The sequence below is a fragment of the Dermacentor silvarum genome, chromosome 9, assembly GCF_013339745.2.
Source record: "Dermacentor silvarum isolate Dsil-2018 chromosome 9, BIME_Dsil_1.4, whole genome shotgun sequence".
NCBI lineage: Eukaryota > Metazoa > Arthropoda > Arachnida > Ixodida > Ixodidae > Dermacentor > Dermacentor silvarum.
In genome coordinates, this window is record NC_051162.1 from 125,959,892 (window position 1) to 126,031,980 (window position 72,089).

At 46.3% G+C, this 72,089-nt stretch overlaps 2 protein-coding genes across 3 annotated transcripts; one reads left to right on the forward strand and one right to left on the reverse strand.

Annotated features, from left to right (window-relative positions):
• Positions 1-13,569: 13,569 nt before the first annotated feature.
• LOC119464253 (tetratricopeptide repeat protein 5) lies at positions 13,570-45,608 on the reverse strand. The gene is made up of 8 exons (XM_037725163.2): positions 45,519-45,608; positions 45,253-45,385; positions 43,456-43,673; positions 38,780-38,927; positions 38,575-38,666; positions 25,877-25,930; positions 14,378-14,524; positions 13,570-13,743 (listed from the first exon to the last, which is right to left on the reverse strand). The coding sequence occupies exons 1-8, from the start codon at positions 45,594-45,596 to the stop codon at positions 13,570-13,572; spliced, it is 1,044 nt and encodes a 347-aa protein (XP_037581091.1). The 5' UTR covers positions 45,597-45,608.
• A 208-nt stretch (positions 45,609-45,816) lies between these two features.
• LOC119464254 (cytosolic iron-sulfur assembly component 2B-like) lies at positions 45,817-56,199 on the forward strand. Of its 2 annotated transcripts, XM_037725164.2 has the most exons (4): positions 45,819-46,046; positions 48,283-48,362; positions 50,149-50,320; positions 55,066-56,199. In XM_037725164.2, exons 1-4 carry the CDS (start codon positions 45,920-45,922, stop codon positions 55,158-55,160), a joined length of 474 nt encoding a protein of 157 aa, XP_037581092.1. In that variant the 5' UTR covers positions 45,819-45,919; the 3' UTR covers positions 55,161-56,199. The 2 variants fall into 2 exon arrangements, with proteins under 2 accessions (XP_049511720.1, XP_037581092.1); XM_049655763.1 differs by lacking the exon at positions 48,283-48,362 and having other exon boundaries at positions 45,817-46,081.
• Positions 56,200-72,089: the final 15,890 nt, after the last annotated feature.

Below are 72,089 nucleotides of genomic sequence, written 5' to 3' on the forward strand. Positions count from 1 at the left end.
TGAAAATTGCGGCGATGTGTATCGGAAGGTTAAAAATGCCGCTAAACTGGATCATTTGATGGCAGAGCAATATCTTATCTCTTCCGAAAGGGTTCGAAAACGTTATAGTTCCACGCAGAAATTTTTATAATACGTAAATAAATCCATTTTACGCTGCAGCTCCAAGTACCAAGTGCCAGAGTGATCGGTGGGCACATGTCTTCTATTCGTTTTGGAACGGGGCCATCTCCGGCTATTCCAAAAAAAGATGTTTTATTCGGCATAATATTGCACCTTTGATGCGTACGCGTCCCTTTGACGTGGTGAGTATTCATGGTTTTGTGATGTACTGTGGCAGAAAATCAAATTGGGCGTAGCTCGACAACTTTTGACCAATAGCGGAGGGCTAACGGCAAACAAGATGTGGAATCACAAGTAATTATTTTTCTTTTGTTCGGTCGAGTCATGCATAACTAGTGTACACCCGACAATTGCTCGTTGCCCCACAGGCATGAGTTCGAATGGTAATGGTTAGTAAAGTTTGTTTCGCCTAGCCCTGTTCGCGAGGACAGTTTAGCGATTTTGCAGCTAGATTTACCGATTTTTTATGTGTTGAGCGGCAGTTCCTTTTTTTCTGTTTAGTGAACGGCGATATTATACCACGCCAAAGACAACATAGGGAAAATGTTGTTCGTGGTGTTGCTGTTTCTTGGCTTCTTATGATATGATTAATGAAGATCGCGCCCCTCGGTTCTCTTTCGTCTCGTTCATTACATAACGAGGGCTCCAATCCGGCAACATTGACGCCTTCAGGTAGCATATGTTGCTTTATTGACCAGTTGCCTTCACCCCAAAAAATCATGTGCTCGTGACCCCTGCGGCGGAAAGGATGTTCCACATCCGCCGCCTAGGTTTGTGAGTGGTGGTGCTTGCTAACACTCCCGGGGTAATTATTGTTGTAAGACATAAATACCTCAGAAAGTAGATGGGAAAACGGCGCCGCAGTAGCTCAATGGTGAAAGCATCGAACGCGTAATGCGAATACGTGGGTTCGTTCCCCACATGCGGCCAGTTGTTTTTTCATCAATTTCCATTTCCACTAATTTATCATTTCTTTAATTCAATTAGGAAGTAGAAGTAATTTCCTATGTTGTCCTTGGTGTCACTGTTTGTTGGCTTCTTATGATATGCTTAATAAATGCTATTAAACAGATGAATAAGTAATTAACAAACAGTGACACCGAGGACAACATACGGGAAATTACTTGTAATACTAATTGAAAAAAAGAAATGATAAATAATGGAAATGAAAATGGATGATAAAAATGTCGCAGTTTCACTCGAAAGGCGAAGCATCAGTTGCGATAGCAAATTAGTAGAGAGCTATACGAAGTAAGGATAGTAGTTTAATCAGCTGTATAAACTTGGACATGTAGCAGCACCAGCAATACGCAGAACTGTTGTCAACGCCGTCGGCGTTCTGCCCGCGTTCGCACTGAAAGCGCATGGCGTTGGTGACTGTTGCCGGTGCCCCTGGCGGTGGCTCCGAGGTTTTGGAGGAAATCAGAACGGGACACGGACCACCAAGAAGGTGGCGCTAACAGACGACGTCCCGGCAGTAGACTCACATCTACTGCATCTCTGGGAATCCAAGCGTAGCCTCATAAAACGATGGAAACGACAGAGGCATAATCGAAAACTAAAATTTAGAATAGCGAAACTGTCCCAAGAGGCGAATGAATACGCCCAACATTTGGATGATGACAATTGGATACAATTGTGTGCGTCGATGCAGGGCACCCTACACAAAAAAAAACGTGGGCCATACTCCGCAGTATGATGGACCCATCAGGCACTAAAACAGCCACCTCCAGAACGCTAAGGCAAATAGCTAGCGAATTCGAAGGTACGGATGAAGAACTTTTGCGGAAACTTAGAGAAACCTATATAGGAAACCCTCCCCAAAAGCAGCACTACCCTGCCTACGACGGCGCAGCTAACGATGAGCTAGATGCCCCAATAACAGTAGCGGAGGTACATGCGGCAGCGCAATCCCTAAAGAAAAACACAGCCCCAGGCAGTGATCAAATCACTAGTGCTATCATAAGAAATCTTAGTCACGAAACCCTTCATCAAATCACAGACTTCTTTAACACAGAGGTTTGGGAGACCGGCTTGGTGCCGAGAGAGTGGAAAGAGGCTAAAATAATCCTCATACCCAAACGCGCGAAGGCCAAAAACTTTCAAAACCTACGACCAATCTCCCTCACATCCTGCCTAGGGAAACTATTTGAGAAAGTCGTGCTAACGCGCTTAACCGCTCACATAGAAAACAACCAACCCTTCCCAACTTCAATGTTTGGATTTCGGCCCCATCTATCCGCCCAACACATTTTCCTCATGCTAAAAGACGAAGTCCTAAACCCTTCAGCCGGCAGCTCCGATAGAATAGTGGTAGCGCTAGACCTTAAGAAAGCGTTCGATACCATATCGCACCAGCTCATACTGGAAGATCTGAAAGAATTAGCTTGTGGCTCGAAAACATACGCCTACATACGCTCTTTTCTGCAAGATCGCACGGCCACCATAGGTGTCGACTCACTCCGATCGGAAGAAATACAGGTACCAGGCAGAGGCACACCGCAGGGTTCCATCTTGTCACCACTGCTATTTAACATCGGAATGCGCAGACTCGCTCTGTCCCTGGAGACAATACCAGATCTAGGTCACGCACTGTACGCGGACGATATTACCTTATGGGCGTCGACAGGCTCAAGTGGGCATAAGGAAAACACCCTGCAGGAGGCAATAAACAAAGTAGAATCCTTCACAGACATGGCGGACATGTGCTGCGCGCCAGATAAAGCAGAATTTATTCGAATTAAAGCAAAATACACGCGCACAGAACCAGAGATCCGGCTAACACTCCAACAACCAATAAGGCAAGTGCAAAAACTGCGAATTCTGGGCCTCTGGTTACAAAGTAACAGCAGAGTAGATCACACCCTACTCTTGCTTAAATCTACAGTACAACAGGTGGCCCGAATGATACACAGGGTAACTTTCCACAGGAAGGGCTTTAAACAAGACGAAATAATCAGATTGATACAAGCTTTCATAACCAGCAGGGTGACGTACAGCCTACCTTACCAGCACCCTACAAACATTGAAATACGAGCCATCAACATTCTGATACGCACGGCGTACAAACCCGCCCTGGAGCTACCTAAAATACCGCCACAGATAGACTGGAGGCCCTAGGTTTGCACAACACGTACGAAGAGCACGCATCCGCGGTAATAATATCTCAAAGGGAAAGGCTCAATATCACCCCAACAGGCAGGGCCCTGCTCGAGCGCTTAGGGTATCCCCTACGACCCCAGTACCTAAACGAGGAAACCACCCCAATGCCCCGAGAAATACGGAATCGAATAATAGTTTCTTCAATACCAAAAAAACATGAACCCTAAATATCATCAACCTAGAAGGCAGGCAAGGGCTAAGAATCTACAAAAGCGCTTCGGCTCGCATCCCGGAACGATCTACACGGACGTAGCTAAAATACAAAATAACAGATACTGCCTAGCGGCTGTAAGCCAACGATCGACCGTAGCAGCCTCTACCAAAGCAAACTCAGCCAGTATGGCAGAGGCGGTAGCAATCGGCCTAGCCATCAAGGATAAAGACCGGAGAGGAGAGTCAGCCTCGGTACTCACAGACTCCCAAGTAGCCTGCCGCCTCTATTTAACTGGAAACATTCCCAAGGTGGCCTTAAACATTTTGGGACATGGCTTACAAGAATATCATACCATTGTGTGGTGCCCAGCACACACGGGACTGGAGGGAAACGAAAGGGCGGATCGGCTAGCTCGCGTATTTCACATCCGAGCGCCGACGAGTCCAATCGACGAACCTATAACAAGCTCACGTGACATCTTGGAAAAGCAGCGACGTGACCGCCAAAAATTTAGTAATCCGCACCCAGACCTTACCGGGGAACAGGCTCGTCACTGGCGCCGACTACAAACGAACACGTACACAAATCTATACCGACAGCACCATATAAGCTCCACACAATACGCGGACATCTGTCCACGGTGTGGAGAGCTGCCCACTCTTGCCCACATTACGTGGGAATGCAATTCGCGGCCCCTAAATATCAATTCCCCCAAATTAGGGCAAATACCCAGAAACAGGCAGTGGGAGACCTGGCTTGCTAGCACGGAACGGGAGAGCCAACTGGCTCTCCTCGACCAAGCCCAGCGAGCCGCTAAGGCCAGTGGAGCCCTGGACTGAGGGCCCCACCCACTCAACCTTCAATCCCCTTCATGGAATAAACGTTTACTACTACTACTCGTCGAGCTATGACTGCAGGAGCTCGTCAAAACGCTGGAGTGACAAAGCGCACCACTGGCAGCGAACAAATTGACCGTCGCGCTGGCTCTAGCTTCTACATGAACTAAACGTCAAAAGCGCCGTGCATACGCAGCTACCGGCACTCGGCGAGTGCACTTTGGCCCATCGCAGATCACTTTGAAGATGAGGCTCCCGCGGGCGCACACTTCGGTCGCGTCGCAGATCGCTTTCAAGATAGCTCCGTGAGCAGCAGCCGCGTAAGGAGAATCCCCCCCCCCCCCTCTACCATCTCCATGGCCTCCTCCCCGTTCCTCGCGCGTGAACGAAGGCCCCGTGCGCACAGCCCCCCCCCCCCCCCCCCCCCTCTCGCGTGCGCGAGATTAACCTGCGTTTCCCGGCTCACCCTCGCACGCTTTCACTCGCCCTGTGGGAATCGATGTTATGCGAAGCAGTGAGAACCAAGTTAACGAAACGACTATGTGAGCACCGAGGCGTAGGCGGCTGTTTCATGACCTGCATGACACGCATGTCAGCACATTCATGTCATGACCCATCATTTATGTCCGAACCCATTTCAGTGGTTATTGACTGTTATTATTTCTTCACTGAGTCGTTGTCATTTTTCTTTAGTGTTTTCTTACCCGCCGCGGTGGCTCAGTCAGCTAAGGCGCTGCGCTGCTAAGCACTAGATTGCGGGATCGAATCCCGGCCATGACGGCCGCATTTCGATGCAGACGAAATGCAAAAACACCCGTGTGCTTGGTTTGTAGTGCACGTTTAAGAACCCCTGGTGGTCAAAGTTAATCCGGAGCCCTCTACTACGGCGTGCCTCATAATCATAACAGTTCTTGGCACGTAAAACCCCAGAAAGAAGAAGAAAGACGATTAGTTTGCTTCACTTATTGCCCACGTCTTCACCCATTCCAGGGGTTTTTGAGCGTTAATCATTTTTCGCTTAATCATTGTGGTTTTGCTGAGTCATGCTCATGATTATGACTTCTCCCGTCATCCTTTAGTGTTTCGTTCACTAGTACCTACGTCCGATCCCATTCCAGTCATTTTTGAGTGCTTATCTCTTTTCGCTGAGTCACTGGCATTTTCGCTCAGTCATGGCCATTGATGTGACTTCTACCATCATCATTTAATGTTTCCATCAGTTAGTATCCACGTCAAAACCCATTTCAGTGGCATTTGAGTGTTATTATTTTTTCGGTGAGTCATTGTCATTCTCGCTGAGCTATGCTCATGACTATGGCTTCTACCATCATCCTTTGGTGTTTCCATCAGTCACTACCCACGTCAGAACCAATTTCAGTGCTTTTGAGTGTTAATCTTTACTCGGCGAGTCATTGTCAGTATTTCTGAGGCATGCTCATGATCATGACTTCTACCATTATTCTTTAGTGCTTCCATCAGTTAGTACCCACGTCCGAACCTATTTCAGTGGTATTTGAGTGATAATGTGTTTTCGCTGAGTCATTGGTATTTTTGCTCTGTCATGGTCATGACTGACTTCGACCATCATCCTTTATTGGTTCTTTCACTCGGTACCTACGTCAGAACCCATTTTAGTGGATTTTGAGTGATAATCTTGTTTCGGCGGTCATTGTCATTTTTGCTGAGCTATGCTCAGGACGATGACTTCTACCATAATCCTTCAGAGTTTCCTTCACTTAGTATCCATGTCAGAACCCATTTCAGTGGCTTTTCAGTGTTAGTCTTTTTCGCTGGGTCATTGTCATGACCCACATGACATTAATACATGTCACAACATGATAGTTCACGACAGTTATGTCATGACCTATCACTCATGTTCGTCATATACTCACGTCATACTGTGGCAATTTCAGTACCTACCAAGTTAACGAAACGACCATGACAGCACCAAGACGTAGGCTGCTATTTCATGACCTACATGACACGCATCTCATGACATTCATGTCATGACACATTGTTTATGTTCCTCCTATACGCTTGTCATAGTATGCCAATTTTGGTACATATAGTTACCAAGTTAACGAAACGACCATGAGAGTACAAAGCCGTAGGCGGCTAGATAGATAGATTGATAGATACGGTCAAAGTAGCAAATGTTCGCCACGAACTGCTTCACATTTAAAACGCTAGAGCAGCACGCAAAGCAGAGGAAGGATGCCGTCCTGTTCCAAGAACGTCCCGCAGCTTAAAACATCTATCGTGTCGTAAGTTTGGAGCTTTCCTTAAGACAGCCCTTGAGGTTGTGAATTGTTTGGATATGCGAATCCCATGGTTCCAGTCCCCATTAACCGGAGTGAGCCATGCGTTTGTGTTCCTTCTTCGCAAAAGCAACTTGATAGGATAGCGATGGTCTAAGACCAGCTATACGGTCTACAGGTAAAATTTGTGACAGTGTGTGGCACGGATATTAAAGGCGAAGCATTTCTTGGCGAACATTTGCCACTTTGACAGTATCTATGTATCTATCTATCTATCTATCTAGCCGCATAGGTCTTGGTGCTCTCATTGTCGTATCGTTAACTTGGTATTTAGCAAAATTGGCATACTATGACATAAGTGTAATGCGAATATAAATGATAGGTCATTTCATGAATAGCATGACATGTGTGTCATGTAAGTCATGAAACAGCTGCCTACGTTCTGATTAGAGCACTGCACGGGCCGATTTTCGCGGCCCGGGCCCGGCCCGGGCCCGTTTTTACATTGGGCGGGGGCCCGAGCCCGATCAAAACTTTTATGGCGAGACCCGGGCCCGGCCCGGGCCCGGAAATAATCTACGTTACCTGCAACGGCCAGCCAAGGCAGCAACACTGGGCGAACAAGGAGAGCAACGCTGTGCGCAAGCGCGGCTATATATGCGTTCCCGTGTCTTCAATAAACGCTTCTTCGTGTGGTGATCACGGTGTGCATTACGCTCGATACATGGTGTCAGAAGTGTAGCTCGCTCACGGACCATGACCGACCTACCCCCGCCTGAGCCACTGCAAGTGGGCGACAACGCAGCGGCGTCCTGGCAGACATTCAAGCAACGCATCCAGCTGTACCTGATAGCAACGGAGCCCACGAAGCCACGCAGTAAGGAGCAGAAAGCTGCAATTTTTTTGCATGTTGCGGGTCAAGAAGCTATTGACGTGTTTAATACCCTGAACCTATCACCGGAGGAAGCTAATGACTACGACGCGTTGGTTAAAGCGTTTGAAAACTACTGCTTGCCTAAGCGTAATGAGACTTACGAACGCTATGTGTTCCGCTCGCGTCGTCAGGCACACGGAGAGCCATTTGAACAGTTCTTTCGGGATCTGCAACTAAAAGCAAGAACGTGCAACTTTGGGGATTTGCGAGATTCCATGCTGCGGGACCAAATCGTGTATGGCATTTGCAGCACTTCCCTGCGAGAAAAACTTCTTCGAAAGAAAGACTTGACGCTGGTTACAGCAGTAGAATGCTGCAAAGCTGAGGAACTTGCCGAATCGCAAAATAGGGCGTGGATGGAGGAAAACAAGATTGAACCTGTTTCACGAACGCAAGCGAAACGCGGACGCCAAAAATGCCGGTACTGCAACTTCTCGCACGCGCCAAGGAAGTGTCCGGCGTTCGGCAAGACATGCAACAAGTGCACGAAGCCTAATCACTTCGCCGCCTGCTGTACAAGCAAGCGAGCAGCCGTTGATGACGTGTTCGAAGGAGCGGAGAGTGGCAGTGACTTCGACGTTCTGGAGATCAGCACGACGGAAAGTAAGCGTGGCCCCGAAAGTCGCGACTGGATTATAACAACGAACATTGAAGGAACTGATGTGCAGCTGAAGGTCGATACGGGAGCGCAGGCTAACTTGTTGCCGCGTTCGCTGTTCAAAAGGCTCGGAACTAAGCAGCAGCCGTACCCCACGAGGAGCATCCTGCGCCATTATGGGGGTGGCGAAATACCACACAGTGGCAAGGTTCGCCTCGCCGTGCAGTTAGACAAACGGCGTGTGCTACTTGAGTTCTTCATAGTAAAGAAGAAGCAAGCCATTCTGGGCCTCGGGGCAAGTGAGCAACTTGGTCTGGTCAACAGAGTGAACGCGGTGGACAGCAGCGAAGCATATGGAAGCCTAAAGCAGGCATTCCCGAGGTTATTCACTGGCATTGGCAGGACGCGGTGCGAGTACAAAATGGTGCTTCGAGAGGACGCTGTCCCTGTGGTACAGCCAACCCGGCGTGTACCTTTCGCCCTCAAGAAGCCACTTAAGAAAGAACTTGACCGGATGAATGCTGCAAACATCATCGAGAAGGTGGAAGAACCATCAGACTGGGTAAGTCCCCTGGTTATCGTGAGGAAGAAAAATGGGGACTTAAGAGTATGCATGGACCCGCGAGCAATTAATAGGGCGGTGAAGAGAGAGCACTTTCAGTTGCCATGTCGGGAAGAAATCGAAGGGGATCTAGCGCATGCAAAGTATTTCAGCAGACTCGATGCCAACAGTGGTTTCATCAAATTCCTCTCGACAAAAAGACATCAGAAATCTGCACATTCAGTTCGCCGTTTGGCCGGTATCGGTATCTCAGACTGCCGTTCGGTATTGCATCTGCACCCGAAGTTTTCCAGCGTACAATGAGCCAGATATTTGACGACCTCCCGGGAACACGTGTGTACATTGACGATGTGCTAGTGTGGGGTTCTACGCAAAAGGAACATGATGAACGCCTGTTCAAAGCGCTGGAAAGGGCACAGGCAGAGGGCCTAACTTTGAATGCAGAAAAGTGCATTTTCGGACGCACTGAAATCAGCTTCTTGGGTGATAAGATTAGTTCCAAAGGTATTGAGCCCGATCCCGACCTGATAAAGTGCGTTTTAAACCACCCTCCGCCAACGACCAAGAAAGACGTTCAACGCTTGCTTGGTACCGTGAACTATTTCGGCAAGTACTTGCCACTGTTGTCAGACCATACTGAGGCCTTGCGCAGCCTGATTAGAAAGGACACAGTTTTCGAATGGACGCATGTTCACGAGCGTGAGTGGGCGCAGCTCAAGATGATGCTGACGGAAGCGCCCGTCCTGGCTATCTTTAATCCCGAGCTTCCCACAAAACTGTCGACGGATGCGTCAGCATTTGCACTCGGAGCAGTGCTTTTCCAACAACATGGAGGAGACTGGCGCCCGGTAGGCTACGCGTCGCGGGCACTCACAGAAACCGAGCGAAGGTACGCCCAAATAGAAAAAGAGGCCCTGGGCATAACATTCGGCTGTGAAAAGTTCAATGATTATGTCATAGGAAGACATATCGTTATCGAAACCGACCACAACCCATTATTGGCAATTTCAAGAAGGAAATAGGCGACATGCCACCGCGTCTGCAACGACTATTTCTTCGACTGCTCAAGTACGAGTTTGAGTTGCAGTATGTTCCAGGCAGCAAATTGGTTGTTGCTGACACATTGTCACGAATCCCATCACGGGAACAACCAGAAAAAGGCACAACGGACGTTGAAGTTCATGCCGTGGGCGCCCTGACTGCCGTCGTCGGACCAGCCACCCTATCCCGTCTGCAGGTAGCAACTGCCAGTGATGCAACGGCGCAAGACGTCATCTCCAGGCTGCAGTCATCAATGCCTATAGAAGGTGAACTAAAGTCCTTCACACAAGAACTTTCTGTAGTCAACGGAGTACTCCTCAAGGGAACCAAAGTAGTCGTGCCTGCAAGCATGCGAACAGAGATGCTGCGACGAGTGCACCAAGGGCATCTCAGCTTAGGAAAATGCAAATCGAGGGCTCGCAAGTTGATGTATTGGCCAGGAATGTCAACAGATATTGCTCAGTTCATTGACAGGTGTGACGTTTGCAAGAAGTTTGCTTATCGACAGCCTGACGAGCCCCTGTGCCAGCGCAGCGTTCCAGACATGCCATGGGCCAGAGTTGGTACAGATCTTTTTCAACACGCCGGAAAGCATTTTTTGGTTGTCTATGATGCCTACTCTAATTTTCCAGAAGTCGAGCACCTGAAGGAGACCTCTGCAACAACTGTCATTCATAAACTACGTCAGATCTTTGCAAGGCATGGAATACCACTAGAAGTTTGCAGTGATGGCGGCCCGCAGTTTGCGTCAAAAGAGTTTAAAGATTTTGCGGCTCGTTATGACTTTGTGCATACGATTTCAAGTCCACGTTTTCCCAGGTCCAATGGGCTCGCCGAGAAGGGCGTACAAGTGGTCAAGCGGCTTCTGGGCAAGACTGAGACCAAGAAAGAGGACTTCTATTTGGGCCTTCTCAACTACAGGGTGTGTCCTCTCGAAGATGGCCGTTCACCATCGGAACTGCTAATGGGACGAAGTCTAAGAACGCTACTTCCAAATTTTTCAGCGTCATCCTCAGGTCTCGTTCAAAAACATGTTCAGGCAAGGACCTCAGGAAGACCACTACCTCCGCTACAGAAGGGAGACGTCGTCCGAATCCTCCGAAATGGTAGATGGGATATCAAAGCGCAAGTCCAAGTTCTCGTGGCCCCGAGATCGTACACCGTTCTGACTGAGGATAGCCGGATTTTCCGTCGAAATAGACAGCACCTTCGCAAAACACCAGAAGCGTTCTATCGAACCCTCCATTACCAGGCGGACGACTGCGACGACGCCCCTGATTCATCTCCGAGCGCTGTCACACAGCAGAGGCAAGAACCTCCGCAGGCCACACAGGACCGACCACCAGCAGGCACACCAGGAGTGCCCAACATTGCAGATTCACTGCGACGATCTACCAGACCGCGAAGACCCCCAGACCGCCTGGCCTACACGCACGGGTTCCAGCAGACTGAAACAGCCTAGGAGTGTCGACTGCTACGCATCGATGTTGAGTGCTTTCAGTGCTTTCAGTGCTTTCAATGCTTTCAGTCCTATCTGTGTTTTCAGTGTTTTCCTTCTTCAAAGAAAGGAGGATGCAACGGCCAGCCAAGGCAGCAACACTGGGCGAACAAGGAGAGCAACGCTGTGCGCAAGCGCGGCTATATATGCGTTCCCGTGTCTTCAATAAACGCTTCTTCGTGTGGTGATCACGGTGTGCATTACGCTCGATACAAGAAAAATTAAATTTCAATGAAAAAATTAATTTGTTAGTCTTTAGATCACCAGCACAATGAAAAATTAATTGACAAATTTTTTTTCGGTATTGTAATTCAGTGAAGTAATATTTCCTTGAATTTCCGTGATGACCGCCCATGGTAGGCATTCCATGCTTGCCCGTGGCGCAACCCAACATCATATATCATCGTGATGCCCTCAAAGCCGCGAGTGCATATGTCGCACGTGACCCTAACAGTACAACACTGGCACTTTAGGCTGTGTTGTGTCCGGTAAGCCCACAGACGAACTTGGAAGGCATTCACAATAGCTGCCAGCCGATCACCAACAACACCACTAGCTGTTTCTACGCCTGTCAGTCAAGCCTCTGCCCATGACCCCAAGCTCGATTACTAATTGTGACTACATGTTACCAACATATTCACGACAAGCTCCCGCAACAACTTGCTGCTCACCACCATACTGGCAAGCAGAAAATTTTCATCAAGACCACATTCACATAGTGGTGATGAGTGGTCACATCGCCTAGGCCATTAAGCCTAATCAGTGCTGCATATGGGGAGTCAGAGGGCCTCAGTTATGGTTTGGTGCGAAGTTGAGGAAGACGTATTTGCAGCAGTCAAATGCTATTCATAAAGCTGAGAAATTGCCTCACCAAAGAAAGTGATCGTACGAGCAACCATAAGCAAGACTCTATGGTGGAAACTATCTTTACAGTTATCCATGTTTGTGAAATCTGAAAAATTTACCAGGGCACCATATGGCGCCTGAAATTTCGGTCGCGGTTATACAGTGGTTCTACGGTGGGCTCGGTGGCTATGCGCTGACGCAAGGCACTAATCCACTTTTGTTTACAAGGCAGGTTCACTCCGTCACACATATTTTATTCGCAACACTAGCGGTAGCTTTCTGACCAATCGCTGAAATGGCTGAATCGCCAGGCCTGGTTTAACCTGGATGGAGCGACAACATTCAACGCTGCACTCTCCAGAGATCCAAGACCAGCCAATCCGCACATGAAGCACCCAGCCTTTGATTAATCTTGGAACAGCCTATCACCAACAATAGCAGCATACAAGCCAGCTATAAACGACGCAGCTCGACCAGCGCTGTTCTGTGGGCTCGGTAGCTGTGCTCTGACGCAAGCCCCTCATCCGCTTCGGTTTACAATGCAGGTTCCCTATGTCACACGTTTTCTTCGCTGCACTAGCAGTAGTTTCCTGACCAATGGCTGAAGTACACCATGCCTGGTTCTACCTGGATGGAGCGACAACATTCAACGCTGCCCTCTCCAGTGATCCAAGACCAGCTGATCCGCACATGAAGTATCTAGCTTATGATTCATCTTGGAAGACCCTATCGCCAACAGCAGCATATGAGCCAGCTATAATGACGCAGCTCGACCAGTGCCGTGCTGTGGGCACCGAGTGGCTGTGCTCTAACGCAGGCCACTAATCTACTTATCTACTCTTGAGAAGAGTAGCACGTTTTTCAGTCGACGGCGGCACTGTGTTCCACTCGCTTGAGTGGAGGAAAAGCTTTGAGTGGAGAATGATTTAAGAATACAGGGGTGAGACTTGTCCACAGCACAAAAAAGGTTACCGTACTACAAAACTTTAGTAGTACTACATCCTACATTCTTGTTTAGAACCCACATTAAAATGCAGCTGCTGCTGCAAGGTGTAATCCTGTGACCATGTGCTCTAGCAGAGGAACATTGTAACTCCTGGGCTGCTGCAGCATGTACAGTGATAGGGGAATGAGAGATATACGCAAATGACCAGCGACCAAAGTGGCAATGTTCAACACACAGCACTGTAAGACACAAGAGCACTGATAGCCTGAGTTTTGGAACGCTGCCATTCTCCAGCCATAAGGGTGATTTGATAGATTGTTACTGCTTGCAAGCAGTGTGACGAGTGGCTGGCTTCCGAGTGGGAGGTGAAGCAATAAGTGTCGGCTGAACTGCCCTCTGACTGCAGACTGGGAATGGCCCAGCATGCTTCATAGTGGCATATTAATGAAATGCAGTGCTATGTCTATAGATATTGCTTCTCTGACTACTATTCACCTGTGCAACTTTTTTTCCCAATGACTGTACAGTCATTAGAAACAAACCAAATGAAAAACATGCAAGATCAGTGTAAAGAAGTACACAGCTTGTCAACACGAGGAGCCTGTGCAAAAACCTTACAATGGGAAGCGATCCTGGGAGAGGACACTGCAGGCCACTTTGACAGTGAGTAGGCGGCCACTGTTCTTTCCTGGACACAGATCTTGCAACTTGGCCGGCTCAAGACCTGCTAGCGGCTGCACCTTTAGGTTGCTTAGCAAAGCCTTGATCTTGCGTGGTTTAAGGTGACCCTGCAAGAGAAGGCTCTCAGATTTAGATATCACTGAAATACACATGCACTATCAAGTGTAGCCCCCTTCACAAGATCTCCAAGCAAGTTTTTTGGCACAATAAAATTTCATGAGCACAGAGGTGCGGCAAGCCCTTTAGACAAAAAGCAGGGCAACAGTATTTCCTGGATTGTTGTCATCATTCCGTACACCCGTCTTACACTGGAGAATGCCTGCGGTCTTGCCAATGTCCTTGAAACATAAATTCACCACTAGCAAGCTACTACATGATCAGCGAATGGAATAACAAGTATGCACACACATTGCACTCAAAGTAGTCAGCGCTGCACCTAATTTCTGTTCAAGGACATGCCTCTGAAATAGCATGAGGAAGTTTTTGCAGTGCATGAAAACCAACATGGGGTTTTTTCTAAAGTCCTGTACTAAGCTGTACCTGCTTGCTGTCAGAGCAGTGAGTTACACACAGCTGGTGATGACTACAGCGATAAGCTGAGGGAAAGAAATGCTATTTTAGGTCAAATCTCATAATGGCAAGCAATGAGAAGTGCAGAATGCGCACCATGTCGCAAAAATTAAGCAAACGCCAGCCCACAGTTGTTAGCAATGATGCAACAGATATTGTAGCAGACTACACCTTATGTGAAACAGCGTTGGCCAGTCGTTGCAAGTGTGCCATCAGGTTCTGGGCTTTATCTCGAGGCTCAGTCCAATGGGGCTCCAAGGAGCATGCACGCTCCAGTTGTTCCAAAGCACCCTGGTAGTTCTCCTCATGTTGCAAGGCCTGCAGACATACCAAAAAAGAGAACACTGTTACAGGCTGAGGTTTGGGGGTACCTTCAACAGCGTCTGCTTGGAGCTCGAACCAGGTTGACCATTGGAGAGGGTCCGGCAGGGAAGACGAGGCGACGTACAAACAAGTACAGAAGTTTAATACATGGTTACGAGTGAGCGGTGTGCTCCAAAGAAAACGTACACGAAAAGTTCAGCGTGCATGCACCTGCACGCTAGGGCTGAGCAAAAGTGTTCTCCCACGTGGCTGCTGGCTGGCTTTCTTATACCCTCCACCATCCGGGCAATCTCCCCCTCTCTTCTCTGCCACTGCAGGACATGGGGTAGAGGAGTAGAGATGGCGGGTTACTGGAGCGGGGTGAACGTCCTCAGCGGGAGAGGAAAGGTTGAGGGCGGCACGTCAGGTTTCGTCTCTGACCCTCCCGACTGACATGTCTATTTATGTTGACGAGCAAGATCGTTAGGCACGCTGATTACCATGCGTTTGCACGTGGTCCGAGCGTGGCCGCTCAACGTGAATCGGAATTTACTACACGTGGTCCGGGCATCGCAGCTCTAAGGGAATCATAACAGACTGCCCTGCTGCTGAAGGAGATCCTGATGGGCAGGGGACGGCATCCGCTGGCCAGAGGGATGACGCAGACCGATGCTTGCAGTCGTCGTAGGTTGTCGCACAGCCATCTTGAGCACAAAACACTGTAATGTTCTCCAACGTAGCCCAGTGTCCCAGTCAGAGTCTAGATGCCTCAGAAGAGTCCACAGCAGTTTCTCGTTCACCACATGCATCTGCAGAACTTCACCGAGACTCAACCGCTCAGTCAGCAAGCGCGAGACAAATCCCCACCGAGTTCTGCCAGGCTTATTTCTGCGCTCAAAAGTGTCAGTTTTACCAACTTTCAGCAGCACTAAATACATACAGAAATTTGTTATATGCTTCACGAGACATGACTTAACCCAACTGCGTAAACAAAAACAAAACCTTTCCAATCCTACGTCAGAAAGAAAAAAAACACGATTTTGCTAAAACGATCGAGGCTGATTCTTGGTCTAGGGGCTTCGACTTAAGCCATCGGCATTGCCATTGAGAGTTCCCTTTTTATAACGTATCTCTAAAGAATATTGCTGTAAAGTGAGACTCCAACGCAGGAGGCGACCATTTTTGGAAGTCGTTGTCTGCAACCATCTGAGAGGACAAAGATCCGTTTCTATGATAAACCTTGAGCCCCCAAGATAACAAGACAATTTTTGAACAGCCCAAACTAGACATGCGCACTCTTTCTCAGTAGCGCTGTATGCCTGTTCTCGACTAGTGAGTTTCTGACTGGTGTAAAGGACGGAGTGTTCCTCCTCGCTCTCTCCCTTTTGGCATAGTACAATGCCCATGCCTCGCTTGCTAGCATCGCACTGAACCACAAATCCCCTCGTGTAGTCCGGCGATCTTAGCACAGGCTGACTCGTCAGTGCGCTCTTTAGGGCATTGAAAGCCGATTCCTTTTTTTCATCCCAAATGACATTCTGTGGCTCTCTTTTTCGTAGAGCATCAGTCACAGTGCTAGCTAGTTCAGAATATCTTGGGATGTACCGCTGATAGTACCCTGCAACCCCTAAGAAAGATCGGATATCGGTCTTTGTATGGGGCTGCGGGAGATGTCATATCACAGCCACCTTTAGCTCAAAGGGACAGCGAAGGCCCTGTCCAATCACATGACCGAGATAGATCACTTCCGCTTGCGCCATCTGAAATTTTGTTAACTTGACAGTTAAGCCGGCTTCACGCATGCGGGCCAACACTGCTCTCAGATGTCGCATATGCTCTGACGAGGATGCGGAATATATGGCGACATCATCTAAGTACGGCAAGGTGAAATCTTCCTGTCCTCTCAAAACTTTGTCCATAAGGCTTGAAAAAGAGTACGGGGCATTTTTCAAACCAAAGCTTAGGACCTTAGGGCGGAACGTTCCCAACAGCGATATGAAGGCGGCCTATCTGCTAGCCTGCTCGGTGAGCGGAACCTGCCAGTAGCCTCGAACTAGATCTAGTGTCGAAATGAATCGGGCGCTACTAACCTTCTTGATGCGCTCTTCTATGTTTAGTATAGGATAAATTTGATCTTTAGTGATCGCGTTTAGCCTGCGGTAATCTATGCAAGGACGCGGATCCTTGCCCGGCACCTCAACTAGGATCAAAGGCGAGGTGTAATCGCTCTCGCAAGGCTTGATCCACATCTAGAGTCAACATTTTTTTCACTTCCGCATCCATAATCTCACGTTGGTGCGGTGACACTCGATAAGCCTTTGAATGTACCGGTTTTGAAGAAGTGAGCTCGATGTCGTGCGTAAGAACCGATCGTAAGAACCGATGTCCTTCCTGGCCTATCTACAAATTCATCCTGAAATTCTTGCAGGACTTCCTGCAACTCTGTCGTTTGTTCTGGCTCCAGCTGCGCTTTAGAGACTAGTTCCTTAATCACGGCTGAACTCTCTAACAGCCGCTGTAGGCCTTCCGACATGGGTGCAATAGACAAATCTGACAACTGCTTTTCCAATAACTCGGCTGCTTCCACTACGGGTACTTCTGATTGCGCGGGGCGAAACAGCTGTGGTTCCAACGCAGAGGCATTCTTGATCTCCGCTTTCTGAGATTGCGAACCGTCATCCACTTCAGTTAGTGCCGTTTCCGTGACTGCTTTTGCAGCTAACTTACGAGCTTTCGGTCTAGTTTGAGCCATCACGCTAGCCTCCACAAACATTAGCCCTTTCTCGCGCAAAATCTGATCTGACCTATTTGAGAATAGGTAAGGGTACTGCGTAGGAAGCGTAGGCGATACAGCAGCTTCCATCTCAACTGCACCGAAATGACCTTTAATCGCTACCTTTGCGACCGGAAGACATGCACTGTGCATTCCTACAGCTTGCTTTATCCAGACGCTTTTACCCGTAAACATCTCAGGTTCAACATAAGAGCTGTGAACCACGTCCATGGTAGCCGCGGAGTTGTGCAGCATGCGACATGGTTTCCCGTTTACCTCAAGGTCGCGTATATACGGTTTGAGCAACTTCATATTCTCGTCATTGCAACCAACTGATAAAAACACTACCTTGACCTCGTCACATTGCACAGCAATGTGCCCTGGGGGGTATTCTGTAAGATTCCACCTAATGGACTGTCCACTTCGGCTGTCGCCACTGGCTGCCGCTTCACAAGCGCGAAGGAGACTGGCTGGCACCTTTGCGCTCGTGACGCGGCAGCCAATCGCAACAGCCGAAGTGGACAGTCCACTAGGTGGACTCTTACAGAATACCCCCCCCCCCCCCCCCCCTGGTTTATTGGTTTATGACAGTTGTAGAAAAAAAAAAAAGGGTTTCCCCTTTTTCAATTTCTTTTGCTGCTCTGCTGTAACTCCAGGGGTCCCTTCCAACCTGGAAGTACTACATTTTGAGGCACCCTCAATCACCAGCTCGTTCTTTCTCTTTCCAGGCCCTAGCTTCGGCCTGCCGAACCTGAAACTGAGATCGCCTTTTCGACAAGTCACAAATTCTCGGCTAGTTCAGCGGCTCTGGCTATCGTACTAACTTCTGGCCTATCTTGAACCCAGTACCTCACGTTCTCAGGTAACCGGTTATAAAATTGTTCCAGTGCAAAGCACTGAACAACCTTTGCGTGATCCCCATAGGCCTTTTGTTCCTTGAGCCATTCCTCCATGTTTGACATAAGCTTATATGCAAACTCTGTATAGGACTCATTCCAAGCCTTCTTCATTTCGCGGAACTTCCGCCGGAACGCTTCCGCTGACAGCCTATACTTTCTCAGCAAACTGGACTTTACCTTATCATAATCCTCAGCTTCGTCTCTGGTTAAGCGAGCGATTACGTCCGTTGCCTCACCCGGTAACAGTGTGAGCAGACACTGTGGCCACGACTTGCGAGACAACCCTTGCTTCTCGCACGTCCGCTCGAAGTTCATCAAGAACAAACCAATGTCTTCTCCGAGCTTATAAGTCCGCATTAGCTCTGTCATATTTAATGATACGTGCTCTCCTGCACTGTTTCCATCGCTCCTCTGCCCTGCTGCTCGAGCTCGTTCCATTTCAATCTCGAGTTGCTTCAATTCTAGTGCGTGTTCCCTTTCTTTCTGTTCTTCACGTTCCCGTTCTTTAAGTTCCCGTTGTTTACGTTCCCGTTTTTCATGTTCCCGTTCTTCACATTCTTTCTGTTCTTTACGTTCCTGTCGTTCACACTCTTCTGCCTGACTTTTTGCAGTTTCCCTCTCTCTAATGATCTCTAGGCATTCCGTAAGCTCATCATCCTCAGCCTTTAGAGCAAGAATAGCCTCAATCAACTCTGGTTTTCGGAGTGCGTCAGTGACATCCAGGCGCAACTCCTTCGCTAGCTTCAACAACTCCGGTTTACGCAACGACTTCAAATTCATGGCTGTTTTCAGTGCTGCTCTCTCTACTGTACATACTGTACACAACTATCTTGCCGCAACATAACTAGGCGACAACAATAGCTCTAATTACCTGTTCTGTTTTAACACTTCAACAAAACCTGGCAAAACTCAGCAAAGAAAGTCCCACACTCACCAACTTGCAGCCAAGAATCCGGCGTAGACCATAACAAATGCTGCATTCAGTTGCGACTTGGTAGACGAGGCTTGTAGATCTATGTATCACCGCTTGGCATCCAGTTGCAGAGCGGGTTGGGATTTGATGGATCTCACCGCTGCCATACAGTTGTTACGGACCGGGGTTTGGGGGTACCTTCAACAGCGTCTGCTTGTAGCTCGAACCAGGTTGACTATTGAGAGGGTCTGGTAGGGAAGACGAGGCGACGTAAAAACAAGTAACAGAAGTTTAATACATGGTTACGAGTGAGCGGTGTGCTCCAAAGAAAACGTACAAGAAAAGTTCAGCGTGCATGCACCTGCATGCTAGGGCAAAGCAAAAGTGTTCTTCCACGTGGCTGCTGGCTGGGCTTTCTTATACCCTCCATCATCCGGGCAATCTCCCCCTCTCTTCTCTGCCACTGCAGGACATGGGGTAGAGGAGTAGAGATGGCGGGTTACCGGAGCGGGGTGAACGTCCTCACCGGGGGAGGAAAGGTTAAGGGCGGCACGTCAGGTTTCGTCTCTGACCCTCGCGACTGACACGTCTATTCATGTTGACGAACGAGATCGTTAGGCACGCCGATTACCATGCGTTTGCACGTGGTCCGAGCATGGCCGCTCAACGTGAATCGGAATTTACTACATGTGGTCCGGGCATCGCAGCTCTAAGCGAATTGTAAGAACATCTTAACCCAGTGGTTCCAAACCATAAATGTGGCCAGGAACCCGGTGTGCTGCTATGATGGAAGGCGCAGGGGCAGTGCAAGGAGTGCCAAACATATCACAGGTGTTGCAACTAATTGAGACTATGAATTAATTTTGTCCTACTCAAATAGCAGTGTAAGAAAAGGATACCCTATAAAGCTTGTACAGCTGCATTATTCTAAAACATGGATGTATTATTTTGGACACCATGGCAGCGTGTTATTTATAGTTGCCAACCACCTTTCGGATGGTGCGCGGTATGCCACTAAATTTTTTGGACTGATCAGCGAGCGCTATGTCACAAACATGGCAGTCAGAAACAATTCAGGCTGTTTGCGCTCTCACTTTCGTTGTCAAGCCAATTCCTCGGCTTGCCTAGCAAGGATTCCTCCCTATTGCCGAGTGCCGTATGGTCACTGCGAGGAGTGAAGAGAGTTTAGTTGACTCTGCAGCAAACCACAATTTTCGCCACCGACTCCTGATGATGTGGTGCTGGCTAGGCCTAGCTGGTAGCGACCAATTAGAGCCGTCATGCTTGTGGTACCCATAGTAGACTGCAACAGACATGAGAGATCACATGCATGGGCTGGACACACAGCCTGTGCAGGAAGTGGAGTTTGGGTGCGCGGGCGATGAGGTGGCACCTGCAGCGAATGCTTACCAAGTTTGAAAGTGTGCTTACCGCACAGAACAGCATACCCTCATCTGTGGGCATAAAGCTCCAAACTAAATTTGCAAATCACAGCCTACACCTACAATGCTGCTGTGTCAAGGGTACATGCACGATTTCTGCACTTCAATCTTCATGGTGCCAGCTGCCGATTTAACCCCCCCACTGGCATACCGATTGCACATTTTCTAGTCCTCCCTAAATCAGCTTTGCTGAAATTTATACATAGCAGACAACAGAATTGTCACTAATAAATACATTCTTAATTATTGAAACTTTCCTCGATAAAGCATCATGTATATTGTAGTCCTCTAGACTTCCATATATTGTTCTGTTTTTCGTAGGCTATTAATATGCCTTATGAATAAATTATTTGCAACTTGAAAATTTGAAATGCGTATTGAATTTTACATAAAGCCTTTCAATAAATTTTAATCATGCAATATTTATACTCTGCCAATAGCTAGTTTATTTTGTTTTTGTTTTGTGCACGTATTTTTGTATATAGTATATTTTATACAGTAAAACCTCCTTAATACATAGTTGGCGGGGAACGTAGATCAGGTACGCACTAAGCAATGTACTAATTAACCGACAATGGCAGATGAGCGTCTACTGTAAAATTCCGAGCAAGCGCCCCCCCTCGAGCAAGTCGAAATTACTGGCAAAGTTAGGGGGGGGCGCTATCCCGGAACAGCACCAAAATTCAAGATGGCCACGACAAAATTTTCCCGCAAAAAAAAAAAGAAGCGCAGTGGGAATAGCCTTAAAATTTTATTGAACATGAACTTTATTAAGCCAAAGATATGTTAGTGGTGCTTATCACTCTCAAAACCACCATTACTGAAAACCACCGAAAGAAACCGAAAGAACGGTCGCGGCGACGCTGCACCGGCGCGTCGCCGCGACCGGCGACACGAACATTCTATTCCGGGCAAAATTATGTCCGCTAGAGTAAAGTGACGCGCAATGTTCACTTTATTAAAAACCACGTCCACGGTGAAACGTTTAGCACTAATGAGAGTTCCGATACAAGTGAAGCTCAGCTGCAGTGCATGGCTACCGACGGCGGACAGCGAATCGCGGCTCGGCCATGCTCGCATCGCAGCTGGTGGCGCCGCAAATATCAGCATGTTTTCTTCATCGTGTGAAATTATTGCGAGGAGAGGGTAAAGCGGAAACGACGGTAACAAAACATTGCTGCTTGGGAGCGTCGGCGGTTCGTGCTGAAGTGCCGTCTGCTACTGATTCGAAGTGAACTGAAAAAGGCCTAGCGACGATATCGGTGGCGAGTGATTAGCAGCGGTGAAGCTGCCGGCGATGCCAGAGCGTAGCCGCGACCACTCCTCTGTCGCCGAGTGGTCACGTCGCTGTGCCGCAGGGAACTCCTCTGTGCCATGCGAGAGGCAGATCTCGCCGTCGGCCGGCGGTCCGTGAACTACAGACCGCCAGGCGCAGTTCGCCCCGATGCACTCGTGTGCCCACTGGGGCACCCGGGTACGACAATGATTCGATGAAATGGCTCATCGGGGCGCCCCGATGCACACCGGTGCAATTTGCCAAATTTGCCATTATTTTCGTGGACTGGATGTGGCAGGCCAGTGTTGGTGCGGAGCGGGAGGGGGGGCGCTTTCCCGGAACGGTGCGGAAATTTGAAATTAGCAGTGAAGTTAGGGGGGGGGGGGCTCTTGCACGGGTGGGGACGCTTGCTCGGAATTTTACGGTATATACTTACCGGCCAAAAAAAAAACACGTTAATTCACACTCAAACACACATGCAGACAATTTTTGTGAGCAGGCAGCAAAAAATCTGATTTTCACTTGCCGCCATGGTGGCCTTGCAGTGACGACGGAATCATCAAAAGCTCAGTAAGGCTGCGAGCCAGTTTCTCTATCAGGCCCCACTTCTCTGTGAACGCCCTCATGACAGCCAACACCCTAGCCACATCGGATACGGAAGGGCCATCAACCATCTCGTCATCCATGACGACGATGTGGAAGTGCTAGAAGCTATGGGAGCCGGAAACACATCATGGCTACCATGTTTTGACGCCACCGCCGGTGGTGGTGACTGCAGAATGGTCAAATGTTCGTGTGCCACAATTTCACTACGTATCTATAGCCCGCACACACGACATTTCGTTGCTTGTACGCACCAAAAATGACCGTAAAATACTGTGGAAGTGCCAGTTTCGCACAAGCGCCCCAGTATTACCATTTCCAAAACTTCAGAATTCTGAAAATTATATGATAAACGCCCACCCCCACCAAAGCGCCAGCATCAGTCGAAATATTCACCCCACTATGGTCAATACGAGACCGTTAGGGGCCATGAGGGGATATTCGCTTCCTTGCGGTGGAAAGGGAAACACCGATGGGGGTGAAGAATATGCAGAGTAACAATGAACAGTCCTTGAAAGAAAACCCAGTGGTTGCAGGGCTTTTGTGAGAGACACCTTGATAAAGCATGCACGCAGCACCTGTTCCAACACTTCTTGTGCAATCTGCTAGCCCTATGATGCACTCCTACACCGTCGCCAGGAACAGATGGTCGTGTGATCCTTCAAGGGGTGTGGTATCAGTGTCGCATTGGACGACAGCGAGGACGGGCGCTTGCATAACCAACTTGCAGGCACCGGAGAGCCCATGGCCTGTTCAAGTCACGCGAGCGTCAGCGACGAATGCATTGACCTCCTATTCTGCACTGACTCGGAAGAGTTGTTCGCTGGGTTCAGTGACGATGAGTAGGCGCTAGTGTACCCATCATTTGCCATTTGAAAATAAACATACTTTCTTCGATTCCGTAGCCCTGCTTAACGCTTTTGTTGGCCGCCATCTTGGTTTTTACTGCTTTGACCGGACATGCGCCCATATCTAGATTAACCCAATTTTCAGTGAAAGTGAGGTGGCCGCTTCCCAGTATTTTACGGTAAGTACAACGCACTAGCCGTTTGGCATGCATTAAGCGACTACCTCTTAAGCGGTCAGCCAATACATTAGGTTCAATGGCGACAGGGCTGAGGATTCATCATGACTATATTTAAACCAGAATTACTTATTAAGCGGCTATGTATTAACAAGGTTTTACTGTAGCCGTGTCATCCTTAAGTGTCACTTTGGCAGCGCGTTGCTACACAAGAAAGAAATGTGCCCTTTGGAATTGATGGCAGTGGCAATGGCTGAATCAGTAGGCACAACATATATTTATTTTAAGCCGTTTGCAAAATAACAGTGTGTTTCAGTTTAAAACAGCAATTAGAATAAGCTTTCGTGCATATAAAGTAATTGACTGCAACCGCAATAACGTTATGGATAATCATAAGCTAAGACAAGAGAGCGTCGCATCCGAGGCAATCAGAGGTAAATGGTCAATTCAATTGCAGACGGCACAAGAACGGATCGTGAGCATTTGTAGCGTGTTATGGCTGCGATTATTTGTTGCTTACAGACCACTCCAAAACTCCAATCACTTTTCATGCGCTCAGACAATTGAGATTTGCATCAACTTTGCAAATTCAAGAGCGTGTCTGCCAAAGACGCGAGCGATGCACAGTGACTGTGGCTGTAACACACCGTCACGCTCTGCTCGACTTATTCGGCAGCTGAGCAAGGCAGCATTCCACCTCCATGCGCACTCGAAGAAAGAATGTGCCATTTGAGCACGCCATGAATGCGAATTCCAGCCGCTTCCAATTACCCGCAAAGGTGCGGCTATATGGCGTTTGTATGACAACAACGAATGAGTCACCATCCTAAACAGCAAGAAATGGTACTATCGAGGCACCCTAAGTATGAGTGCCTTGGTCTCCTCGTCTCACCATGTCGTCATTGATGCACTACTTCCGCCCATTAAACTCGGAAAAACGATGGTGGCATGCACAGGTAGGGTAGCTAGCACAGGCATAAACATTACAGCCATTACATGTAAACAGCCTGAGAGCAAGAATAGTGAATTAACTCTATTTTTTCTTTAGTATAGCACATTTTATTAGCTTACAGCATTTCCAATCACGAGAAAAGTTGTTTAAATTACTACTGATTGTTTTTTCAATACTAATCTATCTTTTATGCATTGCTACAGAGGCTACACACTTTGATGCGGTGAAGTGAACCCACCGAAGACACTCGCTGACGAGTGCATTCTACAGCGGGTGTCACTAAGCATTCCTGTATGACAGCCTGGGAATGACACTGGCGGCGAAGTGCACTCGTTCAACATGACACTCAATTTGCCCATGTGAGAGGGGTATTAGAACCCTCCCTTTCCCTTTCTCGGTAGTTTTTTTTTTTCCTCGACATAAGTGACAATCCTAAACGAAGCACAACACAGAGTGAAATTCTTTAATTGAATACTCAGCTTTGCTTGCATAAAAAAAATAATAAAATTGATTTTACCATCAAAATTTGTTTTTTCGGGCTGCCTGATTATTCAGATATTTATGTGGCTCCATCTGTGTCCAAGAAATCGGTCAGTGGTTGAATTCCTGTAAATGTTTTTAGAGGAATTCAACCCAATGGGTGACTGCCCAATGCATGCCCTTGTCAGGAGGCATACAGTGCTTGCCTCTTTTTGCCGCATCTCGTGGGTATGTTATATACATGTCTAAATAAACTGAAATTGTATGATGAGTGACCAATGAGGGCCAGATGGTGGCTGGTAGAAATGGTGATTGCTTGCCACACTGCAGTCTACTGTGCAACTACAATGACAGTTATATCACAAAAGGGGGTAGCAACCCTTTCATTGCATCACTTATTTCACTATATTGCTGCACTGTTTTAAGACAGTACAACAAAGTAATGAAAAAAATTATTTAAGAAGAAGTCAATAATATCTGCATGATCGCATGGGTTTGTTTGTACATGCAGGACTGACAGATGTAATGGAAAATTGCAGCAGGCCCTTCATGCAGCCCATAATGAGGCCTATTCTGCTCAAAAGCATGCTAGCACAAATATTTCAGAAGCATGAGTGTTGTACACAGTTTCTCAAAACTACTGGTCGGATGTCCACCCTTGCTACAACACAGCAGCCAATGTGCACGGGACAAAAGTTAGAAATGAGCACTTGGAGGCTCCTGCAAGTGTTGTGTGAGATTTAGAAGTGTTCCATTTTCTTGCAGAGCTCCTATGTTGCATTGCAAATTTCTCCTCTGTTATAATTGTCTTGCTTTTTGTTTATTAAGGAATGTCCAATCACTATACTCTACGCAGCCCAATTTGTTAGACACTTCCATTTAGCTGAACTTCTGACAGACCAAACAGATTTATGAAGTCCTTTGATGTTTATCTCAAAGAGAATCTGCTTCTGCTGTACTGCAACCATATCAGACACAAATGACAAACTTTTAAATTCTACTCACCGCAGCGCGATTGTGAAACAGCTCAGAGCAGCAGTGCATTCGTGGATCCTCAAGCTGAAAACACAAAGAGTGGGAAGGGCAACTGTTAACCCTATGATAGGCACAAGCAGAAAATGGATCACTTAGTGTCTAAGTCATTACAGGTGTGTTTTTGATCAGGTATCCACAATAAGTCAAACCTGAAAGCTGACAAGCATTCTTTATAGGGGAAGAAAGTGGGACCCATATTTATAGGGTGATAGTTTTTGAGTTTTACGGAATGTTTAAATATCGCCTGTGGGAGATAGCATAATTCTTGTCCTTGAGCTGTATTAATCAAAGAAGTGGACATTACTAGCACAATAAATCGAAGCACCATATTCAATTATTGGAAATTCACTTATTAATACTTTGTTAATAAGTGAATAAGTTTGACGGCGCATATCTCCAAACTGGTCTCATTGTGGAAATTAATTCTAAGTGGATACTCCTTGCAAACTCACTGGCTACAATTCATAAATTGTCATATGTGCCGTAAAGTAATTAAGAAGTTAATTAGTGATTTTTTTTTATTAGTAGGATATGTGTTTCGATTTCTCATGCAAATAATGTGTGCCTCTCGAATAATCCAGCTCAAGGTTTAGAATTAAGTTATCTGTAACAGGTGATTTTTTAAAAATGACATAAAACTTAAAAATGATTACCCTGCATGTCCCACTGTCCACATAGGTCATTTTCATCAAGAACATTACATGGCCTCGTGGCCTGCTTCTACCCTTATGGCTGCTTGACAAATGATAACAAGCAGCCTGTGTATTCTAGCAAACTACACAAGCAGCATGTGTATGTTTTGCCTGTTTTCACGGTAGTATTTACTAAGCATTCGTTGTACCAGTATCCTCCTTCAGGGCTTCCCAGTATCACAGGGGTTCTCAGAAAGTAGATGCCTCTTAAAAAGCCTCGAAGGCTATGCATTTCTCATATGTAGCGCTGTTATCTGTGGGTGAAATTATGTCTGGGTGAGGATAATCTATTTTTTGTAGGTGTGGTCATGGCAAATTGAGATGCATAACCTCACCAAAATCATAAAAGAAAGTCCAGAGCTATCATGAGAACCTTCCCCCACGCATTTTCAATCAACAAATGTGAGAGAAAATGTGTTTGGGCTTTACTGTGTATTTATTGTAGTGCAAGAAAGAAATTTTGATGAAAGGAGTACATTTGTAGCAGTGGTGGCTTGAAGAAAGGCAAAATATAATGGAAAATCATAATGGAAAAGGAAGAAGTAAACAATTGACAGGATCATTCCATCTTGTTTATCGATGAGGAAATAAACCAAAAATGTTCTAAAATGTTTCAGAAACATAGTCACACAGCAAAGTTTAATTGTAGTTGTTATATTTCACTGCTACAGAGTGGCGAGTAGCCCTGAAAAGTTGGCAATATATTTCACTGTTTAACAAAGAGTTTTTTTTATTATTATTATTATGGAGTTTTACGTGCCAAAACCACGATCTGATTATGAGGCACGCCGTAGTGGGGGACTCCAGAAATTTGGACCACCTGGGTTCTTTAACGTGCACCTAAACCTAAGTATGTACACGGGTGTTTTCGCATTTCGCCCCCATAGAAATGCGGCCTCCGTGGCCGGGATTGTGCTCAGCAGCCCAACACCATAGCCACTGAGCAACCACGGCGGGTTTAACAAAGAGTTAAGGAAGCTGTGAGAAGGATCAACACCAGTGCCATTACAGATATCAAGGTAACTAGTTCGATACCGGCCGCGGCAGCTGCATTTCGATGGGGCAAAATGTAAAAAATGCTCAGGTACACACACAATAGGTGCATACACAAGATCGAGGTGCACGTTAAGGAACCCCAGGTGGTCAAAATTACTCTGGAGATGCCACTGCGGCGTGCCTCATAATCAGATTGTGGTTCAGGCACCCAAGTTTCCAGAATTTAATTTAATTATAGTACTGTTTCATTTGATGCGAGCAAGCAGCAAAATGTACCAAATGGTAAATGTTAACAAAAGCTTGATGGTATTAGATGAAATCATTTACAGGCCAATAGTCTCAGCACCCTTTGCTTTTACCAGAAAGAAACATGGTGTCAGTCACTGCTGTTGACGGAGAACCCCTACCTATAAAAAACAAAAAGCACTGTCCTGCAGAAAGATTTAAACTGCTGAGCTGGCAGCCTTTCGTTCTTTCTGACTTTATTGGCCACAATATTAAGGCCTGTATACATTAATGCCTACACAGCAATGAACCCATGGCAACCTGTTCCATTCATTTCAGGTTGCAGAGCACTGGCACACATTTCCACCACACACTATATATGCGTAGTGCGCGCTGACGGACGTGCCACTGATGGCGGCCTCGTGAAGTGCTCTCTCGAGAGAAGGCAGCCATCCGTCGTCGTTTTCTGCGTCGCTGCTTGTGCTTCTCTATTCGATTCACGTTCCAGGAACAAAATAAGCAATGTCCCTTCGTATGTGTGTGGTGACCAAAGCTTCAAGGCATGTCAAAGAATAATTGTTGCGTGGTGGGGTGCTGAAATACCTTCAAAAACTTGCCGGTGACATGGTTATAATTATTTCTGCGATGCCGCATGGGCGGTAGCAAGTCGCTCAACGGGAAATTTCTTGTTCTCATGCTTTCTTTTGCTATCTCGGTATTATTCGACCTCGATCATGTTTGGACGTCTAAGTGACAAAGTTAATCGCGGCCAATCCATGTGTTGTTTGGTTTGTCCGCAGTGCAGCATGCGTGTTAAATGAATTTCGCTTCGGTTCTGAATGCCGTTTGTCGCTTCTATCGTTTGCCACTTCTTTACCATGTTGCTCTAGCTAGGGTGCACGATCGACTGCACGAGTGTCTCATCGTGTGTTAAAACTATTAAGGCTTGCGAAGACTGATTTTGTCGGTTTTATATGGTGCGTGAAATCGTCACACCAGCTGTCACGCAGCTCATGTCTTGGATATATTTTATGCGTAGCGTCACGTGTGTTCAATTGTTGCTAGTTTGCTTCATGCAGAACTGCTGATATTTTTTATGTGCGAGGTTCTCACTTTGCCTCATTTATATATAGGGGGCTCCAATCACACTTTCTTTTTTAGCGGAATAAGTACAGGCACGTGCTTCTTCAACAGCTTTATTCTTTTCACCCGAGGACATCTTCTATATTGAGGTTAATTTGGAAATCTGTTAGAAAAGAGGTAGCTCGGGGCAAAGATTGCTGTTTGACTTTCACTGAAAAGGACGCGTCACATTTGGGAAGTATTTACGCCTTAATGCTGTTTGAGCAGACTTACCACACGGAGTGCATTGTCGTTTCACGGCGTAGTCCCTTCTTGCGCGTGCATTTTGTGCTCAATCTAATTCTTTATTATCTTTTGTGGTGAAGAAGCACAATGGCTACGCCGCAAAGGACTAAACCTGGCCTTGCTGCCAGCGCCTATCTACCTTGGCCAGTGCCGGCGGCCATTTTTAAATATATTGTTTGACATCTCTCTTCCGTAATATTCGAACAAAGAATACTGAAAAGTTAGTATATTGTCACGACTAAAGAAGACAATGAAGGGATGGACACGAGCGCAAGCATCTCTCTCGCCGAAGAAGTTAAAGTTGGCGCGGACAATTATTGCTGGGCCTTCAATATAGAGCCTGTGTTTGCTGTCGCACCACCGTCGTTCTGTGTGCCGTTTTTCGCATCTTGCGACACTGGTGGAAGTGCTGGGTACTCTCTGATGCCCGGAACTCCTGTGCGGAGTGCAACGCCCAGTTCTAACCCGCAACCAGTTCCTCCAGTGGACACTCCTGTCCACCGCTACAGTCGCCGACTGCGGGGCCTCAGCCCGGAGGTAATCTTCTTGGACAACTCCCCACCAACCGGACCTCTACCTAACGATATGGCAACAGCAGGACCTTCTCAGGTGACTCTGCAGCATCCTCAGACTCCCGAGACATTCCATGGTGATGTTTACGAGGACGTCGAAGATTGGCTCGCGCAATACGAGCGAGTCGCCAAGGCGAATCGGTGGACTGCAGAAGAAAAACTCTCACGCGTCTACTTCGCTCTGGCGGACAGCGCTCGTACGTGGTACGAGAACCGGGAAGCCACACTGACTTCCTGGAATGAGTTTCGACAGCAGCTTTCCACCACCTTCGCAAACAACGATCGTCGCGATTCTGCCCACCAACTAATCGAGTCGCGCATCCAGAAACCGAATGAGAGCGTCGCCATGTTTGCGGAGGACATGACACGCCTGTTCCGCCGCGCTGACCCAGAGATGCCGGAAGCAAAGAAAATCCGCCATCTGATGCGAGGCGTCAAGGAACAACTTTTCGCCGGTCTTCTTCGCAACCCACCGACAACCGTTGCGGAATTCATCTCGGAAGCTACGTCCATCGAACGAGCACTGCAACAACGTTGCCGACCCTTCGATCGCCCAGGCAACGCCTCGAGCAACGTTTCTGCTCTGGCTGCCGGCAATGAGCTTCGTGAGCTCATCCGGGAGGTTGTTCGTGAAGAGATTCGCAACCTCCTTGTGACCCCGCAGGAGTCAGTCGGGGCTTCTGTAGCAGAGGTTGTGCGACAAGAAATCAGGCAGGCATTCTCGTTGCCCGAATCCCTACCAGACCAACGGTCTCTGAACTACGCATCGGCTGTTCATCGTCCTCCTCCAGCAGCAGCCTACAACTCACAACCAATGGCTCGTGCTTTCAACGAGCCGGCATCCCCGCCGTACAACGCGCAGCCACTGACCACGCAACCTAGTGTACCTGTGGAAACATCGGCCTACTTCCCTCCGCAGACAACTACAGCTTGGCCGCAGAGGACGCCCACAAGTCGACCATTTGTTCGCAGGACGGAAATGTGGCGCACCGTCGACCGCCGTCCTTTGTGCTTTCATTGTGGAGAAGCCGGCCACGTTTACCGCTTTTGCCCGTATCGTGACCCCGGATACCAGAGCTTTCCACCCACCTTTCCTCGAGTTCGCTTCGAAAACAGGCGCTACGGTGACGATGTTGCTCCACAAGGACATCCGTTCACTCGTCGAACCCGCTCTCCGTCACCTGCACCGAGCTCTTCGCCGCAAGGTCGCAGTTACGCCGATGTAGTCAGGGGCGGCAGGTCCCCAAGCCCTCGTCGGGGAAACTAACAGAAGCGACCTTTGGGGGGGAGGTTGCCGACCGTCAAAATGCTTCAACACCCCCAACACTATCTGTGCAATCGGACAATATGCCTCTGCCGACCCCAAGGGAAGTCGTAAGTGCCGACCTCGCTGTTTTCATAGACGGACACCCAGTAACCGCGTTAGTAGATACTGGGGCCGATTTCTCAATAATTAGCCAGAAACTCTCCGATAACCTTAATAAAGTCAAGACGTCATGGACTGGTCCCCACATAAGAACGGCGGGAGGTCAATTGATGATCCCTACAGGCAAATGCACAGCCAGAATTGATATTGGTAACTCGACGTTTGTTGCAACTTTCGTTATATTGCTGGAGTGCTGCAGAGACGTGATACTGGGAATGGATTTTCTGCACGAATACGGCGCTATTATAAACATTCCGGACAGGTCGGTCACGTTTTGGATGAATGCAGATTTGGCCGTACCCTGTGTCGATCAGCGACGTGAGCATTTACGTATCTTCGAAGACGATGTGACCATCCCTCCGCACTCAAGCGCTCTTGTGCCTGTAACATGCGACTCGCCAAGGTGCTCCAGCATGATCGCCGAACAAATTCCTGGTCTGCTGTTTAGTCATGGCGTATCAGTTGCAAGAGGTGTAGTTGACATCACTCGCGGACAGACGGACGTCCTACTAACAAACTTTAGTCCTGAACGCCGGCATCTTACAAGAGGTATGGCAGTCGCGTACGTGGAAGAGCTGAATGAGGTTACCGACTGCATGACTGTTGAACAAGACGATTCCCCCGGTCTGCCGAACGTGCCTCTATCCGTTGATGTCGGCCCAAGTTTGCTACCTAAACAGAAAGAAAGACTCCTCGAGCTTATTGATGAGTTTCGGAACTGTTTCTCTTCGACGTCCAAAGTTGGCCAGACGCCACTGACCAAACATCGAATTATTACAGACGAAACGGCCAGACCGATACGGCAAAACCCATACCGGGTGGCAGCGCGAGAACGCGAAGCGATAGAAAACCAGGTACAGAAAATGCTCCAAGATGACATTATCCAGCCGTCGAAAAGTCCTTGGGCATCCCCGGTAGTGTTAGTCAAGAAGAAGGATGGCAGCTTGCGCTTCTGCGTCGACTACCGCAAACTCAACCAGGTCACTAAGAAGGACGTTTACCCGCTACCCCGCATAGACGATTCTCTTGATAGACTACGGCATGCACGCTATTTCTCGTCGATGGATCTAAGGAGCGGCTATTGGCAAATAGAAGTAGATGAAAGAGACCGCGAGAAAACAGCATTCGTGACACCTGATGGCCTCTATGAATTTAGGGTACTTCCCTTCGGCTTGTGCTCCGCGCCGGCAACATTTCAGCGGCTAATGGACACCGTTTTATCAGGACTCAAGTGGCAAACGTGCTTAGTATATCTAGACGATGTGATTGTATTCTCTGCGACATTTGACGAGCACTTGAGGCGACTACGTGCTGTTTTTCAAGCCATACGGTCCGCCGGTCTCACGCTTAAGCCGGAAAAATGCCATTTTGGCTTCGAAGAGCTTCTTTTTCTAGGCCATGTTGTCAGTAATGATGGGGTACGGCCTGATCCGGAAAAGATAGCTGCCGTTGAACATTTTCCTGTGCCATCCGACAAAAAGGCAGTGAGACGCTTTTTAGGCTTATGCGCATATTACCGGCGTTTTATTCAGAACTTTTCACGCATTGCGTCGCCGTTGACACGCCTCACCAGAGAAGACGTAGCATTCGTATGGGATGAAGATCAGCAGAAAGCATTCGACGAGCTACGGCAACGCCTTCAAAATCCACCGGTCCTGGGACACTTCGATGAAGACGCCCCGACAGCAGTTCACACCGATGCCAGCAATATCGGCTTAGGAGCTGTACTTGTGCAGTGGCAAGACGGCGCTGAAAAAGTAATAGCTTATGCAAGTAGAAGCCTTTCCCGCACAGAGGAAAATTATTCCACCACAGAAAAAGAGTGTCTTGCGGTGGTTTGGGCGGTGATCAAATTTCGCCCATATTTGTACGGCCGCTCGTTTGCTGTCGTCAGTGACCACCACTCACTTTGCTGGCTGACGAACTTAAAAGACCCATCAGGACGATTGGCACGCTGGAGCCTTAAACTTCAAGAGTTCGACATGACTATTGTGTACAAGTCAGGAAAGCGGCATACGGACGCCGACTGCCTTTCTCGTGCCCCATTCGAACCTGCAAGTACAGAAGATGACGACGCTACAGCGTTTGTTGCCGTTGTCAACACGACTACGCTTGCACAGCAGCAACGCGAAGACCCAGAATTGGAGCCCATTATTAGCTTCCTGGAGGGTCGCACTTCCACTCTGCCAAAACGCTTTGGAAGAGGAGTTCCATCGTTTTGCTTACGCAACGACGTCCTCTATAAAGTGAACTTTTCTCCGAACGGCAGCCCCTACTTGCTCGTCGTCCCACCATCTCTCAGGAATGAAATATTGCAGGCATGCCATGATGAAGCAACATCCGGCCATTTGGGCTTCACACGAACGCTTTACAGAGTGAGACAAAAGTATTACTGGCCAAGATTGACGGCGACCGTTCAACAGTACGTCCGTACATGCCTTGATTGCCAACGGCGGAAAGTGCCAGCCGTCAAACCAGCAGGCTTCCTCCATCCCATCGAAGTACCCAGAACTCCATTTGCACAAGTCGGAATGGATCTGCTAGGCCCATTTCCAACTTCTGCTACGGGACACCGATGGATTATCGTAGCCACGGACTATCTAACGCGCTACGCCGAAACCAAAGCCCTGCCGCGGGGAACGGCCAGTGAAGCAGCTCGATTTTTTTATAGAGAATGTTGTACTGAGACATGGCGCCCCCACAGTATTAATAACTGACAGAGGAACTGCATTCACAGCCGAGCTATTGGGCACAGTTTTAAGACTTAGTGGCACATCTCATCGGCAGGCAACGGCGTACCATCCGCAAACGAACGGACTCACGGAGCGCCTCAATAAGACACTTGCGGATATGCTTTGCATGTATGTTGATGTGGAGCATAAAAACTGGGACGAGATATTGTCATATGTCACCTTTGCATACAATACGGCTCAGCAGGAAACAACGAGGATGACACCGTTCCGCCTTCTCCACGGTCGCGATGTCACAACCATGCTCGACGCAATGTTGCCGCATGAACATGGATGCGATGGCGTCGAAACTGATGCTGACTACATCACTCAGCGTGCTGAAGAAGCCCGACAACTTGCACGCATACGTATTCGTCGGCAGCAGGAGTACGATGCAGGGCGCTATAACCTTCGCCACCGAAGAGTCTCCTACGAGCCTGGAGAGAGAGTTTGGGTCTGGACTCCCGTTCGCCATCGTGGCCTTTCAGAGAAACTACTGCGGCGGTACTTCGGTCCGTATAAAGTCATACGACGTCTCTCTGATGTCAACTATGAAGTCGTTTCCGATAGTCCACATTCCTCAAGGCGTCGACGGCATACACTGGAGATTGTGCACGTCGTCCGGATGAAGCCTTATTTGTCCGAATGAAATCACTGCAGCGTACGCGTGGAAAGATCCTGGCGTCGTCACGATAAAGCATCGGGACGATGCTTTCTTAGAAGGGAGGCAATGTCACGACTAAAGAAGACAATGAAGGGATGGACACGAGCGCAAGCATCTCTCTCGCCGAAGAAGTTAAAGTTGGCGCGGACAATTATTGCTGGGCCTTCAATATAGAGCCTGTGTTTGCTGTCGCACCACCGTCGTTCTGTGTGCCGTTTTTCGCATCTTGCGACAATATTTCCAAGCAGGTCACTAAGGGAATTTCAAATTGCAACAACTGCAGCGGGAAAGGCTGTTCGTCGACGTATGCAGCGGAAATGTATCGGCGGTACAGTGCTAACTCGCACATTTATTCACCCTTGCATGCGGTGACTTCGTTGACTAGTGTATGCTGTTAACACCTTACGCCATGCCCATTAACAAAATCGCAATTACTCTTCTTGAGGTGATTTTGACGGTCCTTATTCGGCGATGTCACATGTATTCATCGGCAAAAATATCACTGTATGCAGGCATTGCGCCATGTGGAGTCGTCCGAGATATAATTCTGCACCAACAACGTGTGCCTTTTATTAAGGTACAGAAACAGTATTACAGCAAGATGGAAGCTTGGGCGAGTTGGTGATTCAATATCAACATGTGTGCACAGCTCAAAAGACGAGGACTGAAGGAAGAACACAACACAGGCACTGTTTTCATTTTTTTTAAACAACGCCTGTGTTGTATTGAAGAACACAACACAGCGCCTGTGTTGTGTTCTTCCTTCAGTCCTCGTCTTTTGCGCTGTGCACACATGTCAATATTACGGCAAGGGTAGAATGAAGAAATTACGATCGACACATCGCTTTAGTCAACAAAACTAGGCGGCTATTTACATGAGCTCACTTTGTACAACTCAGCTTCATTACGCCAGTCTGCAGGATGCACGTGGCATGTATGTGGACTAGGTTGTCCCAAACTCCGGTGACATTCACGTGCACACTTTCCTATGCTCGACATGTCTGCTCTCATCATAGAGGCCTGCGTCTTTCCTGCAGCTGTCACCACGGAAGAAACAGTCTAGCATCTGAACAAAGGAGAAATTGCAGCCGCTAGCTTCAGCCATCGTTGCTGCAAAGGGTTGTCGTCAGCTACTGCTCCCGAGCATACTTTCGAAAGCGTCCGCTACGTGACCATCGGTGGCGCCTCTATAGGCGGTGCACTACACGTATAGGGATATGCGTTTTTTCTCATAAAATCGTAGAAAAAAATTGTTGCACCTACCGCTCCTCTGATCTTGCTGAAATTTTGCAGCAAGACCACATTTTATGGTACGAATCGTTCAATATAACACTTGGCACAGTTACTTGCCTAGTTTGGAAAGAAAAAAAAACTGTAAATTTGCCTTTGTCTAGAATGTGCACATCCCGCCCCTTAAAGATTAATGAAAACTGATCTCGAAGGCCATGCTTTGCATCACTGCAGACGGTGAAAATGCCATTGCTGCCATGTTTTAAACATAGCCCACTGCGAGGGTTGCAGACAAAGGCCAGTTAAGTTTTTTTTTTCCTGACAAATCAGGCAAGTAATAGTGCCAAGTGTTATGTAGAATGATCCGGACCATAAAATGCGATCTTTCCACAAAATTTAAGCACGAACAGAGCAGTGGTAAGTACGAAATAAATTTTCTATGATTTTAAGAGAAAAACACATGTCCCTGCATGGTACAGGAAAAAAATCTGTACCAGTGTTAAATGAGCTGGAATTGTTTCTTTAGTGTTATTGTTCCTTTACTTTAAAAGACAGTTGAAGGAATCATGTGAATATTATCAAGTAAACAAATAATTATAGGGAAAGACAAATGCAACAACTATTGAACGATTGAGGGACTAGCAATAGACAGTGGTGGTCCAGCCAGTTTAAGAATTGGAGCAATTTTTGGAGCAGGAAAAAGCTGTATTGTAACAATTTCGAAGCAGCCACATTAGCATTTTGTAGCAGTTCTGTAGCACAAAATTTTGCGTTTTGGATCAGTTGGAGCAGAAGAAAAGCAAGTGCATGACATTTGGTGCAGCTTATTACTACTACACAATTGTTAAGTACTTCTATAGAGCAAATGGATACAAGTAAGACAGACTGACACAGCCATTTAGCTCACGTGCCCAGAGCAGAAAACGTTGCAAACAGACTTTATTTGCCTATGTAAATAGCACTTTTAGACTACTGCAAATAGTTTTATGCAATCAGACATAATACAAAAGTGACTAGAAATGCAGAAAAACAATTTTGTGCAACACTGCCTAGCTGCGGGCCCGAGGAGTCGACGCTCAATGTGCTTAGTTGCGCAGTCCCAAATGCCGATGCGTGAAATGCCTAGCCGCGGGCCGAGGATTCGACGCTCAATGTGCTTAGTCGCGCAGTCCCAAAAGCCTATGCGCGAAATGCCTAGCGGCGTGCCCGAGGAGCCAACGATCGATGTGCTCAGTCGCGCAGTCCCAAGTGCCGATGCGCGAAATGCCTAGCCGCGGGCCCAAGGAGATGACGATCGATGTGCTTAGACACGCAGTCCTAAGTGCCGATGCGCGAAATGCCTAGCCGCGGGCACGAGGAGCTGACGCTCGATGTGCTTAGTCGCGCAGTCCCAAGTGCCGATGCGCAAAATGCCTAGCCGCGGGCCGAGGAGTCGACGCTCGATGTGCTTAGTCACGAATTACGAAACATCAAGTGCTGAAAGGCTTAACTGCGTGTCCGATCGAGGATTCGTGTGCGAAGCTTGGTCGCGAAGTCCGTGTCGCCGATGCTTGGAATGCTTAGCTGCGGGTCTGTCCACAAACGGAGGGATCGGCCACGCTACTGCGATATCCGCGTAGCGCCTAAGGCAAAGGTGGCGCTTTGGCGCACTTGGCGCAAGTTGCACTTCGGTGGACGCAGCAAGGCGCAGACAAGTAGAATTGTAGCAAAATGACGGAAATGGCGCAGTTGGACCACCACTGAATAAATATAAGACCCTAGATGCTATACTAGAACAGAAACGTGTTTAACAAGGAAAAAAAGAGAAATTTCTACTAAATACCGATGATAGGGTAATTTAAAGGCACAAACCAACTGTAAGCAAAAAATTAAAATGCCAACATAGGTCTGCCAGTTGCATGGTCAGCTATTTTTTAATAACACGGAGGGCAGTATTTTTTTCACTTTAGGACACTGCCAAACAACAGTAGATGTATTTAATCCCTTCGTTCCACCATTCTATTAATACTAAAATGCAAAGTGCACAACATGTACAACTTGAACCAGTACTTATATAGCCAGAAAAACAGAAAGCCTGCCAAGAGAAAATATCTAGTACTCACTCACTCTGGAACTGGAGTGACAACTTTTGCTCACTGTTATTTAGTTTGCTTCATAAACTGTATGTTTTCTTTTGCCTACTATGTTTTTTTTTTTTTCTCTATTGTATGATGTCCTAATGTATTTATATTACACTGCATATGTAAACATTGATTTTTTTTTCTGTTTTTTTACATTAGTGCTTTACAGTGACCTCCACTTTTAAATAAACAAACTCTGGCCCTTGATCCTGCAATGGATCATCTTCAAATATTTGTTAGTTTGCTGCCCCGCAAAGCTGTTTTTTCAACCAAATGCTCTCGTCCACAGAATACATTTCTCCCTCTAGATGTGGTCGCCCCCTCTCCCCTGAGTGGAAGAAAGGACATAAAGGCTTTTTTAAGAATTTCAAGTCATCAAAGTTCTCTTAAACCCCTCATCTGGCCACCCAGATGGGATGTATAGTTGCCATTCAATGGCCTTTACCACTGCTGAACACTCCCAGAGTAGGTAGAAGGATGTGCAGGGTTAAGGTAAAGCTGTGAAATGGGAACGATACGACGTCCTGCTAGTCTGTGGTCGAGAGTATTTTGGTTTAAAAATACCTTTTTCATGCATGTGCAGCAACATTTTTTGCAAATGGTTAAACTGAGAAACAATCGCAGTTCACACGATAAAAGTACTTACAGCCCTAGAGTATGCTGCCAAAGCCTGCTGCAGTGACTTGACATTTTGTGCACCAGAAAAAAAGACTGCCATGTATGCATTACCAAGAATACCTGCATGGAAGGCAGTTATAAAAATTTCAATGTTTAGACCAGGAACTCTTGACAATGGTTTAAGACCACAAAAACATCAAATTGTTTTTTTGCTTCAACATGTTTAGACTTACTCCAAGTCTTTCCATCAGTGATATCAAGCTGCAATGCCTCTTTAGCTTTTGCAACGCTCTCACAGACATTGTTAAGCCTTTCTTCTTCTGTTTCTCCAACTTGCCGAAGGACCATAGACAGGTTTCGCAGCGACACTTTGTCCTTTGTCTGAAAGGCCAAGCACCATCAGCCTATATTACACACAACTTCATACATTGTGTACTAGGGCAAGTTGATAAGACATAATAAACATGTGCAGTGCCCAGCTAATGTGATAGAAGTTAAGGCACATAACCACACGCAACAAGCGCCGACTTCCATTGATATTTATAAAATAGAGATATACACGCACATCCATGGAAAATGCAGGCTTGGAATGTATGCCATACATCCGATGTTGTGGCACTGAACAGTAAACCACCATGTTGGATGAGTTCGTAGAGTTTCCTGCTAGCATAGTTGTACAAAAGTCTAAGAAGATGAATCAGTTGTAATTAATGACTTTAGGCAGTAAAAAGGTAATTGAAAAAAAATTTAATTATAGGATTTAACGTGCCAAAACCACGATCTGATTATGAGGCACGCCGTAGTGGGGGACTCCGGAAATTTGGACCACCTGGGGTTCTTTAACGTGCACCTAAATCTAAGCACACGGGTGTTTTCGCATTTTGCCCCCATCGAAATGCGGCCGCCGTGGCCGGGATTCGATCCCGCAACCTCGTGCTCAGCAGCCCAACACCATAGCCACTGAGCAACCACGGCGGGTCAGTAAAAAGGTAGTAACAGTGCAGTTTTGCAACAGAAATTTGTTTCCAACTTACTGTTACTGCAGTGGATGTGACGAAGCATTGTTACGTGACTTTACAAGCAATGCTGATGGCAGAGCCAGCCAGTGAAAGAGTTCAAGGCAAACATGTTTTAGAAAACTGCACAGCTTTAAAGAACGACTAGATTCAACTTGCATTAGCTGCATCAGTAACTGAACTGCTGATTAGTGGAATTCTGCGACAGAGTTATTTGAAAAGTGTAATTTGCTGTTAAATAAATGTCCTTATCTTTGTATGACCAAGCTGAAAATGGAGAATTCCTGCGTTCTTGATAGGCAGTAAAAAAAAAAGCTGCTTCCCGGCCCCAGATCCAGTTGCCTCTTCCACGTCACCGACCGTGTCACCAAAGTCCACTATCTTGTCGACACTGGCGCCGAGATCTGTGTCCTTCTTCCTACGTTGGCTGAGCGACGCCATCCTCTGAACTCGCCTATTCTCACTGCGGTGAACAAATAGACAATCCGGACCTACGGCCAAAACTCGGTGACTCTTGACATTGGCCTCAGATGTACCTTTTGCTGGATCTTTGTCATCGCGGACATGCGCCAGACATTGGAGCCGACTTTCTCTGGCACTACAAGCTCGTTGTCGACGTGTGGCACAGCTGCATTTTGGACTCCGAGACGAGCTTAGCCGTCCAAGGCGTTTCCTGTCGCGCTCCACCACTCCGGCTTCTCCAGGTGCACACGGCCGTTCCCGACCCTTGGTCAGCCGTCCTTGCCGACCCTTGGTCAGCCGTCCTTGCCAAGTTTCCGGACGTGTTTTGACTACCCTCCTTTCAGTCCTCGGTCGCTGACGACGTGGCACATCATATCGTCACGACTGGCCCTCCTGTGTTTGCTCGGGCTCATCGTCTCGCGCATGGATCGTCTAGCTGTCACCAAAAAGAAGTTTGTACACATACTTGACCTTGGCTTCATTCGTCCCTCCTCCAGTCCTTGGGGCTCGCCATTCCATATGGTGCCCAAGAAGACCGGTGACTGGTGCCCGTGCAGCGATTACTATGCCCTTAACCAGGCCACTGTCCCGGACCTGTACCCAGTTCCTCACATCCAGGATTTTACGTCGGCACTGCACGGCTGCACCATCTTCAGCAAGGTCGACCTGGTGAAAGCCTATCACTAGATTCCTGTAGAACCCTCAGATATTACTAAGACTGCCATTACAACACCCTTCAGCCTGTTCGAATATTTGCACATGCCTTTTGATCTTCGTAATGTGGCCCAGACCTTTCAGTGTTTCGATTGACCAGGTATTATGTGGCTTGACGTTCTGCTTTGCCTATTTTGACAACATCCTCATCTTCTGCACCACCGCCGAAGCTCACAAGCTCTATCTACATCAAGTGCTCGTAAGACTCGGCAAGTTTGCTCTTGTCGTTAACGGCTCAAAGAGTGAGTTCGGTGTTACGGAGTTGGATTTCCTTGGCCATCACATCAACGCACACGGCCTTCGTCCACTCCCGACCTGCGTCCTCAGCTCCCGACCTGCGTCCCATTTCCTCAGCCATCCACCACCACCAGGTAACTGCGCAAATTTCTTGGCCTCGCCAACTATTACTGCCACTTTATTCCTCACTGTGCCAATATATTGCAGCCTCTCCACGACCTTCTCTTGGGCCTCAAGACACCGAATACTCCTGTGCCCAGAAATGACACCGCTGATTGCGCGTTTAGAGGCATCAAAGAAGCCATTGCTGGCACAATGCTCCTCGTCCACCCCAAATGTGACGCCCAGACATCCATCATGGTTGACGCATAGGACACCACTGTCGGCGCAGTCTTGCAGCAGTTAGTTGCTAGCACTTGGCAGCCCATCCCCTTTTTTTCCAAGAAGCTTGTGCCCCCCTGAGCGCCACTACAGCACCTTCGGCCGACAGCTACTCGCCATCTATTTGGCTGTGAAGCACTTTCGACATTTTCTTGAGGGACGCTCCTTTCATGTCCTTAATGACCATAAACCACTGACGTTCACCCTAACATCCAGCAGCACCTTCTACGCTCCCTGCAAAATCAGCTCGCCCACATTTCAGAATACGCCAGCAACATTCGTCATGTCAGCGGAAAATCTAACGTCGTTTCCGATGCACTTTCTCACGCCGCCATTCATGCAACAGAGCATTGACTGGTCAGACCGGTCATTGACTGCACGGCCATGGCTGCCACCAAGAGTATCGACGCCGAGCTCCAGCTGCTTTGCACGAGCGGCACCTCTCTGGTGTTTGAAGATGTCTTGCTCCTTGACTGCAATGTGCCCCTCGTTTGTGATACGTTGACTGGACACCCTCGTCTCTATGTGCCTCACCCATACTGCCGGACCGTATTTGATGCCCTCCATTCTTCGGCTCATCACGGCATTCGCGCAACACAGTGACTCGTCACTTTTCGTTATGTGTGGCCTAGTATCAACGTAGACGTTCGTCGCTGGTCACGTCACAGTCTAAAGTGCATCGCCACACTGCGACTCCTCTTGGCACATTCCCATTCCCGGACGCCCATTTTAGCCCTCTGCCCGTCGCTATTGTCGGCTCCCTGCAGGAACCATCGCTACCTGTTAAAGCTGCATTGACAAGTTCACCAAATGGCCTGAAGTGATGCCCCTTCTTGACATAATGGCGGAGTCGATAGCTCGAGCATTCATCACTCTCTGGACTAGCCGCTATGATGTTCCTTCCACCATTACGACTGACCGTGGTCGTCAATTCGACTCAACATTGTTCGCCCATCTGTCTTGACTCCTCGGTGTAAATCACATCAAGACTACCTCTTAGCACCCGATATCCAATGGGATCATCGAACGTTTTCACCGCCAACTGAAGGCTTCACTGATGGCTTCGACTTTTCCTTTATCATGGATCGAGCACCTTCCTTTCATTATGCTTGGCATCCGCATCGCTCTTCGCAGCAACTGTTCCTCCAGCACCGCTGAGTTTATGTTTGGCACCACTCTTCGAGTCCCTGGCGAATTCTTCGACGACTCACCCACTGTACCTGCTCACGTTTACGACTATGCCTACCGTCTATGCAGTGCTATGCGTACTGTCCTTCCCCCCCAACAATGACATTCTTCCCATCGTGTATACGTCAATCATGACCTTCAGAACTGCACGAGCGTCTTTGTGCGCCATCGCGCTGTGCGTCCTCCCTTACGACCCCCCTATGATGGTCTGTTCAAGGTACTCCGGCGTGCACCTAAATACTTTCTATTGCTCATCAACGGCCGGGAAGAAACGGTCTCCGTCAATCATCTGAAACCTGCCTACTTTGACTCTGATGCTTTAACCACTTCTGCTGTTACATTCCCTTCTGACTGGGCCAGTACTACTAGCCGTGTGTTTCGCACCACCACCATCCGCTCTTCTCCATTCGTCCCGCTCTCACGGCTTCCCCGCTAGAAGGAGGGCCCTGTAGCACGTTACTATGTGGCACAGTGATCCGACCTAAAAGACGACGATGACACGCCCAGCATGCTAAGGGTGCGCGAGCAGTGGAATCGGCAGTTGCAAGATTGAAGACCAGCAGCGCTTGGTCCCGCCCCCGCCTGGTTGAGTGGACCCCGCTAAAATATAGTTTGTGGACACCAGGCACTAACGTCTGTCTGGTTTTTCCTCGCCCACACTCTTTTTCGATGTGTCTTCCTGTGTGGCATCCCTTTCTTTGCATTTGCACAGCGATTCCCTAAGATAATCATAAACGAAGTGGTTCCTCAATATATTCTTTCAACAATATCACACATGAAAAATGAGGTTAAATTAATGGAAGTCACCTGTACAGGCAACAGCCATCTTGCAGCCTTGGTTTTGGAATAAATCTTTCAGCGCTAATAATAGTAACTGCAACAAGGAAACAAGAGTAGCAAGAATAACGTACCACTTTCAGAACACCTTCAAAGCAGTTGCGTGCCTTGGTAATCTGTCCTTTTTTCCAGTAGCATTCTCCAAGCTCATTCCATGCTTCGACCAGTTTGGGATTGAGCTTCACAGCTTTGGAAAGTGCTTCGTGTGCCTCTGGGTTATAGTCTTCTTGAATGTTAAGTGCCTTCCCTTTCAGCATATGGAATTTTGCTCTGTCCACCTTTTCTAGTGCTCCTGTTCAAAAAAAATGAAAGGGTTATTCTAAAGTGTACAAAATAGTGGCAGGGGAACAAAGGGAAGGAAGTGAAAGTTCAATCTAAACGTGGAAAGGAGCAGGGGAGGGTGCGTGCAGTAAGTTTGAGCGCCACTACAGTAGAGTCCAACACTAATTGTGCCTTGTGTATTACAAACACAGAAATAGGGCAGGACACCGACAAAAGCGCATGTGACAAATGTCACATTGGGATACAGTTCAAAGAAGCCCACCGTTTGAAAAGACAATGATCATGAGCAGATGCCGGGATAAAACAATGCACAAAATTTTGGAAGCTGATGACAAGAGATCTGGACACAAGACATCTGAGTCAGCGCCCTTTCTCTTGTGCTTTTAGATATAAATGTTGTAATAAACTATGACAATCCTAGAGATTCCATAATGGCATTCTGAGCCTATAAACAGCTGAACGCCTCTAGAACGAAATGACCTGTATAACGAAGGAATAATTCTTTCCTGGTTCCACTGTGAGCGGTGCGACGAGCGACATTTACAATGAAGTGACCTGTATAATGTACGATTTCAGAGGCCCCCTGCACTTTGTTATAAAGGAGTTTGACTGTACGTTGTTGGTTCATGAGCAACAAAACTTGCTTGTTTTGTTGCTCAAGAACCAAGATAGGTCAGCACGTGTGGCATCAGTTTTACATTCATGTGTCCGTTGTTCTTCCTGCCTTAGTATGTTGAACCAACTCGTGATGTCCCTAGTGCTTCTTCCTGTGTCCAGTCTAATTTCGTGCCAGTAGTAAAACACGAAGCACATCATCTGTCATCATACTACTCAGACATTTTGTTTAGTTGTATACATATGGCAGGTTTGCTGCACATTATACAGCTTTCCTTTCTTACCGTGTTCAAAAAGTTGCACTTAATAAAGGTGGTGTAAACAAAGACCTAGTGCAAATGCAAGCACACTGTTGCCAACAGTACCAATAGTTTGCTAACAATTATTTCCACTGCAAAACACAGAACTTACAGCCAAACGTGAAGACTCACAACTCATAAGCGGCAGCTTAAATGTTTCCTCTTTATAATTAATCACAATCGGCATAAAGCTCTAGTTAGCAACTCATTATTTATACCTTAAAAGCCAAAGACGTTTACAGGCAGAATTATTACACATGACGGTGTAGTAAACTTGCGGAGTATAATTCGTGTCAACTTCCTTCTAGATAAGTAAAAGTCAAGAATAAGTAAAATCTGCAGCACACATAAGGAGATGTTCACAACATGCATGGCGTCATCACGAGAGTGATGTCATGCTCTCTGATAATGCAAGCATGCTAAACTAAATTACCGCGCTGTGATGTTTCTCATAAATAAACAAGCGGTATAATCAGCTGATTCTAAATGACGTCAGATTGCCACAGCCTGTTCAGACCACAGGTGTTTGCCAGACAATATTGAGAATAGTTCCATTACTCTGACAACGCTTTACAGTTTTCTGGGGCAAATCAGCTGTAGCGAACTGCCACACAAGCTCATGTGTGGCCACCAAACATATGACAGCAGGCACCCACGAACTGCGCAAACGCTCACCTCCTTGAGCGTCTAATTTGTCCAGAATCTTCCTAAGCTTTTCCTCGACATCATCAGTTCTCTGCTTTTCAGAAGCGCTGGGGTTTTTCACGTAATAGTTGTCTCGAAACGTGTACAACTCGTCCACGGCCTCCTGCAAAAACATGCGCGACATCAAAACAAGGTATCTGTCAGTGAAGCAGGTTCCCTGTAAGAAACACGCAAATGTCTTAACGCAATATATTTAAAAAGTGACTATATATGCCTAAAAGTTACAGTAAAACTACCTTTATAGAGTCCAGAGAAAACGAAACGGCGTTATTTTCTTCACGCCGTTCCGACGACCCCGTTTGGTCGTCTGCCATTTTTGCGCTGAATAGAAAGCCGCAAGCCGCGAACGTCTGGCCGCACTGTCGATTTTTAACATTAGACGTTTGTACAAAACTAAATATTAAACGCTGAAAAAAAACAAAAACAAATATTAAAATTATGTTTATTTTGAACGCAATGAGTGTCTACGTTGCGTGGCGTAGTGCTGTGACTCGTACAAGATTTGTATGTTTCTTCTCACGTGGTTTTTCTTCTCTCTACATGTGTTCTGTGTGTATTCTTGAGTAGTACGTTCGTTGAAAATTTAGAGATTAATACTCATGGTTATGATCCCCGCGAAACAGTGATCCCGACGAGTATGGCCCGCGGCGACAGTTTGGATAATATTGCTCCGTCAACCTACGAAAAGGCAAAGGACAGGGTGACAACAGCTGATGAACTCAACGATGAAATTGAAGATGAAATTGACTCGCGGGAGATTTTCGATATCCTTTCGCAAGATTTGTACGCGTTTCTTGAGGTATGGTGATGTGTTTTAAACGTGAAAAGCCGTAAAGGGGTACGCAAACACTATTGCAACCCTAAAGCATGTCATAAGCGAGGGGAAAAAAATGTCAAGGGTTTCGGAGCGTGAAAATACCGCGGATACATATGTAATTATGGTTTGTAAGTCGCCATAGACAGCTTAATGGGTAAGTGGGTGTACAGTAATGTGTAAGTGTCCGTCCCCCTAACCTTGAATGTGCATCATCAATTGGTGATATAGTAATTCAGTTTCGTTACATTTTAACAGTTTCAGCAAGAGCAACACAAATGAAATTGCTTTAACTTTGCGATACCTGCTGATCATAATGTAACCTTACACTTTGGTCCTTGTACACTTTGGTTCTTGTTGATTTGTCTCACCGCTCATTTCCTTTGGCCTCAACCTTTGTCAGAAAGTTATGACACACTGACGCACAGGTGCTTGCCTACACTCATTTTTACTTGAAACCAGTGAGGATTGTCCAGGGGCATGCAAGTACTCTTACAATGCAAGCCTCAGCATGGGTTCAGGCTGGGCACATTCTAAATCTATCTAGGCCTCGGAACAGGCCTGAACTTAAATTTCATATTTGATGGGCTGGCTACATGCAAGGCCTCGCTTCAAAAAGACAATGATATGCAGATTGTTCATGGGCAAATGTTTACTGCAGTGGACATTGCACAAAGCAACAAAACAGACTCATATTGTGTGAATTGGTGTGTTTGCTATCACTGTAACTGCTTTACACTTCAGGCAAAAACATGGAATTTTAAGGCAAAGCCTCTTCCGCCAACTTTGTGGTTGCTGACAGCTAGCTGTCTTCCATGGTGGGAAAGGAAGGGTCAGGGCTCTGCTGGCTAGTGGTTGCTGTCTTGCATGGCGGGTCACGAAGGGTCAGGGTTGAAATTATCTTTGTTAGCCACATTGTCGTGGTAGTTGGCTGGTAAGCTTAGTTAATAACAGTACCACTTTTAATGCAAAGCTTTCTTGGCCTCTTTTTCTCACTTTGTGGCTGCTGGCTGTCCTGGAGATAATGCTAACCAAGGTGGCTCGGGGCAACGAGGGGCATTATAAACCAAGCACAGTGATGAGCTCCATGACATACAAAATAGGATTGAAGCATGCATTGAGTACAGAGCAGATGGAGGCTTGGGATGAAGCATTGAGCAGAGCAAGAACGTCTTTGATATGCAGCAAAGTGGGGTTTAGAATGCAAGCGCACGTTGGCTTGTAAATGAGAAGTGGAGAAGATATGAGTGTCAACAATAAGCTCAGAGAAGTGCAGTCAACATTTTCTCCAAGAAATGCTAAGTGGAGTAGCTTTTATATGCAGTTTCACTGCATATAAAAGCTACTCCACTTAGCATTTCTTGAAATGGCTTGAAATAGCTTGGAATGGCAGTGTACACTTGCTGGTAATTGTGAAGCTAAGCTCCATTAATATGCAGGGAGGAGACAGCAGTGGAACCTGACCGTGTCATTTATGGGTACAGAAAGTACTTTGAGAAACCTCTTGTGCAGGATAAGTTCAGTTCGGTGCTTAGTGTGTACGATAGACTAGTTTCTGTTATCAGTGGTGTTGGAGCACCACAAGTTTACATTGAGCAAGGCATTTCTCAGTGCGAATGTGTCCAACTTAATTGTGTGCTCTGTACTTGCAAATGGTCACTGAATGAGAACAGCGTTCCTTTCAGATTTAAAAGAAAGCTTTGTTTAAAGCAATTCCTACAGCGTGTGGGATCGGCCTATCCCCCCCCCCCACTTTCTTTTGTTAAAAATTTATTCTAGAGTACCACTCGGCCTGTTCATCTCGTTTCGTGCCTGTCCTATGTTGCACAGCTTATTCATGCGGTGATCAAAATCCACAATAAGCATTGTGATCGAGGGCACTCCATGCAGGTTAGGCACTGGTATGGACTGAATAATGACAGTTTAGACGCTTCTTTTAAACTGTTAAGTACTGCTTTTGTAACCTGTGTGGAGAAAACAAAACAGCAGAAAACAGCTGCAAACTCTGTCTAGAAAGAAATACTGTAGAATTGAACCTTAAACATGATTGAAATTGAGATACGTATTGCTGGTGTTGGGGGCAGGCTTTTTGGTGAAAGCAGGTTGCTACTCTCAGGTTTTGCTGATAACTACTGTTGAAAGCCCATGTCACAGTTTTTTTGTATGCCATCCTTGACTTCCTGCACATCATATACGGTCGATCAATGATCCTGAGCATCCTCTCACTTTGGAAGAATTGAATGTGATTGATGAAAATAACATTACGGTAAGGAGGCAAACCTTATTTTGTGCATGTTAGCATGGGTAAAGGCATACATAGGTGCATTGCCACAGCACATATGTGGATTAGATTATTAGATTAGATGTGAATGTAGATTATTTATACTTGTAGGATCACTAACAAACTATCTGCATTTTCATACCAGGCTACGTTTAGTATTATTGTTATAACTGATGTTTGGCCAGTAATGCTAGGAGAAACATGAATGAACAAATTGACGTCATTCGTGCTCCTAGGTATTGTGGGCCGGTATAGTGCGGCAATTACCCATCATGGTGGTGTAGTGTCTTCGGCATTTCGCTGCTGATCCCGAGGAGGCGGGATCAAATCCTGGCCGTGGTGGCCGCATTTCAATGGGGGCAAAATGCGAAAATGCCTGTGTACCGTGCATTGGGTGCACGTTAAAGAACCCCAGGTGGTCAAAATTAATCCGGAGTCCCCCACTACAGCGTGCATCATAACCATATCGTGGTTTTGGCATGCAAAACCCCAGAAGGTAATTTTTTTTAGTGATGCAATTACTTTTCTTTTTCTTCATTATCTGTGGCTATTAATAGCTTTCAGGACCTGTCTAATTGCAGAAGCCACCAACAAACCCTCTATTGACTTCCTTTTTGGACACAGCAAACTTACGGCATTATGACTACTTCATGTAGCTGACATAATGTAGTGAACTTGGCAAATGAGTCACCAGTCTGAATACCTTGTATTACATTTTTTTTAAATTGTAAGTGCAGTTTTATTACCTTGTCTGAAAAAAAATGAAGGTATTGCCTTAAAGAATGTCACATTAAATAACTTCGAGTGCATTATTATTATTATTATTATTATTATTATTATTATTATTATTATTATTATTATTATTATTATTATTATTATTATTATTATTTACATGATATACTAACAGTGTGGAGTTTCCTACAAAATTTTTTGCAGGAAACTGTGCTGGAAAGTCTGTGATTGCCCTCTGTGTATGTTGTGGTAGTACGGTAGCTTTACTATATAATACATTGCGAATGAATGGACACCACTGCTGCAATATAACATTGAGTTATTCTTCTTTATTATAAAATTTGTGAAGTAGAATTTTTTGTCATATAATAATTTGGTTAATAAATTTATGCAAAAGTAACAGCAGAAGCTGCACTGAACTAGGAAACCTACTGTACCATTTTTAGATTGCTCATCTATATTACCATTCCATAAACTTTGTTGACACATTGCTTCATAAAGACATCTTTGAAATTTCATTGGTAATCCTGCCTTGATACTATCATTCGTGTAATCGAAAATATGCATCATGGTCATAGCGGAGCCATTCATGCATGCCACAAGAAACTTCAATATGTGCATATTGTCTGTGTCATGTGATTTGGCTTTAATTTTTCTTTCATTTGCTGTGCCGCACGAAATTTCCATTCTTCCTTTTGTTTCCGGCTGCGACCGGCATCATTTGGGTCTCCATGTCTGCACTTGGCTGCGCTTCTAGTACTCGCAAGGATGCAGCTGATACACGAGTTGCATGCACTCATCATGCATTCATTCACCTGCTGATGAAAGACCACAGATACTAATTGTTGACAGTGTTTTGTGTGAGTGTGAAGGCTTTTGGATTCAGTAAGGCTAGTGCTAACTGAAGAGCTAGCTATGGGCATGTGTGCTGTGGTTTCAAATTTGTGTTAAATTGGCATTGGCTGCAATTCAGAGTTGCATTTCAAGATCAAAGCCAATTGGCTTGATTGGAGTGTTGTGCATATGTGTGGCTTCGCAGGTAGACCTCCACAAGTGTGCAGTTGATGTGGCCTTTCGGCCAACAATACCACACTGCAGCATGGCAACACTAATTGGGCTAGCCATCAGAGTAAAGCTGCTTCGTAGCTTGCCACCTGGATTCAAGTTGGATGTTCGGATTCTTCCTGGTACTCATGTGTCGGAATCAGCAAGTAAGTACTCTGTTGCTAAATATGAACATAAAATATACTGATATGAGGATATTGCGTAAGCTTTTTTTTTTACATTTTATTTTTTAAAATTTGTAACGTGATCTTTCTAAAAAGTATTCTGAGCCATTAAATGTTGTTTCTGGACTTTAAGCATGCCATTTGTGCATTGTAGGCAGGTGTCAGAAAGGACTGAACAAAAGGTTGCAGAAACAAAGCGCAGTGTGTCATAGCCACTAGAACGGGGCAAAAATACAGTTGACGCTTGTTACAATGGACCGTAATAGTCAAGCGAGAAAGGTGCATTATATCTGAAGTGCATTCTATCCAAAATGAGAGCTGCGGTATGTTGTGAGTGTTTGAATATTGGAACCTGGAGGCAGTCCCAAGAATGATACAAATATTAAAGTGAATAAACAAATACTAATTATATTTTTGCAGTAATGGTATTAACACTAGCAGTATGGTGATTTACTGTCTTTTGTTATCCATATGCTGCTGCCAACTAATTGCAGTTTTTCACCACGTAATGGCAAGATTTTCTTATCGGGAGGGGGGGTAACGCACACAATTGCTGGCTGGCCAGCCTCAGTGCATCGCCACCGTTGGCGACTCGAACAACAGCTACAATTCCTTTTTACACAACAGAATGGTCGATAAAATAAACTAATGTCATTTTATTTTGTGTGAGAAGCTACCGCCACTGACAAACTTGTAGCATGAATGCGAGGTGTGATGTCAGGGAAGTTCAACTCTCAGTCCACATCCAGCTGCCCTGCTCAACAGCATCACGCACTTCGCAGCCTGGATGCTGCGAATAGCAGCTTTTCTGCTTTTTTGTATGAATTGATACGATGAAAAAGAAAGTGCTCTCAAAGCGATGCATTTTGCGATGGTTGTTGGTTTTTGAAGCACCATACGCTACAGCTTTGAAACAAAGTGGGTTAGGCCTGGCGGCACCAGCTTGGCAACTGAGCTGACAAAGGTGGGCAGAGTGAGCCACTGGTGTGATCGTCCTGAAAACGCTCTGTTAGGTTGGCAGGGCTTCGCGCAGCACGCCATTGCGGGAAGCTTGCCACTAGTATGTTTGTGCCTTAGGAAATAGTGTACCTTCGCACTTTTATTAATTAAGCGACTGGAAAAAGATGTTATGCAGTGCACTGCTACTTGCATGCCTCGCTACTGCAAAGTATGTTGTAAGTGCATCATCTAGGCAAAACTTTCCCCAAATTTTATCCGTTGTAGCTGATAGCCAGTTAAAGCTGGGTTCGTTAGAAACAGAATTTTTGCTGGAATATTATAAGTACACTGAACTATTGTAGTCGTCACGGACTGTACGTAGGCATTCTAAAGGCTGTTGGTCCAAGTTCATTCTTTGTTTCAAGTGAGCCTGAAGTGCAGTATCAAGTTCAAATTTAAGCCATACGCGAGAAGAGTAGGGCTACATATGCAAGAGTAAAAAATTGGCATTCCTATTCTTGAACTTGGTGCGTATGCCGTGTTTTTCATTAAGGTGATGAGTCAAATGGGTCAAGATACTTTCTTTAGTTTATGCAGTCCAGAAACTATTGTATATCCTTGCTGCACACTTGTTGAAAAGTGAACTAGAAGGTCTAGGTGAAATTTGAACAAGTAGTGTTTTGTTTTTGTTGGCACTGATCACTTTGAAGAAAATTGTGCCCTCCATATGGCAGTGTTATATTTTGTCTGCATAGTGAGAGACCATAAAAATGTTTGTGCATTGAGAGAGGTTTCTGAACCGTGAATGTGGAAGTTGGGAGCCCTTTTAAAATTATTTGCAGCACATGGAAGGCTCATCACAATCATATTAACCTTTGCACATGCTAAGACCATGATCTGTAATTCTGAAAGATAGTTATGGATTCTGGAGCAGCTTCAACCTGTTTTTCTTCAGGTTAGTGTTGGAGGTGTCTCTAAAGTGGAAGAGATTTATTTGGAGTGAAGGGAGAAGTGGTCAGAGGTGCAGGCGACTGGTGCAGTGCAGCAAAGCGCTGCTGTCTTTGTATATCAAATTATCATGGCTAACCTGACTGCTTGTGAGGGGAGATGGTCATGGGTATGTTGTTATTAAAGGTAGATAAAGATTGCCTGTAAATAATAAAACAAAACAAAGAAATTCTCAATCTTTCATATACATTATTTTTTAAGTTACTGAAACAATAAAATTAGCAGCTACAGATAGTAGAAGTATGGATGTCTAGTGCTACTTATTTCATCAGAGTTCACTGTCTCTTCTAGTGTAGATGCATTGCCATAGCATATAGGTGCGCAATGAGGATGTTGTACCTATAGGATCAGTCAAACGCCTTTACAACAAATGCCTCTACTACAAAATGCCCTGTATAATGAAGGTGTTAAGCCGCTCATCTCTCAAACATGCAGAATAGGTGGTGTAAGGCTGCATGATCATTTGGTATAGTTTTGCAGTGTCGCGAGTTGCCCATATGTTATGTGTATAAGGCGGGGTCCACGCCACTGCCCGTCCGGGCGGCAACCGTTTGTGTTTTTGAGGGGTCGGAAGGCCCGCGTGGTGTAGGGTGATAAGTCATGGCGCACGCCAGAGGGGCGCAGTGTGGTTGCAGCAAACGGATTCGGAGAGTGCGGTCTCGTGTGCACTGGGTTACAGTGCACGCCGTAGAGGCGTGGTACGCATGCAAAGAATGCATTCGGAGAACGTTGTCTTCTGAACACTGAGTTCGGATACCGCCGACGGTCATAATTTTTCTATGTGGACAAACCTTGAGTGGGACTGCGATACGTGGTGTTGTGACACCAGCTCTCGAGTCCCTTGCTGGCCAGAAACGCCGCCGTGGTTTGAGATGGCCTAGCAATAAATTGTACGTGCCTGGTGTGTTTTGCCGAGGCCATCACTGACTACGTGGAAATAGGAGAGGGGAATGGAGTTGTAGGAAGAAGGAAAACGGTGTTGTTCTCTAATACATTTACTTTTAAGACTAAGCCCATCCCTTTGGGTTGTGGCTTAACAAGCGTTTAACTCTCATTGGCGGTCACTTCGGTGGGACGGGCCAACGGCCCTACTGTCCTTTTTCTTGTCTGTTTGAGCTATGACAATCGAGACGATGTCTTGCTCCTCAGTCTGGGCTAAAATCTGGATAACTAATAGATCGGTGAGGCTCCGTACAATCTGGGCTAAAATCAGGATAACTGATAGATCGGTGAGGCTCCGTACAATCTGGGCTAAAATCAGGATAACTGATAGATCGGTGAGTCTCCATACAATGTACGTAAAAGGGAGTCTAGGCTGCAATCACTAAACTGATAGATCAGTAAGACTTGGTATGCTGCAACGCTAGTCTGGGCTGTAACCATTTGGTGGTTGAATAGTGAGACTCGGTTGGTCCTATTTAGGGACAGTTGTCTTAGGCTCTAACTTAGGAAAAATTGGAAGAGTAAGGCGCTGTTTATTTGTGTGTTTTTCATCAGTTTTCTTCTGCAAACTTTGCATTTGACTGTGTAAATATTTTCCTTGCAATATATCCAAGTTTTGTTACCTCCAACCTGCCTCCTGCTTCATCGCACCGATTATTGCCTTGAAGAGATTTCATTAACTTCAAGGAGAAAGAACAAACTTTACTGAAGGATTCATTATGTCCCAGCCGAATTCCTATCTTTCATATGTATTGTGAACACCTCTGCAACAAAGATTACTACAACAAATTTGCTTGTACAATGGGGGAATTTAGCCGTCCTCAATGGCTGATTTGTTGCTTTACAACCAACACTACGTACCAGTTGTCAACAGATGCCTTCTGATGCGTTGAGGACACGGATCATAAAATGTTATTTTAATTACATATGCGTAAGCATACACTGCCCCTTGCAGACGCCACTGAGCTGCGCTCTGCACTAACGCTAACGGCAGCACTAGCAACACACTTGACAAGTGTCCTGATGTCAGTGATGCTCCAGGAATCGCTCAACTCATACACTGCTTGTTGCAACACAGCCGTGGGTGCGACGGCTGACGAATACGTCACAGTTAATGAAGTGATGATGTAATCTGAACTGACAACTGACGTCTTTAAAGCAGTCTAGGGTGGAAACGACGCGAATGTCAATGAAGCGAACAGTAGTGAAGAGCCTGTAAGTGAACCAACAATTTTCACTGCAAGGGAGGCGGTAGTGGCATTCTACTTTCTGCAGCTATCTCGCATCGCTCCCACATTTCGCCACGGAGCATGCCCTGTACTTCGGTGCAATAAGTTTGGCTGCACTCGCACTTTCCGTGAGATGAAGTGAGCACACAAAAAGTAGCGACTTATTTTACTAAGTGTCTCTTGAATTATGTTAAATAAAGGTTTTCTTTTGGTGAACATGCTTAGACTGCTCAATTGTGACCAGTATGGTGTGACCTGTATACCATGGATTTTTCAGGTCCCCAAGCTCTTCGTTATGAAGGCGTTTGACTGTATCTGCCTTTTCATTCCATGCTGCACCTAGTATTTATTGGTATCATTGATGCTTGGTCAGTAATATCAAGAAGAAATGTGAAAAGTGCATATCGATGTCATTTATGCTCTTGGGCATTGTGGGCTAGTATAGTCTAATGTAATGACCCTTTTCTTTTTTCACAAATTTTTACATTAATTTTATTTCTGCATTTCATACATGACAAATGCTGGGAGCAGGGATAGAAAGCTGGATTGTATTGCTGGACTGTATTGCTGCACATGACTGACATTGCTCATTTTGTACATTTCTTGCAGTCAACAAGCAGTTGGATGACAAAGAGCGAGTCGCTGCTGCATTAGAGAACTCACACCTTCTACAAGTTGTCAACAGATGCCTTCTGTTGCGTTGAGGACACTGATCATAAAATGAATTTTAATTACATATGCATAGGCATACAAGAAATAATACCGTGCAAATACATGGTGCCAATATGTCATTACTTTGTACATTTGTTAACTAGTTTGAAGTAGCCAATATTCTTCATTGGAAAACTGGATGCTGCAACTATCAAGGATGTACGTACAATAGCAGGGTACTAAAGAGTGCCAATTTAACATTCATATTTTTGCTTCTTACAACTTCATGATGAGGTTAAGTGTAGGGTATGTACAAGTGAACACTTCAGCTTTACTACAATTGGTGACTCCTTCCACTGTTGTTTTATCTTTGTAAAGGTGTGACAGCTCTTAGCACTTGCCTCAAGTGCTTGACATGAAAAGTTAATCTGCAATTAAAGTGCTGACCTGGTTCTGAAATTTATTGCAAATTGCACGGGCTGCTTGCATGTCTATCAGAAATTGAAATCATGTGAAACACTAGTGCAGCTTAGTGCACAACAGCTGAACAGCACAAGGATGCATAATTGAGGTAACTTGGTGGTGGATTGATAATGCTGAATTGTGAAATTGCCTGCATTGCTCTCGTGTTATGGCAGACATTAGCTGAAAATGTGACCATTTCATGGGAAGGGCAAAGGTCAGTATGTGAGATGGGCTTGTTCTGCTTTAAGGTCTTGAAACCCAATATTTCATGAAGCCAGCATATTTGTTGTAGTTTTTTCATTATTATCACTGTGTAATGAATGACAGCTGTCCAGGAACACAATATACCTCTGCAATGTAACTTGTTTACATGTGCTGTGAAGTATCGTCTTAAGCAAACATCCATGTTCTGATATGCATAAGAAGTTATCTATAAAGCTACCATTATAAGAAATGGTTCTTTCTAAATGTAGAGTTTTTGCCAGAATTTGAACACAATGGCAAAGTCATCTTGCCAACCCATAGTTTTGTACAGTTTTTATTGCACAGTGGTTGCATATAATTTTCATATAAGACATGAATGTATATACAATGGTGTGAAATAAACAAGGGCATAAAGGCAATGGACACCACAAGTGCCACATATGTATATGGTATCTTTATGGCCTTGTTTATTGAATCTGTATATTATGTACCAGCCAGCTTAACCTGCAGTACTGCTTCATCAGCTGATTGCTCTGTGCCACACACTCAGTCCAGAATGTCAAGGGGCTTTTCGTAACACCTATTTCATTCTGTGAACTATTGAGCTTTACAAGGCAGCGCACCCAGGTTTTCGTGACATGGTCATGTTATGGGTTGTGACTACTGCACTGGGCTGGTTGATGCATGCGCATCTGGGGCTTGCGACACCTCAGGACCATTGCTGCCAATTTCTTTGATTTAATAAAGCCTGGTCAACAAACCTATGCCACGAAGTCTGGCTTATGTAAGTGTTCTTTGAACTGGTCGCAGCAAGATTATGTAATTATGATATGCAGCAACAGGAAATCTATTCTGCTGTGGTAAATCCAACTGTCTAAAAAAAAACACTCACATACTTGGTTGATAAAGTGTTATCACAAACACTGCACTAGTTTGGTGGCAAGAGAACAACGCTGTGAGAACTTCACAAGTTTTTGCTACACCCAAGATGTTTGTCACTTGTCCGTGATGTCCAATTGACAAAATGACAAACAGAATTTAACACTAACATAGGTGCTACAAAAGCATTTCTAATGCATCGATAGGTGAACATGTAGAAAACACCCGTAATATACAAATGTGTGCACAATCAATGCGGCCTGTGTAGAAGCTATTTAAAAAATGGCAATATACTATTACAATAAAAAATCTGCTAATAAAAAAGAAGCAAACGAATTTCGGAAGCACACAGTTATATAAATAAAATAAAAACTTGAGGTTTACGTGTATTCAGCAAAAATATTCATCACCTGATCACTCTTTATCACTTCAAAAAATACATGTATTTCGCATCACTGAGGCAACACAAGTCCAACATATTGCTGTGCTCCTCAAGAAAGTTAAAATCGGAAAGTTTTTGAGCCACAAGTGCAGTGCCTCCTATGTTTCTTTACATTATCGAGTCACAACAGTGAATTTACATAAGATAGGTCGACCTGACTAGTACTTTTTGTTCAATGTGAATATTCAAGTTCACAATTTAATTCTCAATTTCTATCAATGAACTTAATCTTTTCAAAGGAAGACTCTGATCATCCACTTCATTGAGCTGTTTCAATCCGTGAAACAATAAAGAATATGCAATCCACCTCCTCCATTGTAGTGTTCACAGCAAACACAGCTTTCACAATGTGTGGCAGAAGTGGAAAGCGAGGCGAATTTGTTTTCCAAAAACTTAAGAGGCATAACTTTGTTTCCACATACAACTTCCAAGTGGTAGGCCCCCAGATCAGGCTCACTTTCTTTGCTGGTGAATGATATTGGCCTGATTCTCTTAAGCATCATCCTGCTCAGAGTTCAGTGATTGCGTTATGCTCCTAGGCTTCTCATCTAAAAGGAAAGGCCTACGTGTAACCGCAGCAGCACACATTTTTTCACCTTTTTTAAGTCAGTACCAGGAGCCGCCTTGACAATGTGGAGTATTCCTGATCTAGAGAGCATGGCAAAAATGTTTGAACACATCTGCATGCATGTGATACTTCCAAGGGTGAAATAAAGGAACTGTGAGGAAATGAAGCCATTCCATTCCGATTAAGATAGGCTTGATTCTATTCACGTTCCATTCTAGGCTTTAAGAAAACCATTATGAATCCAAAATCATTCCATTTCTTAAATGGCAGTTCCGCAGCCCTATTGAAAAGGGATGACAAATATATTATTTGCAACAAGTATAATTTGAAAAATTTTCAAGGTTACTATATGCCACATTGACGATTCTAAGCACATTTTGCCAAGTTCTCTGATCTCATTGAGACTGCATTTATTGCACTATGGCTAGCTACCCTACCGCTATGCCTACTATACCGACTATGCTTTTGCCAGTGTGAAGGTGTATGGGCTTGTCGTCATTGCCTTACAAGATCTACACAGCTATTGCGATTTCTTTTTTCATTTTTAATTTTGGGAAGTTCTTAAGTCGGACTCTTGTTCATTTCAAACCACTAGTGGCACTATATTGGTGCACTAGTGGTATGCACAGGTACATGTTCCACCCAGTCCGTGATGCCGAGTAAACACTGAAAGCATCTTCACGGCACTGCTTGGATTCATTTATGCTGAACAGCCAAGCCTGTGAGGTGATATGCCCGTGCAAGTGCAGACAGGTGCACGGGCCCTCAGCTTCTCCATAGTCGCGGACACCAGGGGAGGGCTTTAGAGGGTCCTGACCCCACCCCCCACGAAATTTTTTCGTGCTTTAACTTTTTGGGTGATACTAAAAAAGCCTTCACAGCGACCACCAGTTGCCAAAATTTTTCATACACTACCTTTTCTGAAATTACTTCCTTCTTCCTTTCCTCAAGCCTCCCATGTTAAAAGACCACCTCGATCAGCGCTCCCTCTCCCGCCCGCTGGCTTTGCACAGCCTTGCACCTCAACCTCCCGTTGCTTCGAATCTAATTTCTTTTTTTATTGCGATAGCAATTATATGGACACTACATTTCTGTCGTCGCCGTGAGGTTACGTATAAAATCCAAGGGCGATAAAATCGTCGCCGCGCGCCGTATGCTGTAGGTGCGAGTGAAGGCACAGGACGGCGAGCCGGCAATCGCGGCTCGCGTACGCAAGGGCGGAAAGGAAGCGCGCAGTCTTCCAGTCACGCACAACGCTCCGGAGGGTGGGTAGGGAGGTGGAGGCAACTATTCTAGTAACGTTGGATGGAGGGGCCGCGCTTTACTGCAGCCGCGAGCTCCTGCAGGGCCGGAAGGCTCCGAGGGGGGGAGGGAAGTTCTGGAGCGGGTGTTCTGCGCCGCGAGCGCCCGCCCGCGCGGCTGTACCTTTACAGCAGTGTGGTACACTATTGTGACCCGGGGTCGGGGACGAGAGACAGACTCTTGGAGCAGACGAAGAAGTGACGAAAGCTTTATACAATAGACCTTTTTCACAAACCGACGTTTGAGTAGCGCCATTGCCCGACACGGGCGATGTCTAGCGTCAGAACATGTTATGCCACCATTGTGGACTGTGAGCCTTGCGAGAGCAGGCCGGCCGCACTTGGGCTATGTGATCTTCGTCGCGCATTATTTCGATTGTTTTCTTCCGCTTCGCTTGTCTTGTGCCGCTTGACTTGTTACATGTTTCACGTGCTCGCGTGAGCGCTCAGTGTGGTGTGCCATGGCAACAGCAAGCCCAGCCCTAACCTCCTCGATAAAGGAGGTTATGGAGGCGATCGAGGAGGCTATGGGCAAGCTCACAGTCCAGACCAAACAGGCAACACTGACACATACTCTCAACGCCAGACCGTCGGAAGGTAATAGCTGGTAGTAGCAGTAAGAGCGCACCAGACCGACGGGGCGGCTGGTGGCGACTCCCTGCCACAAAGGGCCGGTTCTGCCTTGAATCCCTTTTTGAGCTCCTCGTCGGCAGGAAAGAGGTGGGGCGGAGAGCTGATGTCACCTGCATTGCACCTTCTTTCCAAGGGGGAATGCCTGGTGCAGCTTAAAGTTAATCGCGTCTAATTGATTCGTCGCGGCAAATGCCGGGTGCTTCTTGAAGTACCCCCCGCGTCGAATTCTTGATTCGTCGCGCAGAAGTGGGAGCTCCCGTCGCCTCGATGATACGCACGTAGTACGGCACAACATATTCCTCTAAATCAGGAACGAAAGTTTGTTCCTCGTTCCTTCCCAATCTTGAAACCAGTTCCCGTTACAAGTTCCTTTAATGCGAGAGGAATGCGTTCCAGTTACACTTCGAACTTTGGAACATGTTGCAATAACGTTACGTTTTATTTTTTTAATTAAATATAGTGTCGGATAATCGTGAGACGAAATAAAGTGAGCAATTTAAAACTCGCATCGCACTACTTATACGAATTTGAACATCGCCGGTAGCAGATTATCTAGCTGGAGATAAAAAGAATCCAAAGAAACGCTCCTTGACAAATTTGTTCAGGGAGCACCGGACATATTCCAGATATGTCCAACTGCAACATTGGTGCTTGTCTATTATAAGTACAACACATGTGCAGTGGCGTAGCGAGAAATTTATTTCGGGGGGGGGGGGGGGGGGCTCACTGCCGCCAACTACCACTCCTGCCCCTCCACCTCTCTCTCTCTCTATGCGACACCACGGACCCGAGCACATGGGGGTTGGACCCTCCTGCGTCTAACTGTGCGCGGCTTAGCCGTGTCCGGGGAAAAGGGGATCCTGGAGGTTGAGCCGAAGCCGGGAGTTTGGACCTTTATGGCCACCCGGCGGAGGCAACACACCTCTTTGGCCTCGGCTTCACGTAGACAGCACCCCCGGACTGACCCACCCGGGGGAAATCGGTAGTTGCCTTTTCCTGTCTCTCTCTCTCTCTCCCTCCAACCTTCGTCTTTCTCTCTCACTTTCCATCTCTCCTGTCTTCTCTTCACTTCGTTTTACTTCCAATTTTCCAGGCAGCAAGGATTAACCTGGTGTAGTTTATCCATCCTTGGGTCTATTATATTAGGTTATAGTGACTATGTACAGCTGGCGTCTGCATCTCCTTCGGGTCTTGTAGCGTCCCCTTGTTGGGCTCGGTGGTGGGCGGCTGGCATAGTTACCGAAATCATTGTTAGCTTATGGCTTTTTCTTCATTCCCCCGACTCCCTGATCGCTCTCACAAACGAGGGTGTACCGAAGATATTTTTGAATTCCATGGCAACAGATTGCAAATCTTCCCCCGATTTCATGTGATCCATTCTGATAAACCCGAAAAGACGGTGAGAATGATCTCACCCTTTCTTGTTTCGAAAAGTCTGACGAAAGCTCTTGGAGCAGGCTACAAAGCATCGAAAATGGCTAGCGGCGACCTCCTTTTGGAACTCCGCGATGTGAAACAGCACGAAAAGCTTCCTAACCTAGTGTCATTCGGGGAGATCCCAGTGACAATATCCCCGCACCGAACTATGAACACCAGCCGTGGTGTTGTCTCCGACGATGACCTCGTGGAACTGACAGAAGCTGAACTGTTGGAAGGCTGGAGCGAGCGAAACGTGATCACTGTTAAACGAATCATGCTAAGACGGGACGGCAAAGAGATCAAAACCAAACATATAGTACTTACTTTTGGCTCAAGCATCCTGCCCGAGACAATCGAGGCAGGCTATATATAAAGCTACGGGTCAGACCCTATGTACCAAATCCTCTTCGTTGCTTCAAGTGCCAGTGTTTCGGCCACAGTTCCCAGAACTGCCGAGGCCGACAGACATGTGCTAAATGTAGTTCCGGTGACCATGCCTCTGAAACATGCGAAAACATTCCACACTGTGTCAACTGTGATGGCGAGCACGCCGCATACTCGCGGTCGTGCCCGTCCTGGAAAAAAGAAAAGGAAATTGTAACGATTAAAGTAAAGGAAAATCTAACGTTCAAGGAGGCACGCAGGCGGGTATCCGACCTGCCAAAGAACACCTTTGCCGAAGTGGCGCGTCAGGGGGCAGCGTCACAACGGCTTCCGGCGGCTGTCCGGCCCGCACACAGTGAGCTGGCAGTGACGCCATCCGCACCCCCGGCGGCTGCAGCTAGCGCTGCTCCGCCAACTCACAAGAAGGGGCCATCGACCTCCGGGCTGGTGGCCTCAAGGGCCTCGTCCCTCGAAACGAGGCCTTCCCGTCAAACCAACCGCTCGCAAGAGCGCGTGTCCAGCGCCTCGCAAGAGGCGATGGACACAACTGGCCAGACGGCGCCTCAAGTGCCAAAGGAGCCGCGAGAATCTCGCGATTGCTCCAAAAAAGAAAAAGCCCGCATCACAGGGCCCGACAAGGGCTCTGTAAGTTAAGTTAGTCTCTTTAACACATAGCACAAAAACACTTTCAGCATGAATACACAAATAATACTATGGAACGTCAGAGGACTCCTACACAACCTCGATGACGTCAAAGAAATCCTACACAGGTTTAATCCTTAGGTGCTGTGTGTTCAAGAGACACACCTCAAATCCACACAATCCAACTTTCTCCGGCAATACGCCATTTTCCGGAAAGACCGAGACGACGCTCTTGCGTCGTCCGGTGGTGTAGCAATAGTTGTAGACCAGTCTGTAGCTTCTCAACATGTACCCCTTCAGACGGCCCTTGAGGCAGTGTCAATTCGGGCAATTCTTTTTAATAAATTGGTCACTGTATGCTCTATGTACATACCCCCAAACTATATTCTCGGAAAAACTGATTTTTACAACCTCATTGACCAGCTTCCCGAACCTTACGTTCTCGTGGGAGATTATAACGCTCACAACACGTGGGGAGACTCGCGATGCGACGCGAGAGGTCGACTCATAGAAAATTTTCTTCTGACCTCTGGTGCCTGCCTTTTTAATAAGAAGGAGCCGACCTACTATAACGCCCAACACGATTCGTACTCATCGATAGGTCTAGCAATTGGATCTGCTTCTCTTATGCCTGACGTTGAATGGAATGTCATTAACAATCCTTTTGGAAGTGACCACTTCCCCGTAACTTTAAACTTAACAACACAGCATGATAACCCTCCCAATATTCCTCGATGGAAATTAGCATCGGCTGACTGGGAGCATTTTAAAGAATCAACTTTTTTACGACAAGATTTTATAAACAACTTTAGTATCGACGATGCCGTTGCATATTTTACCGCTTTTATTATTAATGCTGCTGAAAAGTGTATCCCACAAACGAATGGTGGTTCACTTAAAAGACATGTTCCCTGGTGGAACAAAGACTGCAGAGAGGCGCGAAAGAGACAGAATAAGGCATGGGGCATATTGCGTAGATCGCCAAATGCAGAAAATCTTATTCAATTTAAACTCATTAAATCGCAGGGAAGGCGGACACGACGTCAGGCAAAGAGAGAAAGCTGGGTGAGGTTTCTATCGGGTATAAATTCATACACACAGGAGGCAAAAGTGTGGAACGGCGTAAGGAAGCTAAAGGGGCAACAAATCCATCCGTTGCCTCTGGTGAATGACCAAGGGAATACCTTGCAGGACCAGGCAGACTGTCTTGGGGAGCACTTTGAGCGTGTTTCAAGCTCAATCCATTATTCACACCCCTTTATTAAATATAAACAGAGAGAAGAATGTAAGCCATTCGTACGCAAATGTCAACAGAACGAACCATATAACCTTCCTTTCAGTATTGCCGAGTTGAGAGCTGCCTTGATCGCATGTAAGAGCTCTGCACCGGGACCCGACAGAGTCATGTATGACATGATTAAGAACGTACACCCTGATACACAACTGACACTACTCGCACTTTTCAACACTATATTTGGGCTGCCGGATATCTTCCGTCCGCATGGAAAGAAGCGATTGTGGTCCCTGTATTGAAGCAAGGTAAAGATCCTACCTCGGCGGCAAGTTACCGTCCCATAGCTCTCACAAGTTGCGTATGTAAGCTATTTGAAAAAATGGTTAATCGACGACTCATACATTTACTTGAACTGAACAAAATGCTTGATCCCTATCAGTGTGGCTTTAGAGAAGGGCGATCCACAACTGATCACTTTGTGCGCATTGAAGGAAATATCCGAGACGCATTTGTACATACAGCTTTTCTTATCGGTATTCCTCGATATGGAGAAGGCGTACAACACAACATGGCGTTACGGAATCCTGAGAGACTTGTCGCGAATGGGCATCCATGGCAATATGCTAAGCATAATAGAAAGCTATTTGTCTAAGCGTACCTTCCGTGTCAGAATCGGCAATGCATTGTCACGTCCATTTATACAAGAAACTGGTGTACCCCAAGGAGGAGTGCTCAGCTGCACACTCTTCATCGTTAAGATGAACACACTCCGGGCCTTATTACCACCGGCTGTTTTTTATTCCGTCTACGTAGACGACATACAAATAGGCTTCAAGTCATGTAACCTCGCAGTGTGCGAGAGACAGGTACAGCAGGGCTTGAACAAGGTGTCCAAGTGGGCAGACGAAAACGGATTCAAAGTGAACCCCCACAAAAGTTCTTGTGTTCTTTTCACCAGGAAGAAAGGGCTTGTTCCAGATCCCACGATCAAAATGTATGGACAACAAATACCTGTGAACAAAGAGCACAAGTTCCTAGGCATCATACTTGATTCTAAACTTACTTTCATTCCGCATATAAAATATCTCAAGATGAAATGTCTAAAAACAATAATGAACTTACTGAAAATTTTATCTCACACATCCTGGGGTAGCGACAGGAAGTGTTTAATGAATCTCTACAAGAGTCTAATTTCATCACGACTGGATTATGGTAGCGTGGTATATCACTCTGCCGCCCCTAGTGCGCTGAAGATGCTGGACCCCGTCCACCATCTAGGTATCCGCCTGGCCACTGGAGCTTTCAGAACAAGCCCCATTGAAAGTTTATACGTCGAATCAAATGAGTGGTCACTCCACCTGCAGAGAACATACACCAGCCTCACATATTTCCTTAAAGTCCACTCTAATCATCAGCATCCGTGTTTTAATACCGTTAACGATATATCGTGTGCTACACTTTTTCGTAATCGTCCTCTGTAAGACAGCCTTTCTCACTGCGTGTCAGGGAGCTTAGCGAAGAAATGGATATCCCACTCCTCGAACATCGGTTAATGCCTTCAGCCAAGCTGTTACCACCTTGGGAGTGGCAGGTAGTAGCATGTGATATATCATTTGTAGAGGTTACAAAGCACGCTTCAGAGATTGAAATACGAATACATTTTCTAGAATTACAGTCCAAGTACTCGTGCACAGAATTTTATACAGACGCTTCTAAATCACATGCCGGAGTATCTTATGCAGCCGTCGGTCCGTCCTTCTCGGAATCCGGCGTACTCCACCCAGAAACAAGTATCTTTACGGCTGAGGCCTACGCAATATTGTCAGCCGTAAAGCATATAAGGAAATCGAAACATCAAAAATCTATTATATTTACAGACTCTCAAAGCGTAGTAAAAGCCTTGAAGTCACCCTGTAAACAGAAAAACCCTGTTCTCATTGAGCTCTATTCTGTTCTTTGTAGAGCATACGCAACTAACCAGCATGTCATTATATGCTGGGTGCCTGGGCATAGAGGCATCGAGGGTAATGTTCTTGCCGACCAAATGGCCACATCAGTCACATCACCCGCTATTATCCCTACAGCTGCTGTTCCTGCAACAGATTTGAAACCTTTCTTGCGAAAGAAACTGCGAAGCCACTGGCAACGCTTGTGGGACGCAGAAACAAGTAATAAGCTTCATTTCATTAAGCCACAGTTGGGTTACTGGCCTTCCGTAACGAAAACCCGGCGAACTGATATCCTATTCTGTCGTCTCAGAATAGGACACACGTACGGCACCCACAATTTTCTATTGAATGGTCATGATCCTCCAACCTGTGGTAGATGTGGCGACAGGCTCACCGTCCTCCACGTCCTCCTGGAGTGTCGGGAAGCCGAAAGAGAAAGAAAGAAACATTTTCCTCTAGCATATCGCTATTGTGTCCCTCTACATCCCGCTATGTTTCTTGGTAAAGAACCGATTTTTAACACCAAAGCAGTTCTCGCATTCTTGAATGATGTTGTGCTACATGTTATTAGCCCAATAAGCTCGTAGCGCATCCTCTCTCCAGAGGATGTTGCTGTGATGGTTTTTTTATAGCACATGCCTCCAGGCCCTTGTGTCTCAAGGGCTCTGTTTAGGCACTTGTGCTTCTGGCCAATTCTTGCATCTGTAATATTTTTTTGTAAGTCATATCATTCTTTTGCAATGTATTGTTCATGTCTATAGTACACATCATAGTCATTGCCATAATCTTATTACGTATAGATTTTTACGCACTTTACAGCGACTGTTTTTAGGCCCCTTTACAGCCATGCCACATCTAATGTTCATATAATTGACTATTCATATACCACTAACAAATCATTACCATCGTCTTGGCGCTCTTGGCCACATCTGGCCCTTGCGCTAAAAAACCACAACATTCATTCATTCTCTCTCTCTCTCTCTATATATATATATATATATATATATACATAACCCTTGTCTTGCGCTAGCTGATTCCAACTTGCGCCTGCAATTTCCTAATTTCATCACCCACCTAGTTTTCTGCCGTCTTCGACTGCGCTTCCCTTATCTTGGTATCCATTCTGTAACTTTGATGTTCCATCGGTTATCCATCTATGCATTACATGGTATGCCCAGCTCCATTTTTCCTCCTAATGTCAATTAGAATATCGACTATCCCCGTTTGCTCTTTGATCCACACCGCTCTCTTCCTGTCTCTTAACGTTAGGCCTAGCATTTTTCGTTCTATCGCTCTTTGTGCGGTCCCTTGTTCTCGAGCTTCTTTGTTAACCTCCAAGTTTCTGCCCCATATGTTAGCACCGGTAGAATGCAATGATTGCATGTACACGTTTCTTTCCAACGACAGTGGTAAGCTCCCAGTCAGGATTTGGCAATGCCTGCCGTATGCACTCTAACCCAATTTTATTCTTCTGTAAATTTCTTTCTCATGATCGGGGTCCCCTCCCAGACAACACAATGACATCCTCAGGACGTCCTCAGTACGTACAACTGAGTACGTTAGGTCGTCCTCAGGACGTCCCCGCATGAGCCTCAAAACATCCCAATCAAGTCCACATGTCCGGCCTCGGCACGTACTCGGGACGTCCTCAGGAAGCATTCGAGGATCTTTTCAGTACGCGTTCAGGATATTTTGAAGACCTAGGCATTCGTTGCGCCCAGTAAATATCCTTTTATTTTGTTCACTGAAGTTCACTGTTTTTCGTCCACTAAGTGAGAAATTCAGGCTTAAAACTGCAATATGCACTTACTGCTTGGCAGAGCATACTTTTGAGCCCTGTTGCACAGGGCTCAGTATATGGCCACACAAAATGAAAACGTAGACCCATAGCGATGCACACAAACCTATTTTATTAATTTCGCTTAATAACGGCGCATGTCAAGGTTGAAAGTAGCATGATAAAGCCAGGAGACTTCACTGCTTGAAATGTCTTCGTCCGAAAACAGAGAACAGCGAGAGCCCATAGGAGACACTGAAAAAAATGATAAACAGCACATTGTCAATAAACAACTTACGTTCAGAAGCAGAGAAATAACAAACAAAACAGTTTATGCCACATACTGGGAAGCACTGCAGCACAAAATTATTGTACGAAGCACCAAAGTAACCTCTGCTGATTGAATGTTGCTCTTTATGGCATAATCAATCCACTCGGAAAATCGTTTCTTCCATAACAAATAATACTTTTTCACTTCCTTAGCCGTGACAAGATTTAGAGAAAAAAAGTACAACTACATCTATCTTTGAGGCCGAGATAGTGCGATATTTGCCGCCGGCCAGTGCTAAAATCTCAGACTGCTTGGGTGTTTGCAACAATGCTCTTGTCGGTAAAAGCAGCGTGGAAAGGCAGTTGTGGTAGCGGAGAGGCCTCTTGAGAGGGACGTTACAGCGCCGTTGAACCATGGAGAAGCGACCGCCAGAAACGCTGAAATCATCACTTTGAAACTGTCCACTATCGCGACCAAGCACAAAATGTCACAAACCTATGGCAATAGCTTTGGTGATATTTTGTTCTACAGGCAAAGCGACATCGCGATTTCCAGCACCCGTTCCATCCGCCACAAAGAGCTCCGCGGCAAAGTCGCACGAAGCCATCTGATTCACAATGTAATTAATGAAGGTCCTGTCCACGCTGGTCGCTAAGTGAAAACATGTGCTAATGCGTCGATTTCTTCCCCGCACAAATCTACGTTCCGCTTTCTGCCACCCCAAAACACAGGAGACTTACCGCTGTCCGCTGCCATGTTTTTCTTCAATGCTGCGCTTGGCTTGGACTGGCTTGGCTTGACTTTTCAAATCAAAAGTGCCAATGTGGCCCCAAGGAAATGGGGTGGGTTGGTCGCTGACATCGTGGGATACCTCGCTGGTTGACTCTCCCACAACAGTTATCGCTCGCGGGTACTCAAAGTAATACAAGTTGAAAAAAAAAAAGTTTCCATCAAACACAGTCGCAAGGCATCAAGACCAGTTGATCTTGTCCACTTAAAAATGAGAAATATATATATATATATATATAAATCGAGCTCGATAGTCAACCTTACATGGAGTATAGCCCCTAATTTTTCGTTCATCAAACGAAATAATCGTAAAAATTTCAATTTCGTGGTCTCTTCTAACATAAAACTAAACGTCCTCAAAAGGTCCTGCAGTGGACGTTCTTTGGACAATCAGACATCCTTAAAAAGTCCTGCAGAAGATGTTTCCAGGATGAACCAGTGAATGTCGTCCTGAGGACGTACCGAGGACGTCGTAAAAACTGCGAGGACGTTTGTACCACTTGAGGACGTCCTGAGGACGTCGAGTGTTGTCTGGGATGAGCGGCCCGTACCTTGTGGATGCGGGAAAAAGCACGTAACATTGAGCCGAAAAGGTCGGCGGCTTGATGGGCATTATTTCCCACGCACTCAATATTCGAGTTAGTTGTAGGTCACGTAATCATACGCAAATGAGAAGGAGAGCACGCGTCTTCTCCTCTAGCCCTGCCGTAGCTGTGAATGACTGTGCGCGGCTGATGCTTATGGGGCCCGTGTGCCATATCTAATAGTCGGTAATCATTGGTGGGTGCAATGATAAAGGGCGAGCAAGGATGGCTGCTAACTTCATGCGTGCTGTCTTCCTTGCCGGGCTGTCTTTCTGCGCCCCTAGTGTTGCACAGTTAAGAGACAGAGGTCATCGCAGATCAGTCACAGAGGCCGTCAGTAGTGGACATAAAAATAGGCAGAGAATGATGAATCTAATTTTCAGAGTTGCGGTGAATCGCGCGGCTGTACGAACCGTTCGCCTCCGCTGCCGGCGTTCTTCACAATGCTTGCGTTGTGAAAGCGAGTGCTCGAGGTCATCCAGTGAGGTATTTACAGGTTTACATGGTCCGTGCTTACTATGTCCACTATGTCCACTATGCTTGCTATTTTACTTTTAGGTGAATGTTTACAACAATTTATATGGCCACTATAACTCGCGTAGGGGTCATACTTTAGTGTCGCGATTTTGACGAACCTTTCATGGGACAGGGCTATTCGACCTCATTTTTCCAACTACGAGTATGAAATCCGCCGTAAACCTCCGCGATCGACTCCTCTCGACATCCAGTAGCGACGCGCGAAAGTACGCTGTGCTCGACAATTCACTGTTGAGCCCGATCAGAATCAGCGCACGGAACGCGATTGCTTCTCGGTTGGATCTTTTTTTTTTTTTTTTAATATTGGCTGTCAAGTTATGGGTGCAGCCCTTACACGGGTGCGATCCTTACACGGATTTACACGGTAAGAATCTTCCTTCGTGTAATTGTCTTCTACTTCGCTATCACTAATACTGCTTCGCCTTCCCAGCCAAACTGCACTCTTTTTATTTTTTTTAGTATTTTGAGTTCGAGTATAAGCGCTGCTGCGCGTGACTTCTAGACTTCTATTTATTCTGATTTTGAGTGAATCCGGCTTGGCATCATTTCGGACACAGAGTGAATTCTATATACAAGGTGTTTCAGCGAACAGTTTCCAAAAGTTTTAAAGGTGGCCTGTGGCAGATAGTACAATTCTAGTTCATGAGCTCGTCTACTCGAAGATGCGGGCATTACTTGCACAAAAAATTGAAATGCATAATCGGCAAATTAACAAAATTAACCAATTAGGTTTTTAGCTAATTACCTTGTGGCCCATGTTGCAATTTAGAAATTCTAGCCGTGGAGTGCAGATCCACTTTGAACTAAACCTCAGGCTGACACCAGTGTCGAGATATTAATTCTCTAACTTTGCGGAGAAATAAATTGGCGTGCCAGTCACTTTCTCAACAAAACGTCGTTTTATGCATCAAATCACAAAAGTACGAAAAGAACAAATTATGGGATTTTACGTGCCAAAACCACGATCTGATTATGAGGCACGCCGTAGTGGAGGACTCTGGAATAATTTAGACCACCTGGGGTTCTTTAACGTGCACATAAATCTAAGTATACGGGTGTTCTAGCAAATGCAGCCGCCATGGCCGGGATTTGATCCCGCGACCTCATGCTTAGCAGTCCAACACCATAGCTACTAAACAACCATGGCGGGTAAGCGCAAGAGTAACTGGAACGCCAATGCATTTCTCCGCAATGTTCGGGAGTTAATATCTCGAAACTGGTGCCATCCTAGTGCATCCGCCTTGCGAATTCCACGGCTAGAATTTGTAAATTGCAACACGGGCCATAAGTTAATATGTAAAAAACCTAATCGGTGAATTTTTTAATTACTCGATTATGCATTTCAATTTTTTGTGCAAGCGATGTCCACCTCTTCGAGTAGACCAGCTCATGAACTAGAATTGTGCTATCTGCCACAGGCAACCTTTAAAAATTTTTTGAATGTGTTTGCTGAAACACCCCGTATTTATGGCCTCTGCATGCAAGAGGCGATGTTTCCATCCCTAATGCGTAAATGTTGCAAATAATTAGAAGAGCTTTTTTTTCTTTTATTTTATCGCCAGTCGTTAGCATTGCCTACTGGAAAGAGAATCAATATTGAGACACATATCACTCACGTGCTTTTCACACGCCGTTGATAGAAGATTCTGCCGAAGGGGTCACTGTTTAAGTCTGCAGGTTTTTTTCAGGGTCAAAAAAGCACACAAAGTAATTTGAAGTGAAGTGAACATACATCAACATATTCATTTTCTAGGTATAGGCTATCTTAGTTGGCTACCTCGTTCTCTTTAAAAAATATAATAAACTTTGTCCTTTGTATATATTTAAATATATTGTGCCTTCCTCAGTGGAATTTTTTTTTAATGTTAAAGTGAGGAAACGCGGATGAGGTAGCCGCCGCTGGTGCTTCTAATGCGCTTGTCCTCCTATTGTCAGGATTTGCCGAAATAAAGCGAAAGTATAAATTGGAAGCCGTGCACGTCCGTGCGAACAATGGTGCCGTAAGCTATTAGCCACAACAAAAGTGCAAAATGTGGAGGCGCTGCAAAAGAATCCTCACATTATGTGGGTAACAGAACTCTGGTACTGACATTTTAGGGGCGGAAGGGGGGGGGGGGGTTGGCTACGGATCTCCGGGGGGGGGGGGGGGGGCTCAGCCCCCCCGGGAAAATTCCGGATGGGGCTCGAGCCCCAGCGCCCCCCCGTAGTCGGCGCCTATGACCTGGTTTTTCATTCTGTATTTTTGCGTACCCAAGTTCAGTGGGGAAGAGAGTCCGGAATCATTGAGAAAGGACGACGAAGTGCAGCAGCCCGGAGAGCGCAATACAGCGACTGACGCTCTTGAGTCAAGGCTATTGCGTAGCCCTAGCTGTTTTGTAAATGAATCCCCTTATAGTTATAAACCCTTTTAAAGGCAATGTGAGATTCCTGCGGTGTTGAACGGTCTCGGAGGGTGTAAAGAGAACTGTGGACTCACAAACAGCTGCAGAGGACATGGGGACAAAGGCTGTACTACTGGGTGGTATGTTCGTATCATTGGCGACAAACAACTTTTCCATTATAGGTGCAGACAACGCGGAACACAACGCAGAGAACGCCACCTCGGCACGAGCACAGTCAATAACAGCATGATAGCGAGAAAGAAAATCCCAACCAAGGATGACATCATGCGAACAGGCTGGTAGCACAAGAAACTCAATGAGATAAACAACATGTTGAATTGTGACCCGGGCTGTGCAGGCGGCTAATGGCTGAATGTGGTGTGCGCTGGCGGCGCGGAGGGATGATCCCGTTGACTTCGTGGTAACCTTCCAAAGCAAGCGGCAAAATTTCATATCAATCACTGAAACGGCAGCACCAGTGTCCACAAGTGCAAGGGTACGAAAGCCATCCACAATAACGTTG

Excerpts from the sequence above, each read along its gene's own strand:
- LOC119464254 (XM_037725164.2), top strand. The coding sequence starts at position 45,920 with ATGGCCCGCGGCGACAGTTTGGATAATATTGCTCCGTCAACCTACGAA. Across the intron at positions 46,047-48,282 it reads TGACTCGCGGGAGATTTTCG|ATCATATACGGTCGATCAAT; the intron begins ATATCCTTTCGC and ends GACTTCCTGCAC. Across the intron at positions 50,321-55,065 it reads TCATGTGTCGGAATCAGCAA|TCAACAAGCAGTTGGATGAC; the intron begins GTAAGTACTCTG and ends CATTTCTTGCAG.
- LOC119464253 (XM_037725163.2), bottom strand. The coding sequence starts at position 45,596 with ATGGCAGACGACCAAACGGGGTCGTCGGAACGGCGTGAAGAAAATAAC. Across the intron at positions 38,928-43,455 it reads TTGAAGGTGTTCTGAAAGTG|ACAAAGGACAAAGTGTCGCT; the intron begins GTACGTTATTCT and ends TTGGCCTTTCAG. Across the intron at positions 38,667-38,779 it reads CACTGATGGAAAGACTTGGA|GTATTCTTGGTAATGCATAC; the intron begins GTAAGTCTAAAC and ends CCTTCCATGCAG.